The following is a 72,089-nucleotide window of genomic DNA, read 5'->3' as shown; positions in this document are numbered from 1 at the left end:
GAGTTTTTGTCACTGTAAAATTTATGCAACTGAAACTGCCTGGAGAAATTATTGGCTGTAGATAGCTGTATTTGGTGGTTTGGGCTGGTTAAGAAAAGGTTCAATAATTCACATTCTTTTTGTAATATATTATTGACTATACATTAAATCTACACAAAGGTAGAACAACTGACAAGGCTGGAAGCTATTTGGATCCCACCTCTGAAATTGAGGTAAGGATTTATACCTAATCCCCTGCATTTGAAACAGAAAACATACGACTTCAAATCAGGAGTTGGGGCAGCAGCTCTCTGGTTGTGATGGAGGAAGCTGGGGCATAATAGTGCTTGAGTATTTTATTATGGTGTTACAGGGAACAGTGCCAGGTTGGTTTTGACTTCTCACTTTATCTAAATTGTTCTTCAGTATTATGACCGTATGTCTTACTACAGGGGTAGTAAAATCCCAAACATGTAGACCCTAGTATTAGCATAGACAAGCTCCATGTAAAAACTCACAGTAAATCAGCCTCACTGCAGCCAAACCACATGTAAAAGCAAGCTGTGAAACAGACTTAACATCGCCAAACCACATGTAAAAGCATGCTGAAAACCACCCTCCACATAGCCAAATTATATATAAATCTGTGACGGAGAGCAGTCAAGGTTTGCATGTTTATTGGAATAACTCAAGGCTGCGGAGAATCCCCTTGCACAGGTCACCTTCTCTCCCACCTCGTGTCTGAGCAACTCCATCCAACGACACACTGGCAGACCCACTCCCATGTCTTAAGTCATCAGGTAGGAAAAGTGGCTCCAGCAGGAAGAAATACAGCACAATGGATTTGGGATCAACCTGCTCCATATTTGAAAGTAGTGAACGAACAAAAGAATCGAGCTCAGAAAGAGCAAAGGACTAATTTTGTCTTGTCCGATTCAGACCGAACTGATATATTGCTGAGTTATTCCCACAAATACATCCTATTAACCTCTGACCACATAGAGAGAACACGTCAGTCAAGGGCTGGAAAAAACCATCTGGCTTCTGTGATTAATCTTTCCAGTTAGAAATGAGTGAGATGCACTTAGCAATCCCATTTTCAGTTGTCCTGACTTCAGAAAGTCATCTTAGAAATTTTATTAGAAGAGAGGGAAAACTGTGAGAATTGAGCTTCTAGTTCATTGTTTCATAACTTCAAATGCTCTGAGCTTTTAAATGGCTTTTTGTGACGCTTTCATGTATTATCATTACTGCAGTTAGTTACTCAGGAAATATTTTGGGGGGTTACAGCCTTTTTCTCGCAACAGGTCTCAAAGCACGTTACAAAGGAGTTCAGTATCATTATCTCCATCATATAGCTATAGAAACTGTAACAGGGAGACATGAAATTACTTGCCCGACGTTGTGCGGGAAGTCAACGGCAGACCTCAGCGTAGAACCCACATCTTTTGAGCCCACTTTTCTAGCAACTGAATATTATTCTTGGTTATCTGCTGTAGTGGGAAGTCCCAGTAATGGCTGCTGTTTCATGCTAGCTGAACAGAAATCTAGCAGATAAACACTGTTTGTGGCAGCAGGTTTATAATATCAGTATGAAATATCCAATTCTCTGGGAGCCAAAGAAGGCTTGTGTTGGAAAAGTCTGCTCACAGAAGCCAGTAGAAACGTATTTAAGGGTGTGCTCAACCAACAAGAGTTAGTTTTGCTTTTCTCTTGCACTGTTTTGTTTGAACATGTTGTTGTTTAATATGCCAGTAGGGAGTTTGGGAACTGACTTCTGTGAGATCATCCAGGATTCCCGGCCTTTGACACACAGTGTGGTTGTTGAAATCAGGGGGTCACAGCTTCCCCCGGGTAAGGCAGAAAGGCTTGACTGGCTTAGGGGGAGAAATTTTGGTGTATGTATAAGTTGAGGATTTGCCTAGGGGAGCAAACTTGGGATTCGGTGTAAGGCGCTATTAATCTATTAAAACCACTTTGAGAGTTAAACATTAATTTATTTGATCAATAGACTTTTCTTTTTCCATTTCCAGACCCCTGGCTGAGCAGTCTCTCAGAATATCAATACCATAACTTATTTACGTGCTTTGCTAAGTTCTCTAAATGCATATTTGACAACTCATTTTTCTGTTACTTGTTCCAGACTCATCTTTGCAATCGTGCCTGATTGAACATTACCAGTAAATACAGAAGTGTGGAGCCAGACTGGTACAGAGCAGTACAGGGATAAGGTAAGGTGCACGGCCCCTTGCCTACTGCATGGTCCTGGCTGATACTTGCCCTGTTCTAGTTGCAAATGTTAGCTATTGCCAGGTGAAAAGAGGAATCAAGAGCAAGGTTTTAAGTGTGTTTTGCTGTCATTACACCTTTTTTACTCCTGTGGAGAAAGGCTGCGGGTTCAGGCCTGTGAGATGCTGACAGGATACCTATGCCCTTATTTTCCCAGCTTATGCTTTTCAGCTCATTAAGTCCCTTTTTCAGTCCTTAATGCATCGACCAAAACAGCAGCAATCACACCATCAGGCAGTGTCACCTGGGTGTCTCCCCAGGGTGATGCCATCCAAAATGGAGAGGAGGAGAAGGACAACATGAGTACGATGAGGTCCTCTACGTGGCATCTCTCCAACTCTGGCAGAAGTTGGTACACTTAGTAGAGGCCTGAGCTTCTCGTGAGCATTAAGAGAGAAATCATGGAGAAGTTGATATTTAAAAGCAGAACAGAAATGCTTTGCAGTATGTTAAAAAGCTCAGTATTGTCCCTAAAGGAGTACCAGCCGGTGTATTTACCATTAACGTGTGACATACTCATGCAAAATATTTTCTCAGGACAACACTGATAATGGCAGTAAAAATACTCAAAGTAATGTACGAAATAAAACAGTCCTAGGTCTCAAAAGTGATCTTATAAAGCCCAGTTACATTATAATCATTTAGCACAGCAACAGCTCTGGAGAAACAGAGAGCAGGGCAGCAAGTGAGGGAGGGGAACTGTTGCTATACAGCATGGAGAGCCAGGGGAAAATCCTGAATGCCTGTTTTGCTATTGATTTGAATGGCGTTTTTTATGGTTTTAAGAACAAGAGTAAAGAAGTAGAGGGGAAAATGCATGAAAGTGTTTAAATGTGGAAGACTTACTTTTGCTTGCTGTGATTATGCATTTATATTCTGTTCATTGCTTCTGTGCCATTCTGCTGCTCCCTGTTATATCCCTATGTATGCTTTTACATCTCATTATCTGATGTACTTCAACAAAATATGTGAACTTAAGAACAAAAAGCCAAACAAAGCCCACATTTGCTTGTGCCAAATCTTATCTCTTTAATATAGAAGGTTAATCATGAACACAGCCACAGTGTGGTTAAAAATATTCCATCTCCATGAAAATTTCACTTTATGATCAGCTTTTAACTACCTCCACCACCACCAAATCAACATGTATAAGTATATTCTCCTGCTTCATGAAGCTAGAGGCTCTGCAGATCATGAGGTAGATTGGTATCTCCCGAAACGCTTGTCACTTCAATACTCCATCAAATCGCTGTGGGTAGAATCAGTTTTTCCCACTTACAATTCAGTGGGAAAAATCTTCCCTGGATCTCAGCAAACGCCCCAAGCCAGGGCCTGATTTGGCAAGGTCAGACTGAAAACATCTCTCCACACTTACTTAAAGCAAGGCACGGCTCAAACCCTGCTTTGTCCAGCTGTCAAAAGCCTGAAGTGGGAAGTTAGTTCAGCCGCAAAGACAGAGAGATTGATCAACTAGAAATACATCCATCGGAACTTAGGAGCTGAGGTGTCTTGGGATCCTTCTCTAGGCTTTTCAGCAACCATCCCTGCCAGAAATACAACAAACACCCATTCTTTTATTAGCCCCTTTGGTATCTAATAAGACTCGGTTTGACAGCTCCAGCTTCTGGATTCCTGCTGCAGCAGCCTGCGTCTGCTTGTATGCTCTTAAGATAGGAGTCCGTGGGGGCAGGACCTGTTAAATACAGAGGCACGGGGAGAAATGGGTTCAGAAATGTTGCCTCTTCAGTGGGAGCTGGGAAAGAAAATTTAATTGAACTACTCTACCCTGCTGATGAGTCCAGGAGAGAGAACCCATGAGGATTATCTTAGGACTTGAGACAGATAATGTAGGAGTTCAGAGCCACTTTTGTCATGCCCTGCTCACCTTGAACAGACTCAGAAACTAAGCCTCTACCTGCCCAGATCCTCCATGGTGGGAATGAAATCCAAAGGAGAAGGAGCACAGCCTGATTTTTCTGTTCTTGGGCAAGAGTTGTAGAGCCAGCACTGAGGAAATCATGTTTCCTAACGTGTGAGCTGAAAAGATGAGGTGGGGATGAAATAAATAAGAAATTCCACGAAAGCCCATATGTAGAGAATTTTCTGACTAGCTGCAAGACGCTAGCAAAATGGGAACAAGTTTCCATTTCCATCTAGCATAATTCAGACCTCTGTTTATTTGATGGAGAGACGCACTGAACTTGTCCCCCTTTGAATCAGGCGCAAGGAAAAAAAAAACAATCCAAAAGACAAAAACACTAGGTTAGGGGTTTCCTCCCCATTTTGAAAATATCCTAACCTCATCAATGACCTTGATACAGAGAATTTCTTTCACCTTTAGCCCTCCAATTTCTCAGCCAGTCGTCTTCAATCCTTAGGATGTGCCCTTTGCCTTCATCCTTATTTCTTGGACAATCAGACCTATTTCTTGCCTGCCTTTGGGGCAGATAACCTCAAAATATTAGCACTCAGGAAAATTGGATAGATTTGGTTCCAGAAGGGAAGATGCTTTTGAATGCACTGACTCTAATTATCCCTGCTTCTTTTTTAATATCTCTTCCATTGTGTCAAACAGAATTATCCCATTTCCAGAAATATTTAATGACCCCATTCTTATTCTTGAATGGTTTTATCTCCAAGTCTGTAACTTGTATTCTGGGTGTTCCTGAAAACAATTGAACCCTAGACTATCAGCTCCTTGGAGACTGCCTTATTTTGTGTGCCTCATCAACATGTATTCTGGAAAGATCACCACCAGACCCACGAGAGATAGGGGAAAGCTTGAAAGTGCTACTTCATAGTGGTATTCTTTATAGTATTCCCCAATGGTAGGCTTGCAGCAATGTATAAAAAAAAGTAATTAAGAAATTTACATCAATCAAAGCAGCTAATCAGAACAAAATGCTGATTTCTGTCTCCTGTTCTGTTTCTTCTGTATAGTTGCTGATATGTGTGCTGGTCTTCTAATCCTTTAATGGGGGCACAGGCTTTTGAAGACTCCCTCTCAGAGGTGCTATTACCAAATATATGCTTCTAATTTAACTTCTCATGCCGTATTACAGTAGCCTGAAGCAATTTTAGGTGTTGGGTTTGTGAGAAAAGCCCAGTGTTGATGTTTATCAGATGACCTTTTAAAGGGTAATGTGGGGGTTATCCATTGGCATGATTAAGACCATATGTATGTCACTTTTCCCAGGCATTTGTTACTGCTTTTCAAAATCCCATCTATTTTCACCCAAATTCAGCCAGGTACCTTTCATCTCTGGTGTGTTTATGGGCATTACAAAATGAGACCCAAGCAAAGCGTTTGCACCTTTGGAGTCACTTCTATTAGAAAAGTCAAGAAAGCTTGCATGCATAAATATATAGTGTCAACACAATGCTATTACAGATAACTTCTACTTTCTTTTCTTTTTGAACATTTCAGATGGTTACAGCAGTTTTTCCTTTTTCCTCTCCCCTCCTTCTTACAAAGGCTTCTTGAAAGACTATGGAGAAGTGACTTTTCTCTGAGAGACTCAGCTTTTAGTGCTGAACCTGGACTGACACCGGAATCCAAGGCTAAGTGCAGCTAAGCAGTCCTTACGCTCAACCTCAGCGCCCTTCTCAGAGGTATGACACACGGGTTTGGTGCTGTGTTCAAGCGATGACCTTGCAGTGATATCCTGCTATGCAGCTGCTAAGAGCTGGGGATTTTGAAGAATCCATTACTGCAAAGCAGAGTTCAATCCAGGCAGAGATATAAAGGCTAATATGATGCTTAGGTGTCGGCCAAGGAATTAGGTGATGAAGCAGGCATTCACAATAACTATGAACCCTTTTAGAAGAGGAAATAGGGCAAGTACTTATGAAGTCTTTGGGTGTAAAAACTACACTTTAAAGGACTTTTTCAGTGGATCAGGACCCAATATTTTGAGGTAAGGTTACAGCATGGCTTGTCTAAAATAAATGCACCTCAGTGCACTTAATATTGAGTATCTGGTGATATTTTAAGGGCTTTTTATGCCCCAGATTTGTAGTTCATTATTGGGAAGCCCTAAATACTTCTCTGTCATCAGCCACCCTAGTACCGAGACATGTTTAGGAGATACAGGGGAGAAGAAACTCAAACCCAAAGGTTATGTATGTGTTGCCTTCAGAAAGAAATTAAGGGAGAAGTAGTACCTTTTGTGGTATGACACATACTACTAATGCAGAAAAAATTTTTGTTCCTGCTGACTTATTTGAGATTTTGTTTTCTGAGTATCAGATATTTTTTTTAAGCTTGGCTTATGTGAAGGTACACTGTCGTCAGACTCAAATTACTGTAATTCATATGAGGTTACACAGTGAAATGTTGGGCCTGTGACATAAGATATCAGAATAAGGGGAGCTCGTAGCTTACTTCCACTTGAAATGCTATGAACTAGTGATGTTTTTACATCGGAAAATGAAGCACTTGTTTCCCTGGGGTTAGGATGCTTGTGTCAGTGCCCTGAGGGCACTAACAGGCTGTAATGTTCCTGCTCAGCCTCCCCAGGGCTCCCCACCCTGCCCATGGCCCAGGACCCCATTTCAGCCCAGCCTGGGGCTGTCAGTCCCCTATCTCATCAACATGTGCCATTTCATTACTGTCTGCCACCAAGTATCAGATTCAGGTTACTGACGGCTCAGTGGCAATCAAGCTACTGTGCATCAGACATGCTGTGGTAGCTGATCCTACAAGCCCTGCGCATGGCAAATGCAAAAAAACCCAGCTTCTTTACTTGTCTTCCCTTGCGGGATAAAGCAAGTGGCATTGCTGGCATGTCCTGCAGGCTGAGAAATATGCACATGAGCAGTCACCACCGCACAGCCAACGTGCACTTACATGTTAAGCCACAGGAATGTGATTATGAGGCAGAGCTTTTCATCGGCTTATACTACAAAGGCAAAAAGCTGCCCCCACTGAAGTCAGTGGCAAAACTCCTGTTGGCTTTGGCACAGCCAACACTTCATCCTTCTGATCGCCGGCCTCTGAGCCTGCAAGCCTGGCTGCAGAAGGTGCAGCTCATGACTTGCCTATTCCAGAGGAATGGGGAGCTTTAAGATTTTGGAGGAGTTTGTGGCAGTGCAATAACCACGGAGGCCAGCAATTGGGTTTTGCATTTTCAGGTTTTTGCAGTCACAATAGCTACTTCTCTTAGAAAGCATTACACAGGTAGGGGCTTTACTGGAGAGCATTTATGGCTCTCCCTTTAGTCCAAATGTATGAATTACGTTCAAATAGCATGGGAATGCCTTGTCCATAAATTTTAGTAATAAGAGCGGTGAATAATACTACTTTGCCATTTGTAGTCCTCGCCCTGCTTTTGTTCCCCAGTAGCTTGCAAAAGCAATCAACATCAAATTTAGGGTGGGATTTAGCATGGGGATTTGGACTTCTTAATGTGAAAGAAGGCTTTGAAAAACTTACTCTTAGCAAACAGTAGCTAATAATAATGATAAAAATAATAGGGATAAGTTGATTCGTATCTCCCCACCCAAAATATTTATATAATGAATTAGTTAACTGTATTTTATCTTATTCTGATGGGTGGGTTGCTAGCCTTTGCGTTGTAGCAGACCCGGGGGAGCTCTCGTGCAGCCTGATGCCAAGAATGTTTTATTTCATATTCTGTTATTTGCTTTGGGTTTAAGGTGGTGAGAGCAAATTCCCCTGCAATCAGCTGTAAGTGGGTTTGCAGTGAGCAAGTCTTTCAGTGCTTGAACTTCTCTTATTAAAAGGGGGTTGGGGGGAAATCCCTTTATCTGCTTTTTGTAATTCAGACATTTACCATATATCGAGACAGAAGCATTTAAAAAAAAAAAGCAAGCCCAAACATTAGAGCATACAAAAATTAATTCCAGTGTCATTTTATCTGCCTAATTGGGCCTAAAAATAGCCTGTGGGAAGGAGGACCAGCAGCCTTGAGTGTCTGGGGCAATTTGTATCAATTATTTCCCAATGTACCAGCCACAAGTGAAAGCCCTTGCCTGAGTGCCTCCATTAGCCAGGTGTCAGAGCTCTCTTGTTTTCATTTCAGGCTTTTCTCTGGGAACGGGGTGTGTGTGCACTGAAAAGCACCGAGGAGGAACTGGGGCCTCGGCTGATGCAGGAGGGTGCCCAGAGCAGCTCTGCAGGCGAGGTTAGTGCCTTCACTCCTCTGTCATCACCAGTCCCTGAGAGCAATCACCACCCACCAACAGTTCCTCGAGATAAGGCTGAGCCAGCTGGGAGAAGAAAGCCTTTGATATTTCCCTGCCTTGCTGAGTAAGTATGCCGTAACAATAATACTTTGAACTTTTACAGCACTTTTTCATACCAGGGTCTGAGTGCTCTACAAACATTCATTCCCCAAGCCTCATACCACCCATCTGAGGAAACAATTTTTTTATTGTACCGCTTTTATAGGCCAGATCTTCCAAAGAGCTCAGCACCCGTTTTGCCTCCACTAGAGAAACTATTTTCTTTGCATGAAAGAACTGCAGTATCTGGGTTGCCACTTCAGACAGCGGTGGCCAATATCGGTAATGTCTACCCAACTCCTGCCCCAAAACGCTTACGTCCTGGACTTCTGCAGGTGTGCACACATAAAGCTCAAACACTTGTAAACTGCTTGTCTCCTGCTTATAAGCCGCAGTAGTGACCCTCGTGAGCCTCCTGATGAGAATCTTTCTGACAAGGCAAATTTTCATCAAAACCACCCTAGTTTTAGTCAGGCCTTTTCGCTGTCTGTAGCCATTTTTTTAGCTAATGTAAAACACTACAAGAAAAGTAGACATATTTGTTTTGTTCATCAGAACTATTTTCTGTGATGCTATTATATTTGGAAATAGCAAGAGCATACTTGTCACAGTTACGCGCAGGCATACAATAGATAAATAAAAAGAGATGCTACATCCCAGATAGGCGTTGCATTTTGCTTTGTTAAAGCATGCAACAGGTTTAAACTTTGCTTTTCATCTCCTGTCTGCCTTCTCAGTGAGAAAATACAGTCAAGGCCAATTCTGGAGTTGATCTATCTCTATGGAAAGTTGATGTTAAAGTGGTGCCAAATGTCAGTGAAGAATCACAGTTAAGGTTTCCACACTAAGAATAACATTGTCTCGTAGGGAGGGTGAGCTAAGAGTGCGCTCTGCAGCCCAGAGGACAACATATGTGCCTTCAGTTACGAGTCCATTCAGGGAGTATACACATTCTCATTTCTGTAAGGACACCATCTGTATAGCATTCACAGTCTTCAGCTCTACCCCCTACCCCATGTCTGGCCAGAGCATCCAAAGCCTTTGTCCTTTACATGGAATACAGCATTTGAGTCCTGCTCCAAAGTAGAGCAATCCACTGATGCCTTCAGCTCTCATTTCTCCTGATGCTACTGAAAATCAATGAATCCCCTTGGCCTGTTTAATTTTTGGGCACTGTAACTATGTTGGTTGCTCCTGGGAAATACAGTTATTAGCTGTTCTTCTTCCTGAAGTATGCCGAAGTCTTTGGTCATTCAAATCCCATGAATTCAAGGCATATAATTCATATGCTTGTTGCAGTGATCCTGATCTCTTAAAACTGAAAAGTAAACTTCAAACATACCGTTGCTTATCCAAGCCAAACTTCTAATCTTTTGAGATTTACCTATCACAAATCATAAGTGCAGAGTGAAAAAAAGGGGGAAATGCAGAGTGATAGAGCCAAGCTAAAATCTGTCAAATATATCATCTCTTCAAGTAGGGCTAGACCAACATGGAAAACGGGAGACAGCCTGATGATTAGTTGAACTTCCTTTAACGTGTACTCCTGCGAAAAGAGATTAAGACACAAAAGAATGAATTAAAAAAACCAAAAAACAGGAGAGAGAAAGAAGAAACAGTATTAAACCGGTTTGAACAGTCTTTGAACTGCTGGAAAGGTGTGCCCTCCAAATCGCTTTCTTAACTTTTCCTTTAATTCAACAGCTGTGTTTCTCACAGCTTACATCTCGGTGGACCAGCAGAGGTGACTGGGTATATAAGAATAACACTGATGGGAAGCTATGCATGGAAGGGGCTAATCTTGTCATGTGTATAGGTATGTAATCATTTAGCAGATAATCTCCAATTTTGAAAGGACAGTCATTCATTTTAAAGCAAAGACCAAAGTTACTGTTGCTATGAAGCTCTGACCAGTTTATAGTTTAGCTTTAGTTGCTCAAAAAAATCCTCATAATTACGGCGAAAGGTATTCAATTTGTGTAAATCAGCAGAGCTTCAACTTCCTTGCAACCCAGACTGCAGCTGAGCATCAAGTACTCAGCATACATCTGTCCTCTAACTGAGCTTCTCTGCCACTGCCACCAAATGGGAATTGTTCTCCCTCTAGAGAGTCACTGCGTCGATAAGGCAAACTGAAGGTGAAATGATAAAATCAATCTGCCTCTCATTAACAAGATGAATAGGAGTATGCTGGGGGAGAGGGATCAATAAAGGGGTGAGAAGATGCATTAAGAATTGGTTAAAAGAGGGATTGAAGAAGGAAGTTAATACTTTTCAGATAGTTCAGAATAAACTTTGGAGTACTTCTGGATAACAGTGTCTCACATGCACAGTGTTACATACATTCTGAGTATACACACTTCTAGATAAAACGAGTTCAGGGACGATGTCTCGTGTCAGTCTTGGAAGTGAGGCAGGTGCTTTTATGGTTTCGGAGATTTCAGAGTTTTACAGTAAGAACAACACATTTTTCATTAAATGAGTGTCAGAGTATATAGGGGTACTGAAACTGAGCCACTGAACATGCACCAACATTCTATAGATGTATGTGTCTGCGTTTTTATACTTGCCTGCACTCAGACACACATGAGCACACGCAAATAGTATGTGTACAACTTCATAAGAGCCGCTTATAAATACTTATTTCCTCTTTTACTTCTAGGTAGCATATTCTTGTGTTTGTAGCCCAAATCACTTGCAAGGAGCAAAAAGTGATTTGTCTATAAGCAGAAATAGAAATGAGGAAATTTTTCACCCTGGATGCAATCACAAGTGTATTGGTGAAGTCGTTCTGGAACAGCTACTGTGGACGCAAGAAGCTGTATGGCTGTGCTGCTGGGAAGCCACTTTTCTCAGGCCGAGCACCTTGCGTTTTTCACAACACAAATATGGCATTGCTGCTTCTGGGACACGGGCCAGCTCGTTTCAATGTGGCGCTCGAGATGGAGCAAAGGCAATTTGCCACGACACCTTTTCCATCTTGCTGCCTAGCTCACTGCTGCAGTTACAGATGGCCAACATTTGTGTCTTAAACATTTATCTTGTGAAGTATAGACTTTTGTATAAAAAATATTTAGTGCTGCAAAATATTGCCCTTAAATTTGAATTTTCATCTTGTTTCAATTTTTAGAAAACATTTTGGAATTTCAGATGTTGTTTTTTCTCCTTTTCGTCACCTTCCTTCTGTCTCTCGCTCTGTTTCTGAACACAGTAGATGTTTGCCAAGGTTGGAGGATTGGGGGGGGCATTCATTTTCTCTTTTTTCCACTTTGTAATTATTTAAAGCTTTACCCATACTGTTATGGAAGTGCATTGAGAGTTTGACTAGCACAGGTTCTCGGTATCCTACCACAACTCACCATGAAGTAAGTACAAGGCAATTAAGTAAGTAAGGCAATTAAAAGGTTGTATTAGAATCATCTTTGTTTCTCCTTTACCTGCTCTGTCAGTTTTCTGAAGCTTGCAAAATTACAATGTGGATGTAAAAATAGGTAAGCATTTATATAAATGTATATATAAATATATATATAAATATATATAAATAGGTAAGCATTGATAGTTGGACTTGATGATCTTAAAGGTCTTTTCCAATCTTAACGATTCTGTGATTTCTTAAAATTTGGACATTGGGTTTTTTCTTGTAGTTGGTGGCAGATATGGAAACTATTATTGGGAGAGAAACAGAAGTGAAAACCTTTACAAATATTTTAGGTGAAAGAGTGTACTTTGTCCCAGTTTGAACTCTGAAATAAAGAACTTAAAAATTAAATGAGGTTTTTTTAGACTCCACTAATTATCTCTGTGCTTTGTACACGCAAGTTGAGAGCAGGGTCTTGACAGGCTTTGGCTGAAAAGCTGGGTTTCAAGTTCACAAGAAACCTTGTGTCTTCACAGTTGGACTACATCCTGAGTCAGACCAAAATGAGGAACTTTCAAATTCCCGGTGACCTGGAATTTCTGAGAATATTTTATTATGAATACACCAGAACATGTGGCTTCTAAAAGAAAGCCTGTTTCCTGGGAGCTCCAGATTCCTAGGCCTGCAGCAGTCCTCAAGGAATCAAGATGTACGTGTTTTGCTGCTAAGTGTATTTGAGATGTACCAGTTTATTTCTTGACAGAATTCATTGCTAGGCTTAGTGACAGCATATAGAATTCAAGATGAGCTCCTTAGGCACAGTAAATCTGTATTTTGTAACTTAGCTTTGCTTTTTTTAAAAAAAAAAATGCTAATTCACCCATCCTGGAATGGTTAGACTTAAAGTAGCCAAGATATTTGTTTAAAGATTGTATTAGAATTTTTGACTCATTTCAAGGCTTGCACGGGAGCCTACGTGTGTCTCATGCATCTGCTTTTTGCTTGTGGGTTCACTGTTTTATAGTGATACAAACTAGTTCAGGTCCCATGGAGGTACCATGAGAAACAGGATGGATTCTGTGTGTCCTTCCAAAAGGTTTGTAATATTAAGGAAAAACCTTCTTAAGAGAAAGAGAGCATGCATCTGATAACAAGTATTTATTCCCATGGGGTGATATGCAGGGAAGTATCAGCTGTTTAGGCACACAAGTTAAGATCAGGCTTTTATGTGGGTCTTGCTATGACACTCATGGATGAAGCTTTTTGAGAGCAGTGCTAGAAAGCCGCTCTTTTGTTTCTTAGCATCTGAATGATGGTTATATACTATGTGTACAAGGTGGCTAATGACTGCTTTTGCCAGGTTTTCACAGTTTGTGGCTATTATGAGCAGCTGATGGTTTTTTGGCCATCCAGGTGAAGATAGGAAAGGCTGCTAGTGGTCTGACTCTTCCATGGTTACAGAGAGTGCCTGTGCTTTGCGCTCGCTTGGGTTATGAGCGTGGGGTGGTCACCCCACCAGGAATGGTGGCAGCAGCCTCGCCGCAGGGCAGCGCGGGAGGAAACGCAGAACAATCGGCAGGGAAATCCAACCCAAAATAACAAGCTGGCCTCCATGAAAGAAAGGTCACTGCTTGAAAGCCACTATTTGAGAGCGGGGGGGGTGAAAAAGAGTGAGCGAGGGAGACTCAACGCCTCTGCGGTTCCAAAGAATTCCTTTTTGTAAGTAAAACAATGTAGGAGAACAATGCGTATACTTGCAGTGCTTTCGAGGCAGTAAAGTAATTTTTATTTTTTTCTTATAGAAAGTAAATTGGAACGGCTTCCATAAACAATAGGCGTTGGCTACAGAAGAAAGTGTGAGCTTTTGCAGAGATTTAAAAATAACCGTAAGTAAGGAGCGTATTGGCAAAGCGTTGTGTTTTCTCAGAATAGCAGGGAAAATGCGATGCAGCCTCCTCATTTGAGGAAGAGAAAGGCTAAGAAAGCAGATTGGGAGACATAATGTGGTAAACTTCAAATCTGCCAGATTTTGTTTTAGAAGCCTGTGTTTGATAGGTTACCTCGTGATGGGAAGAGTGAAATGGGTTGCAGACTTGGCCAGCTCTTTCCCTAAACATCTAAAATCTTTCAAAATATTGTTCTCCAGTAGGCCAGTTTATTCCAACAAATTATACTGCCATGTACTGTGTCCCAACTCAGTTTGGCGCTTAAAGCTGCCCATAACTGAATATTCATGAACTCCAGGCAAAAAATCATGTGTTAATGCAGTACCTGGCACAGGGTGCAAGAGCACAGCACAAATAAAACGCCACCCAAAACCCCACTGCATTAACCTCAGCAGCTTTAACTTTTTAAAGGCATGTACTTTGCTTTATCTAGCACTAAAAAAAAAGTTATGTTGGTGGTGTTACCTGATTCCTGACCTCTCTAATTACACTGGTGCTAGCGTTACAGCAGCTGCAGTTCGGCTGCTGGAGAGAGCTCTTGTACTGGTAAAGCTTATTTGATTTTTCTGAATTAAAATAAGCTGTCCAGTATGCGCCAATATATAGCAGTAAAACACTGGCTGCAGTAAAGAGGATTTGGTGCTTTAAAGCAGCAATTTTTTTATTTTACCGTAGGCGAGTCTTCAATGAGGTAATAGTTAGAAAAATGTCAGTCTTACAGCCAAAAGGCCTTTATCAGATAGACATTGAGAAAAAGAGGCACTGATATTTTCGTGCTGGCTATTTGTGTTGATAAATGCAACTTCAATTACTTTGTACAGCTTTCATTTGGACTAAGTGACTGTATGCTTCTTTATTTCCTTCTCCCATTAGAAATACAACATTGCTGAGAAAGAGTTGAAGTTTTTACGTATTTCAATATTAATGTCCACCTTTCCTGTCCCTTGCGGTTGTGCACCAGTCTGTACATTTTAGTTTTCCTTTGACTTTTGCAATGGCACTTCTCTGAAGTTCAGAATGACTTCAAATGACTTTTGGGATATATGTTTTGTCTTGTAAAGTTTCCTGGCAATCTGCTAGCCTGCACCAGCTCCCAGCAGCTGGCCATCTGAGCCTGCTCCATCGAGCTTTAAGCAGAGCAGGGATGACTGTAACGCTGTTTCTTTAGAATAAACCTCAGGGAAGAAGGTAACTGAAGGGATTCAGGTCTTCCTCCTCCCTCTGAGGGGATGTAACACTGCGCTACCAACTTGAGTCCTGGCCCTGACTGGTCTCCTGGGCACAGCAGCCCTTAAATTCAGGATCAGACCCTTCGGGCCCCTCAGATCAGCACAGAGGGCTCCCCCAGGGTCCCTCCCTCGGCTCTCCATGGGTGGACACACATCTGCAGCCGCCGCCTTTGGGAAACAGCAGAGAGGCAGGGCTGTATAGCTGTTAGCAGAAAATTTGGGTAGAACTGCTCTATCAAAATTTGGGATTCAAGTGCAGGCTTCAATGGCAATGCTAACACCGTCTAAATGGCTCACTCAAATCTCTTCCAGGCTGGTACGGCACCAAAGACTGCCCGTGCTGACGGGTGGACGTGCGCAAGCCTCTGTTGACCAGGGCAGCGGTCTCAACCCAGGAGCAGAGGAACACCTCCTCACAGCACGGATGGAGACTGCACCAAGCCCAGCACATGGAAATGGTCCTCTCCAGGTTATCAGCCAGGTAAATTGTCGGGAGGCTAATGAGTGTGTCCTCGACATAATCAGAAGGCTTTCGAACCTTCAGGGCTAATGATCTTGCACCTTCGGAGCTACAATATCACTCAACTTTTTTCTCGGGAATATAATCGTCTCTCAAACAGACGATATACTCTTGGATGTCCCTGACCACTATGTCATGTGCATTAGAAAACCTGGCAGGTAATCCAGTCAGTGTGAAGAGGGCTGCAAGTAGGTAGCCATCGGGGAACATGAGGGTTTTGGTAGTTTCTGAAGCCTGAGGACTAGGAAGGGGTCCCTGAGCTGAGCGGGCAGAGTCATACAGAGGCCTGGCTGTTAAGATTTAAGGTAGCTTTGGTGATTAACTGTGAAAGTAGGATAAAGAGCACTGTACAGGAGACAAATAACTCTTTATGTAAGACATGACCCAGGGCACCACGCCAGGCTATCGCAGCCAGAGTTGGAAGTATTCAGTGTTTTGTATATCATGATGGAAACTTTTGAAAAATAGACTTCCTCTCCAGTACACGTAAGTGACACCCGGCAATTTGTGCACTGCCACGGTGCGATCCTGTGCTCCTCTCCTTCCCTCCCTGCTTCTGTAGGCGCAACACTGGAGCAGCGGTAGGGAGGAGCTGATTTGTCCCGGGGGGTTTGTGGCAGGCAGCACAGCTTGCCCGAATATCTCAGCAAGCAGCACCCCGAGGTCTGTGTGCACCAGGACTGCTGGACAGGGCACCTCAAAAATATGAGAGTAATGATTGAGACCTAAGGACCCAGCGTGTCAGCTTTGAGAACACCGATGATTTCCAACCATTTCTTCTGTCTATACTTCCAACACTTGATCAGTCTAATTACTGCTGGGCCCTTGCCCATCATGTTATGAAATGCTTCAGAGGTTAAAGAAGAAAAAAAAAGATCAAACTGTGCTCTAAACCTCAGGAGGAAGAAGGCATCTGTCAGGACAAGCTCTTACCAGAAATGGTATAAAGAATCCTTGTTTACTAAATCTTTCAAGTCTAGCTAGTTCAAAGACACCTCACGGTCCTCCTCATTAGAAGAGCAAAAGAACAACTGAAAAGCCCTCAGCCTAACTGATTAAAACCAGTAGCTTTGTGTGCTGCGGTGTGGCAGGCGTTTGGATGTTGGATTATTTTTTTTGCATCTGCCAATGGTAGAGGAAAGTTCCTTCCAAGCTGATAATTCTGACCCTGTATTGAAATATGAACAAAAGGAAACTTTCTTCATTGGATTTGGATTTATTCCCATCACTTGTAAACAGTGTTAACATAAAGATAACACATGCAGTGAGTGTGTCATGAGTTACCATGAGTGATAAAAGATCTTAAGGCAGTTAGAAGGCAGTTTGCTTTTCAACATACTGTTTTTTCTTGAAGGTGTATGCTTGAAGAAGTATGTGAGAGCAGAAAAGAGTTAAAATAGCATTGCCGTCCCCTGCACAGAAAATACCCAGGGAAGGGAAACACAGCTGAATTGTGGCATTCACCTGCGACACAACTGAGAACATCAGTCAAGTGAAGAGAACGGAGCATTGCAGCAGCTCTTCCATTTAGCAAACGCTGTAATAATGACAATCACTATCACCCTTTTCTTGACAACTGAGATGGGGTTGGGGACAATAACCTGCAGAGCTTGACACTTACAGCCAGGTCTCCTGCTGAGCCACAGCTGATCTGATGCCTGCCCTGGGATGGCCACTGCTCACCGATTCCAGTGAAAGCTAAACTGTGTACAGCCACACTGCAAAATCGCTAGCTTAGATCCCACTGAAGCGTGGCTTCAGTTCTCGGGCATTTCTCCCCCGCCCATCCCTCGTATAATTTCTGCAGGGGATTCATTATGAATTAATTCTTTCTACTTTTTTATTTCCAAGGAATATCGGTTGACATTCACAGCCTCTCCAGTGCTCCCCAAGCTTCATATTACGCTTGAGCGGTCATTTGCACTGCCTGAATCTGGCCTGTACTTCGGCTTAAGGGAAAAGCTACACATGGCTTGAGTTTTGGATAAAAAGACCGGCGCGCTCAGCTGTAAATTTTTCTTGTGTTATATGTCTTCAAGGTTCATTCATATTATACTTTGCAAATGACAAAACAACGTTGCTATTTATTAAAAACAATGGGGCTCTCATAATTTTGATGGAAAAACAACCGCGCAGGGGTGATGATTACTAAATATAACTCCCACGGCTTCCCCAGGGCCTGGGCAGAGCGAGGTGGAGCTCGGCAGCGGAGTCTCCCTGATCTTTCCACGGATATCGGCATCTGCAGCACCTGGGGTCCATGGCAAAACTCTTTCCTCCAGAGGCCACTAGCTGAGCCTACAGTTTCAGGCAGGGTAATCACCTTTCCGAGGCAATAAGGAGCACTTCCTAAAAGCAGCTGTTTAAGATGGCTCAGACACAACGAGAAGAAAGTGGTTAAAAGTTTGGCCTGTGAATCCAGCTTCTGCACACAGCAGGGAAGAAACACCTTTTGATGAAACACCAGTTGGACACTTTCTGTTTTTTGATTCATTTTTGTCTGTGTTCTCAACCTAATTGCCCCTCGCACTATTATTTTGCAAAAAGATATAGGGGATGAATTATGCTTATTCAAGGAGAGCTATATTTTTAAGCTGTTTAAAATGCAGAGGGTATGTTTTACGGCCCGTAAACACAACGAGGTCAGAAACCAAGAGCTCCACAGTTTGTACTGCAGCGCTGATTTCTTCTGCGCTTTATATTAACTGTGCCCTGGGGTACTAAGGGGGCATGTTACGGGGAGTGGAAGAAGCAGATCTGAGGAAGGCGCGTTGGGTATACAGCACAGAGAGCTTTTTTGCAGCCTGCAAACGCTGCCCTTGCACTACAAACCGGTCTGCTGTTGCCATCTACTGGAAAAATCCTCATGTAGTCAAATATGGCGAGGAGGAGCCTATCTGTTCTTATTACAGAAGTACTTGTGTCTTTTTGTGCTTTTTAAGACAGGCTTTTTCCCTGTAGGTCCTGTATGATCTGCCAAAGAACTACGTACGCACCAGACGTCCGTACACGTGCCCGCTGGACGCACGGGTGGCCAGGCAGAAACTGCCCAGCTCTGGGGTCAGTTTGATTTCTTATGTGCTCTTACTGCACTCTGCACAGTAAAACACCTTCAACCAAGACCAAGGTAAGAGCAAAACCATTCCTCCCTGAAATGCCTGCTACTAGAGAACCTAAAAATTATCCTTCCAAAGGGAATTGTCCTTCCCCTCTCTTGCCTCTCGTTCATTCCCCTCGCTGGTGTACTATGCCCGCAGGCCTGTTCCCTCAGCTGTGCAATGCCCATTCTGCAGATGTTCACACAGACTACACAAACATTTACATGAGGAGGAGACCTAAGGACCCTGTCCATCTCAGCACATTAAATCCAGAATTTATTTCTACACTGTTTTATCTTTCTTCAACTGTTATGCCCAGAGAAATATTTCTGCAGTTCACTCCTGTGGGATTTTCAGAGGCATTGGATTTAATTTTCTTCTCCCTTGGATAGCTTTTATTTGCAGTAGGAGTCTTCAAAAATCCTTTCTTTTTCTTAAAGATTCCATGGCTAATAGTTCTGTAAAATGTAAGAGCACATAATATTGTGGGACAGGCAAAATCTCTTCTCGCTTGCAAGCAGCCTTTAGACAGACAGGTTGCTGGTTGCCACAGGCATTCTTAACACCGTGTCATCAGGCCCCAATCTAATCTATGAGGTGTAATCGCCATGGCGTTAAATCTATTGCTGGTGGCTGATCACCTCCAGCTTGCAGGATTGCATGAATCTGAGCTGGTGCTAACAAAGGCAGGAAGGTTTTAGAAAACGTCTTTGCTGTTGACAGGGTTTTAAAGTCTCGCACTCAAAGCAGAAGTCAATGAGGTGTGAATCCACCCACACCAAAGCTGAGTGAGAATAACTCTGTTCCTAAGCTCCACTTACAGGACAGTCTATATGTAGCGTAAGGTGCCTCTGAATTCCAGAACAAGGGATATTTAAGGCTGAGCCCCTGGCCAGAGGTGCTATGGACTTTTTCGGGTAGCACAGGGAATTGTCACTGCCACTTTACCAGGAGGGGAAGGTTTAACGGCAAGGCAAGTTAGCCCAGACCCAAGACAGTATTGACTATGTTCATTGGCCTCTAGTTGGCTCAACATGGGGACAGAGCCGACTTGTACCTTTACAAGCCTATTATTTAAACAACCTCTATTAACCTTCACTGGCAGAGCTAAGCATCTTTAATAATGCTGAGCCACTGATTTCAAACTAATATATACAGACCCCAAGCATCTACTGTGGCTCTAGGACTTCTCGTATGGAATAGTGGAGACTCTGCAACCTCTCTGTGCCATGACCTTCTTTTAATCCCCATTCCTTTTTTCTCTTTTACTGCTGCTTTTTCTGTAGATATCAAACCCTGCATCAACACTTTTGTTACTTGATCCTGCCAAGTATATCTAATGAATTGGGTACTTGCTGCTCAGTTCAGAAGAAGAGCCTGTGACCTGTTTTTACCCTCCATGCAAGGACTACTTTAATCAACTATCCATCGAAAGAGCTCTTGAACTACATCTTCAGGGCATACGTATTTCTCCTCAGATGCCTATCTGGACATAGCTAAGATGCATAGGGAAGGCTTAGAAGTATCAGCACATCTGCTGTTTTCAAGATCCTACTTTGTGCTGGGATAACAATGTGTTCAAATGGATTCTGACAGGTTTTCAAACATCATCTCTCCAAGCAGGTCTGTTTCTTCTGGTTAAAGGTTAAAGAAGGCTTTCAAAAGTACTCCTAGCAGGCAGTTACTTAACTGTTTCAGTGGAAAGTCTCTCAGGAGTTCATTGCACCACTGTTAAGGATTCACTGCTTAAATCTTGGTGCTGCCGTGTTTGCTGAATGTGCATGGACAGTCTAAAAATGTCCTTAGAGCTGATTGCGTGCCTGCTTTGATACCTCAGAACATTACTGTGAAGATGTCAAGTGGTACAAATTAACACTGGATAGAGTTTAGAAGGAATGGTTCTTTCCCTAGCACTGTTGTCTGCACTGATTTATCCAACTAGGTTTTTTCATATATATGACAAATATATAAAAACTGTACCTGGCATCTTGATGCCATTACAGCAAATCAACTGTTCTTGTGCATAAGCAATAGCAATAAATCCATACGCAAGGGTCTAGGTACGCAATTGAGTACCATTACCACTTACCAAGATTTAGCTGTTTTATCAAGCCAGCTGCTCAGAGAGACACCATACAGCCAAATAAAAAATTTCATAAGGTATAGTCACTAGGTCTGCACTTTAAGCATTCCAGTCTCATTGCCTGATGTGCATTAATTCTGTTACAATGGACAAGAGCTTCTGTGTGCACCATTTCCACCAAATCTGCCTATCTCTGTTCCTACCACTGACTAATCATTTTGGCTGTCTCAGGATGACCTCTGAAAAGATATAATCCTTGTACCCAGATGTAAGAATTTGGTTCTCTATGAAACACATCTGTCATCTAAAAGATGAGAATGGAGAAGGATAAATAATCATAGTTTTGTACCTCCAAAAATGCAATGCCCCCACCCAACAAAATCTTGCTTTCCAGCCTGGCAGTGTTGGCTCAGCTAGATGAAAGAGCTGCAGACATGATGCTTCTTCAGGTTCTCACTTCCTGTAGATTCTTGCACTGAAAGTCTTGGTGATCGAGGTGTGCAGGTGTAAAACAATTTGCAATGGGTCAGTAAACTGTTGCAATTTAGCATTTGCTTCTAAGATTTGATCCAAAACCCACTGACTACCTGACACGATGCAGTTTGAGGGGACCATGATTCAAGTGACATAAGCAATACTGCTAAATAAAACATGTAACGTGCTTTTATTCTGGACTTTGTAGCCAAAAAAACCCACCCAAAATCTGGTGACTCCTAGTATGTACTTGAACACAGGTGAAGTAAGAAATGTGCACTGTGCTGTAGGAATATCATTCTCTGTGGAACCTGCCCCACTGAAAAGTGGAGGGACCAGTCACCTTCTCTTCCCCCTTGTCCTTCCTCAGTCTCAAATATATAGAATATTTGGCAAATTCTGCTAGTTGTTTTAGTTGTGTCTTATTCTGTTTAAGCTTTCGTTTACCATTATGTAAGATTTGGACAATTTGTCTGCTGTTTTGTGTAGTGCTTTTTAAGGCTGCATTCATACTATAACTTGATGTGGAAGTTGTATTGGTGATATTCTTAAGGCATGTCCTCAAAGCGTCTCTTAATATCTTGCCATTCGTGATGCCCGAGGTTGGCTTGTCCGCGTTAGATTTCTGATGTAGAGGAGCTGAATTGCCAACTCGTATGGAAGTTTGCACTCACTGTGGAGTGGCTTATCCTAGCAAATGGCTGTTACAGGTTTCTGTGGCTCTGCTCTATAAAGATTGACATGGCCCCGTTGTTGGCAATTCTTACTTCTGCAATAGTGTAAAAAGACTGCTTTTAATACTACTTATTATTATTTTAAAAGACCATTTTTAGAACTTTAAAAGGTATCTAAAATCATGCCTGAAAGACAGCAAGAAAAGGGCAAGCATATATGATACTGCTCCCTCTTTGTATAATTATTTTTCATTCAAGAATTTCCTGAAGAGGATGTGGTTTTATGTGTTTAGTGACCCTTATAGGTTTTCTTCTTCTCCACATGTGTTTGAGCCCCTCCTCGAGCCTGTGTAAGCAGTTTGTGTCCATACCATCCTCCAGCAATGAATTCTATAGGACTCCAAGCCATTTCATGAATAACTGTCTCCTTTTGTTGTTTTGAACTCTGATACCCTGACTTGCTCCCCCTTGTTCTTACACTAGCAATGATGGTGAACCTCTTGGCTTTCCTCTTTCTTCCTTTACTCAGATGATTACTTTTAGGACTATATAACCGCACATTTTGTCTTCTCATGGATGGTGAGACCGACCTGTTACAACACCTATGGAAAGCTGAGCATCATGGTGTTGAGCAGAGCAAATTCTTTCAGTGACAAATGATAAAATGGAGTTGAAATTTGCCAGTCCCTTTTTTTGGCTACATTCCTGGAGGCCTTGTAGATGTCCTGTGGAGCCACTAGTGACCTCACCAAAGAACAGTGGCGGGCACCCACTTTACCTAAATTGTTGGCTATGGTCATCATAATCTTTGCACACTTAGCCTTAGCCAGCGTGCTTTTGATGACTGTTTCCCTGCACTGAAATTGTGTAGCATGCAGTTACCATTGGAAACCTCTTGCAATGAAAAATTCTTCCTTCAGGTGTTTGCATCTCTGCAAAGCAAATATTAAAGAAGATAACGCACCTTTCTCACACAGACGACCTCTCATCCTTTACAGCACCAGAGGCACAAATCTGTTTGCGTGCCCAGCTCTATCAAGTTCAGTGGGAGCCACATTAGGTGCCTAAATACCATTCAAAAACTATATGCAGGCTCTGCAAGACAGTGAAGGCTTCTTCCCAGCATGTGTGCAGCCACCAGCATGGCGGAGCTGGATTTTCTCCGGGACGCCAGGCACCAGTGGAAGAAGAAACCCCTCCCCAGCCGGAGGAAAGGCTGCTGCAGCTTGTGGAACCTGTCACATAGCGTGTGAGGCAGGAAGGCCCTTTCCATCGAGGGCTAATGGCACTAAAAGATCTTTTGCAGGAAAACCAGAACAATGGAAAACCAAAGTAACCTTCAGTTCTCCCGGCAGATTTGGGACTGAAACGGAGGAGGAGGAGCAGTGCTGGCTCGGTGCCACAGCTCTGCATGCACTGGGGATGGAGAAGCTGTGATAACGTGTCTCCTTGGCTGAGGCTTTAAAAATAAGACACTCACTTTTTTGTTGTTTTTTCAAGCATTACATAAAAGCTCCCCCTAGAAGGCCAAAGGCAGCTGTTTTCTTAGGACAAGGAAGTCAGGAAGAGGCAAAGCAGGCAAAAACATCAGATAAGCCCGGATAAAAAACTTGGCTAACCTATTTTTCGCCCCTCTTAAACAGCCAAGTTTGAAGCACTCTGCAGAGCTCTGTCTAGGAGGAAAAGCAGAGCCAACCACTGAAAAATGATATCCGCACTCTCCGGTAAGGACCACTGCTCTCGCCGCCTCAGTGCAGGAACCCGTGAGGTCCCATTCCCCGTGGTGGGAGCATTTCTCCTCCTGTCCAGGCGGCCCAGAGATCTTCTAAAAATCCTCAGCCTCTGCCAGCTCCTAACACTCCTAACCTAGATGTTGGCAAAACAGGACTTGCAATAGACCTTGGGTCCAGGGAGAGGGCAAGCTAATGTCACCTGCAGAGAGGGTCCGGTCCCCAAACATCATGCCCGTGACTTCATCCCTGCTTTGGGCTCTGTGTGAGCCCTTGGGCGTGGACACCTGCCCTTGTGTTTCCCTCTGGGCATCCTGGAGGAGAGCCAGATCCTTCTGAAAGCTCCAGGGCTGGCAGGATTTGGGGTTTTGCAGTTGTAGTGCCTTGTCACAAGGTGGCAGGGACGTGACACTTTCTGGCAGGCTCCTGCTCAGCCTGCCACAGGCACCCTCGTCAAACCCTCGTTGCTTTCCTCCTTGCTAAAAATCACAGAATCACTGAGGTTGGAAAAGACCTGTAAGACCATCAAGTCCAACCATCAACCAAAAAACACCACCATGCCCACTAAACCGTGTCCCGCAGTGCCACGTCCACACGTTCCTTGAACACTTCCAGTGATGGTGACTCCACCACCTCCCTGGGCAGCCTCTTCCAATGCTTCACCACTCTCTCAGGAAAGAGATTTTTCCTAATATCCAGCCTAAACCTCTCCTCGTGCAACTTGAGGCTATTTCCTCTTGTTCTATTGCTAGTTACATGGGAGAAGAGACCAACACCCACCTCCCCACAACCCCCTTTCAGGCAGTTGTAGAGAGCGATGAGGTCTCCCCTCAGCCTCCTCTTCTCCAGACTGAACACCCCCAGCTCCCTCAGCCGCTCCTCATCAGACTTGTGCTCCAGACCCCTCACCAGCTCCGTCGCCCTTCTCTGGACACGCTCCAGCACCTCAATGTCCTTCTTGTAGTGAGGGGCCCAAAACTGAACACAGCATTCGAGGTGCGGCCTCACCAGTGCCGAGTACAGGGGCACAATCAGCTCCCTACTCCTGCTGCCCACACCATTTCTGATACAAGCCATACATGGAGTTATCAGCAATCCATGGAGTTATCAGCAATCCTCTCTCATTTTCTTTGAAACTGTCCTTGGGATAGCCTAAAGAAAGCGTAATTAGTTATTTCAAAGCTTAAATATTTTACCTACTCGCACTAAAAAAAAAGAAAAGAAAAGAAACTTTGCATTCCTCTGCCTGAAAGCCGTGGTGAGGCGGGGGAGCGAGGAAGGGGCTGGCCTGGCTCAGCCTGTGCTGAAGCTCAGCCCTGGCTGCCGCTGCGTTCACGGGAAACCCAAAAGCTGTGGTGATTAAAAAGCAGGCAGCCTTTCTGTCCTGAGTCACAGGGATGATTTCTCTCTCTATGACTGAAGATGGGAAATCATTCTTGTAACTTTAAAAGAAAAAAAAACATGTATATACACATGCATATGTGTGTGTGCGTATATCCTTTAATGCAAAAGAATGTCTCAGCAATATTGTGTTAGCTCTGGCTTCCTAGAGTGGATGCTCAGCTTTAGGCTGAGCATGTGTCTGTGCATGTACAGGACCAATTCCCTTCTTTTTACGAGCTTCCCACAGTTATCTTTTAGCCTTTCACGTGCCAGGAGTTTCTGTGATTTTACTGCTATGCGCTCTCAAGGGTGTTGCAGGCTACCATGGCAGGGAGTGAAACCTTTGTCACTGCTCATCAAACATTTTCATACAAAATTCCACCTGCAATGATAAACTTAGATTTGTGTTAATAAGCTACTAATAACCAGCAGGTAATTATTTAGTTTATCTCTAGAGTCCAAGCTGATCGTTGTCTCCTTATGCTTGCTTGCCTGGCAGTCTTTAGAGACAGGAGACGTTCAGGTTTTTTTAATCCGAGGTACATGCAGCGAGAGATTGCTCAGCTGTCACTCTGCAGAACAAGTCCCTGTCATGCAGCAGGAGGTAACAATAACAAATTGCTGACATCCAAATTCAGCTTTGCACAAATAGCTGTGCAAGATGCCCGCTGCTCCCTAAGTAGTAACCAGACCATGGCAAATCGGAGGGATTGACACAGCAGAAAATGCACCCAAGTAGAGCAGGTAACATTATAAAATAATTATCTCTGAGCTGCTGTTCACTGGAAATCACTGTACTTTTTGAGCACAACGCAGTGTCCCGAGAAGGGGTTTTTGTGGGTCAGATGGATGTGCTCCCTGCCATCTCGTCTCATCCGCTGAGGCTCTGAGATTTATTTTCTCTTTGAGCTGAGGTTTAAAGTTCCATTTATGTGAACAAAGAGCAAGCAGAAGTTTTGCTAGCTATCTAAAGCACAGACCCACAGAACCAACTAAGTTTGAGCTCTTACATTCTCATTATGCACCTTGAGCTAAATGATGAGTACCTATATTCCCTTGCAAGCTTTCAGTTTATTTAAGTACACTAAGGAAACCAGCTTTGAAGTTCAAGGCAGGCTCTTAGTTGGGAGGAGAAACCTTTCTTAACAAGTGTACAATTCAGCTGTGGAACTCATTGCTGCAGGATATCACTAAGACCAAAAATGTAATAAGACATAGAGAGAAATGGAGAAGCTTACAGATGACAAGCATCCAACACACAAGTGCACAAATGGCTGCTTTTGGGTTTGCTGGTCTTGGTTTAAACTCAAAGTTTATGGAATTTGGGAATGAGATGGTGAAGGTCTTTTTATCTTTTAAATTAAAACTAGGTGATCTTCAAGGTAAATTGGTTTCAGAACAGCAAGTCAGTGTTTCATTTCAAGAGCGAAGGGACTCTCCCCTTTGACTGTTGTGTGCTTTGTTCTAACCAAGGAATTTGATGTGGACTTGTGCATTGTTTCAACTGAAGTAAATCAATGTTTTCCAGTGAATACAGTATCAGACTGAAAAGTTCCATTCAATTGAAGTACAGCTTTATCATATTTGAGGGAAAAATACAAAATCGCAAGGGCTGTTGGATTGCCCCAAGCTGTTACAGTTGGGAGTTAAGGTAAACTCTTACAAGGATGTGTTCGCTCTGCCCTAGGAAAACGTCTTTCATCATCCTCTGAAGTTGGCTACCTTCAGAAACAAGGAATTGGATGTAAAATACCCTCCTGTCTATTCCCGACCGCCAATTTCCATGTCCCCCAAGGCTGCACTGTAACACTCCCTGAGGGCTAATGAGGCACCTCCTGCGTCCCTCTATTTTGTCTCTTCTGGCAGATTCTGGTCACGGCTCTCAAGACAGTCCCCAGGTTCAATTCAGGTGTTTGACATCGAAATGAACTTCCCTGAGAAAATCCGCCCCAGCCCTGAATCTACTGCCAGGGAACAGCCTCCAGATCTCGGACAGGGCTCGTGAAGGTGATTTAAGTTCCTGGCAAATGTACATTTGGGCAGAATGGTTCACCACACCTCCTGGAAGAACATCAAAGAAATTGTCAGGAAAAAGCAAAGATCTGCTAAAATCTCTGTCTTCTATGATGTTTTGTTTTGTTTTCTAGTTTTGAGCATGACAAACTTCTTAAATTGACTGCAGATTTCCCATCAGTCTGGACAGACTGAAGTAATCCTGGAGGAAAAACTGTCCTTTTACTGAATTCCAACTATTTGCAGCCAGGCTTGAAGTCCGAGATGTGAGCTTTATGTCAGAGCCTGTGTAATCTATTAGTCAGAACAATTGATTTATTCCTTTGAAACACTGTGCTAAGCTATCACTGACTGCATTTTTCTCCAGATCCTGGGAACCCTGCTTCTCTGGCTGTTCATGGCCATAGCAACTGGAAAACAGACTCCATAGGAGAAAAAGCATCAAAGAATCCCCTCTGCCAGTAAATGGGGAAAAAAATAAATATATATATGATACAGAATAGCGAGGAGCTATTCACGGTCAGGCCAAAATCTAGTTTTGAGGGAGAGGTTTTCCACTAGAGGACAGAGATAGTCTAGGGTAAGAGTAACACCACAGTCAGTAATGCGATTTGCCATAGTGCTTTCTGCCCTAAACCTTTTTTTTTTTCACACTTATCTCCCACCCGCAATTTCGCATGTCGGATTTTTGCAGGTACCAGCACAGCTGAGAATCCCGCTGGGAAGTTCAGCGCCCTGGACAGACAGACGGCTGTGCTGGGTGTGTTTATTTCCACATAACAGCTTGTCAGTTTAACAAAGACAGCGCTGTAAAATCAGAGAGAAAAACGTGTCATATCTAGCCGCCGCGTGTATATATCACATTGAGGAGGAATTCATTGCTCTTTTCCTTTGACAGTATAGGTTTAGCCCATAGGTCTATTTTCACACTCCTAAAGCTGTGTTAAAATCATCAAGGGGTCAGCCACAAGCCTGCACTACTGAGACAGTTCACCTTTAAATACAGACTGTCGGCTCTTCTCCATTGCATAAGGGTGGCAAAAGCATCTCTAACAGCAGACCGCTGTTTCTTTATGTATGCATAATATAAAAATGGGCACAAAAAAAAAAAGGTTCAGAAAATAAAAATGCGCTTTTTGTTGGAGGTCATGTTGGCAAGTTCCAGCCTTACAGCTATTTGCAGCTGAGAAATAAAGCTCTAACTGTACAGTTTGTAATGAAAAAACCTGACAGACCTTCAATTTCAGCCACTTTTGTTCACCATATACCGAACACATTAATATATCTAGTCCATTTAGCAAAGGCATTGCCTAAGCCATTTTCTTTTACATATTAAAAGAGAAAAATGTGTGTTTTCAGGGCCTGGCTCGGCAGCCCCCAGGCTTTACGCGGCTGTAATTCAGCATTTCAGCAGGTTGCAGCACCGTGTTGAAACCCACCCGGACGGGGCTGGAGGTCGGGCTTCAGAGGCTGGGGAGAGGCATGGACGGAGGGGTGCCGGGCAGCCTGATCAGGGCAGGTCTGCTGCCACCACAGAGATGTCAGCAAGGGCCTGGCTTCCAGTCACGGCTGATGTACGCTTGCCAATACCTCCTGTTCCTTGAAGGGTGCATGTGTTAAGGGCAGGCTGAATTGCTCTCTGTTGAAATCCCCACATCCCTTATGATCCCTCTGTGCTGGCAGTTTGCTTTTCTTCTACCAGGCTCTCTCGATGCTTTCATATTTGCCTTGAGCGCCCTTCAGAAGAGATGCACGCTCCATGCAGCCAAACAAGCTTCTGAAAGGGTGGTGGAGAACACCAGATATAATATATTATAAACACGGGGAGACCCACACGCAGCCCAGTGCAGGAGGTGGCACAGCTACAGCAAACCCCTGGCCTTTAAGCAGCCGCCGTGCCCCGCGGGGTGGTTCAGCGGCCACCTCGCAAGCAGCTCGGGCCTCTGCGTGAGGAGCGTGGTGGGAATGGGGCCGCTGATCGGAGTGACGCTCAGCTCTCCCTGCTAGTCAGGCAGGACCGCAGGCATTTCGGAGGGGGTCGCAAAGTCTAATTAGCATTTTGGTGTGCTAAGAGAGCGATTAGCAGCAGAAATACTAGAGAGCATCTATTAAGTTTCTGTTGGCTCACGAACACCCGGCGATGCCACGAAGACTGAACATCTCACTGTGGCTGCAAACGCAAAGCCTGCGGAGCAGCAGCCGCCTGGCTTCGTTAGGCTTCTCGTCGTTTGGGATGAGCCCAGCCAGGTCCAGGCTGCAGGACAGGCACAGCAGGGGTTTTGCCTGAGCGTTTCTGGGTTGACTGTTATTGCAGCTGAGCACCTTCTCTCCTTCCCTGCTTGGTTCTTCACAGCCCTTCTGGGAGAAATGTTACCTCTTTTTCACAGGTGGGGAAACTGAGGCACTGAGATTAACCTAATAGCCAAATCATCTGAGGAGGTTATATCACAACGTCAGCCCCACAAGCCAAAACAGGCCTTCAGCAGCACGGCAAGCTCAGAGGTGGGTGCAGCCAGCAGCACGAGCACATGCTCAGCATCTCTTGTACATGATAAGCATTTCCTCTGTGATGTTCTGCTTTTGCTGAATTAATCTTTTTTTTCTTTTCTAATTAGAAAGTCTGATGGGAAAAGCTCTGCAGCAGCCCTGGTCACAGCTGGCCAGGGACCTGGCTGGATGGGCTTGTAGCTGGCTGAGGTCAGTACCCCCAGTGTGGAGCTGTGATGTGTCTGCAAGCAGCAACTGCTGAGATTTTGCTGAGAGGTCTTTTTTTTGGGCTCTGCTCTTTTCTGGACTACTTCAGCCTGTAAAAGAAAGGTAAATTTTTTGATTTTGCTGCTTTGGGTGTTATGTGTGATCCCTAGCCTTTAGATGAGAAAATCTGATTTCATACGTTTATTAAAAAAAATCCAAACACTAATGTAATAGCACCCCCTCCTTTAATTCACATAGGGCAGTTAGCAAGTGCTCTGGCTGCTCCTCTGCTGTTATCGGTAGCTTTGCTGGTGAGTTGGGTAGTGCTGCGAGTCGGGCGCTGGCTGTGCTCAGCACCAGTGTTTAACAGCTGAAGCGTGCAGAAATTGTGTTCGCCGACGCCCGCACAGCTTGGTCGTTGTTTCTGGCTGTAAGGTTTGTCGCGTGTCTTCTCCCAAACACCTCACTGCTGTCGCGGCTCAGCGTTTGCCACATGTTGCAGTCCGGTGCCTGAAGGGACGTGTCCCTTAGGCTGCGTTGGAACACGGCTGGGCTTGACTCCGGGCTGCGCGCTGTGATCAGAGTCTTGTGCGTCTTTCCCCATGAGGAGCTTGGGTAGCTCTCTCCAAGTCACACGGATTAATTTAGAGCGCTTTTGTGCTGAGAAACATTCTGACACCGCACATTTAGTGACATGACGACTATAATGAAAATATATATTGACTATCCTTACACGGTAAACAAATATTCCCCCAAGGAGCCCTAAATTAAACCAAACCTGTTATGTCATTTCACCTCTGAGCGGTATTCCTCTTGCTAACAGGGGACTGGACCAAACCCAGCAAAAGAGTGCTTGCCCTACCAAAGGCTGCCAAGTGCCGCAGAGGTCCCAGGGCAGCAGTAAGGCAGCTGTGGACCTGTGCATCTTTCTCCTCCCCTGCAGCCAGAATGTTTTACAAGCTACTTCCTTCAAAAAGAAATATATGTTTGATGTAAGGAAAATTACTTCAGCCTCAGGTTAGCAAAATATTTATTTCATAACATGAAGTATACAGAAAGTCTAGCGAAGTTACTTTCTTTTGTCCTTAATTTTGAAGTTACAATTCAATGCAGTCCTTACAGAAGGACCTTCGGCTTGCTCACCGTGTTTTAACACCAGGAAAAGTGGATAGGTGAAGCAATTTGCCCCCCAAAAAACCCTCTCAATGTCCACACCAAGGTTATCCCCATCCCCGTGGGTTCAGGGGGGTCTGAGACTGCTTCCCCTCTGTTCAGGTGCCTTTCGTAGGAGGGAAGACTGTCTTGTAGTTAAAGGACACAAGGCTGTACCATGTCTTTTGACACAGGTTTTGCATTCAACATTGGGCTGCAAGAAGTGTTTGTAGTGGAATTTGGGACAATAGTTTGGACGCCAACGTGGTTTGAGGTCTGCAACAAATTCAAAACTCAGGTCTGTGGCTGCAGGTTTCATGGGAAAACATTTCTAAGTATTTTTGTTTCCCTTTAAAAGGGTTCCTTAGCTACTGCTAATTTTAGTAGGTGAAGGGTTTTACATGGTGCATAGCCAAGACGATTTTAATTTTTTTTAATAGCACATGTTTCATTTTCCAAACTGTAGTACTGAGTGGCAGAAAAGCAATGAAAGTGGTTCTTCAGGAAATGCTGACACATGAATCTGTTTGCAAAAGTAACTCTATGCAGTCACTGCTTTTTTAATGTTCATTTAAAAAAAAAAAAAAATCAAACATGTCATTCCCAAGCAGATCTAAGCAAAAGAGAATCATCTCCAGGTGTAGGCTAAAGCTCACCAGCCTTCCGAGTATATCAGGTCTCGTGTATACCTTTATCTTCATAATTATGTATGCTTTTGATATGGAAGATGAAACTGAGCAGTTTGACTGAATTCAGTTTGGAGATTTGGGATTTGTTTGAACCGCTCACCCCAAGTTCAGCTCTGGAGCTGCACATCTTTGCGGATCTGGAACAAACGCAGGGGGAGCGGTTAACAGGCAAACTCTGTGCGTATACCCTTGTGGTCAGCAGCTTCTCCGCGTATAATCTATGCAGATACGTTAAAAGGAAAATGTCTTTAACAACAACTCTCTGGAGAATAAATGAGAGAAGAAATAGTGGAGCCATTCTTCCAGTCGGTGCGAGTCTCGGCGTGGTTGCAGTATGTGAAAAGATGTACAGTTTTCTCTGCACTGTGTAGTATGTTCAGGAGAGTCATCCTGGTTCCTTCTACCTTGGCAGAGGGAAAGACGGCACATTGCTGTTTTGCAGTGGGAAGTACAGCTCCCTCCAGGAGCCTGAATGCTCGGGATTTAATTTTTCAAGAGCTTATTGAAAGTGACTGTGATTTACAGACATGGTTTCAATCCCGTGATGGGCAAATACACTCTAAGTGCACTTTGCCCTGTGACTCTCCATCTTCCAGCTGTCCCCAATCCAAGACACTTCACAGTCGGAGCAAAACCTGGCCAGGCTTATCTGGTAGCGCGTGGAAAGACATTTTGAAAGGAACAAGTTGGAGGGAGGAAGGTCAGAAGGAGCAGTCCTACGTGGCTAAGATGCTCTCTAATGCATCAAGATATTCGGATATTGTCATCAACATTGGTGGCAAAGTGAGCAAACAAGCATATAGAAAACAAGGATCAAGGTATTAATACTCGTGCCAGAGTTCATTGCACAAATGGCTTAATCTGTCACTGAAATGAGGGTCTGGAAATGTCCACATCAAAGGAAAGGTACACTTGGATGGGTTTGGGAGGGTGTTTTTCCTTCAGAAAGCAGCATGTGTTAAGTGAGTTACTGACATGCCAGTAATTCAAAGGAGAGCTTCGCATCCCTGCTGTGAGGCTGAATGACAATGTAATACAGTTATTAAGGGAAAAAAGGAAGCCTCAGTCCCAGGTCTTCTGCGCTTTATATTCTATAACAACAACAAGCAACACCAAAAAAAGACTCGTGCATCAGGCAACCTTGAATTTCTACTGCAGTTCTCAAAATGCAATGAAAGTCAGTGAGTGAAAGATTTTAGGTGCAAATTGGCGTGCTGGGTTTTGCCAGCCAACTTCTGGAAATGGATTTGTTCCAGAAGAGATTAAAAAGAACTTCACATGTTTTGGTTGTCAATCTTGTTAAAACTGTCTTTTTAATAATCTTTTTTTAATAATCACTGGAAGAGTAGACTTTGAACCTCTTTACTCTTTTCTTTTTTTTTTAATTTATTTTCCCCCACCTTTCTCAACCACCTTTTCCCAGGTAAGCATAAGTGCAGAGGAATACAAAGTGGGGGGAGAAACCCAAATCCAAAAAGCTTTAAAAAGAAATACTTTCTTTTCTAAACTTTTCAACCCACTACGTTCAATAAAAAAATGAGGTGTGAATGCTTGACGAGAAACTCAACTCACAAGTAGCACAAGGATAAACTACGCCTAAAGGCATTGGGCCACGCTGTCACCCAAGGACGGGAGAGATGCATCGCAGTTTGCTCTGACCACTGTGAAGGTGAACTTCAGTCCATTCTCACGTTGTTAGTGAGAACAGAGAACATGCTGTTGGAGGAGGTGTACAAAGAATTCACACACCCTCCCTAGGCACTATGGAAGAGCTCAGTAACCCTCGTCTGAATTTATAATCCATCATTTGGCTTTCAAAATGTAATATGCAAAGAAAAGGGAGGGGTGCGATGTGAACCTCTTTGCTGAGGTTCAAGTATGTCGAGTTATATTCTGCCTTATACATGTGAGAACGCAAAAATGAACAATAACGGTGCGGGTGCAACACTGCATTCCTGCGCTGCTTCTCCTTCTGCCAGACAGAAATAGCACTAAGAAGTGGCAATGAATTTCAGCAAAAAAAATATACTTTTAGTTTTTCTTCAACAACTACAATTCATGCAAATTTTGCCAAAATTTAACATCTTAAATAACAGTATCGCAGCTTTTGCTGTGATTGCCTCATTACTGGAGCAAGCGAGTTACCTTCTTTTTTCTATTTATTTCAAAAAGTCAAACAGCAACCAAACCAGCAACTTTGAAAAAGCATCAACATTTACAGAATGGCAGCCAGCCCTACATCTATTTGATTGCTACTGACATATGGGTTAGGTCCTTCGGGTTTTCCCAGAGAACATGTTGTCTTGTGGTATTTCTTGCATAACCAGCGAGAGTAATGGAAATACTGTGACTATAAGCTGTTCAGATAAGTGTTTGCCAGCCGTCTAGTTTTATGGTTACTTGGAGCAATCTGCTATGTATTCTTCTTCGTGAATTATATTTCTCCCTAAAAAGAGAGTTTGGTTAAGGCAAATAACTTTATATTCTACCATCAACCCTATTCATCCATGCCTGGAACAAGATGTCAGTTGTCTTTGAACATGAGAGGGTCTAATTTCTTATCAGCTTTACTGAGATGATCTTCTTCTTACACAGTTTTATCAGAGCCAAGTAATGACTGCGTGCTAACAAAAGTCGTAACCCAAATGATGACAGTGTATAGGACTCCCAGCCACAAATATGTGTAGAAAATAATCCCAAACTACTGATGTCTGGAACCACAAACACCCACGTTCCAGATACACTAATCTCATAACTACATGTCAGAGCACCAGCCAGCAGCAAATCACCTCCCAGAAGTGAGCAGCCATGTAATCAGCTGAACGTGGGAATCACCGGTTCAGACGTCTCTGGTTACTGGAGACACAGACCCGGAGCTTGGCCTTGGAAATCCGCTGCTCGCGCTCCCACTGCCAGCGCCTGGCTGGTGACCTGAGAGGAGACCAGGAAGATGAAATCCAACGGTCACCATTTGTCCCACTCACTCTGAAACGGTGCCCTGAGCGATTCCTGGGCCCATCCTGCTCTGCCTGCCGCCCCTTGCTGTATTACTGCCAAGGAAGTACCTGGAACTTGACTTTTCTTGTCTTGGCTCACAACCGTAATTTCAGGGCAATGGAAACACCTAAACTTTTGGGTAGATTTCTGCATGTTGCTTTGCCTGGGGAAATAACAAAACGAAAGCAGAGTTTCATTTTAACACATTCAAAATGCAATTTTCCATTTCCATTGAAGTGAAATGTATTTTTATTTTAAAAATTTGCCTCTGCTTTAATTTAGCTCCTCTCCCTCCAAAACAAAATGTTCAGGCTGAACTCCAATTTTTTAAAATAATAATATTGCAAAAGATCTTTAACACATTGCTTAGAGGTGAGCTGAGGAATGGGGCATCTTGGACTGTGGTTTTGGGGGCTATTTACTGCTGCAAAACTTCTCATTTTAAAGACCTTCTGAGGAGTGCTGGTACCATCAGCCAGCTGGGAGTCCTGGGCAATGTAATGTTTGTTCAGCATTTCGTTGGATTCCAGATGTTGCCAGCCCTAAGAGGACATAATGGTGCAGAACGTATAAAATTCAGATTTAAATATGCTATATACTGAAAATGAACCAAGCAACTGCTGTTTCATTCCACCCCAGTAAGCAGTAAACTTCAGACCATCACAAAAATAATAATTACCCGGTTGTGCCTGTCATGTGCACGGTAGTATTATCAAGAGATAGAAATGTGTCAAGAAATATTTGCCAACTTCAAGCATGACTGACAGCGTTTTGCAAAAATCCTGGTATATTTATGTGGAATTCACCATGTAATACCAGTGAGGGCTACTTGTGTGAGATACATGGTGGAGCTGCGATGTATAGATGTTTACATTTTAATTACAGCGATTCAAGGAAACATTATTCTTCTGACTTAGGGGTGGATTGTTATTCTTATAAAAGACTATTTGCTGATAGCAGGGAAGAAAAATGGAAGTAGTGCCTCCCGGTTTGAGAATTAGATCAGGAGAAAGTGGAGAGGAGATTTGTGCTATGCTGCTGGGTTTCACACAGTCTTGAGCAAAGTCCTGGCTTTGCAAACTGGTTGGGGGAGAGCGTGGCATGGAGGTGGAGGAAAGTGTCAACTCGTTGGTCTATGGCTGAGTCCTGAGCACTGCCCAAAGTGTCCCGCTTTGGCTGCCTCACCTCTGCTCTTCGTGAATGATCCTCAGAGCAGCGAGTGCCGGGCCTGCCCAGCTCCTGTCCCACGAGCTGCAGACACCCCCAGAGCACGTCCACAGCATCCAAACTGCGGGATGTGGGCTAGTGGGGTGCTGAGCTGACTGCTGTGTGCGCACGTGCCGGGGCTCTTGCGTCAAGGTCAGCCTCAGAAGCTGTTCCCAGGTCTGTTGTCTCCAAAGCCAGTATCTGGGCTTGGGGCATCTCTCAAAACTTCACATGATGACCGTGTAAAATTAGGCACTTGTTGAAGTCCTGAGCTGCAGCTCCCTGGCTGAAGAGCTTGGTTTGTGCGGTGACACAGCTTAGCTGGTCCTCTGCGACTGTATTCTCCTTTTATTTCTGAACACTGCTTCAAACTCCAAGGGTGAATGCCGTTACGTGAACTTGCAGAATATTGTCCATCTGATTCCTTTCAAGAGTGTTGACAAAATCTGGTACCCTTGGATATAAACCACCACATTTGCACAGCATTGAGCTGGCTGAAGCAAGTAGGGCTGGTCTTTAACTTTTTTATTTTTTCACAATTCTTATTTTATCCTGGCAGTACAATCTCCATAATAAACAGCAGTGTTGTGGGGTTTGTGCATAACTAGAAGTTGTTAATCAGGCAACAGCAGAGGAACAGTAACTGAAAGTGTAGGAGGGAAGCAAAAGGATCAGTATTCATGTTTTGTTGTATTTGAGCACCTCTCAGTAAACAGGTAGAGAAAAAGAAAGAAGACTATCTGAAAAGGGTTTGTTTTCCAGTGGCTGTGTTTGGATCTACTCAATAGATGGATTTCTTTGTACCCTTATGAATGCTACAATAACAACTGCCCTCCTTTTTTAGCATGCTAATCACACTAAAGAATGTTCATCTTGCTAAGTGTTATAATGCTTAAGGGAAAAGAAGAATAAGGTGTCCTTCTGTTAGACACCATACAGACCCTGCCCGGATGTGTAAGGCAGACAGTGAGTGTGGGAAACAGCTGTGATACGATTCCTGCTGTTAGGATGTAGTGGGAAAACTGCTGCTGCAGTACAGTAGCAGTGTGATTAGGACAGTTTAGAGCAGGGCAGGGAAAAAGATCAAACTGGAATAATTTTTTTTGCTTTTTATACAAAAAGCCTTCTGGAGTGGAGTGATACCAGTCAGAAATTCACATCAAAGTCTTTAAGCCATTTTAAAGGGAGGAAAAAAACTCTTGGAAAAATTGAAAAAGCCCATTTGGACATTTTTAAGGCAGAATGATTAAAACTTTTCACATTGAAGCAGTATTTTCTTTAGAGATGGGCCTAGAATGAATTTATTTTAAAAGGCTACAATGAAGCCACTTATTTTGGGGTCAAACAAGCCATTTTGTTCAAACAATCTTTTCTAATTTTGTTTTGCTAACCCCCCCTACCTTCCTTTGCTCTGCACCCCCACTCTTCTTGCTCTCATTTGGAGCTGATTTTAAACTTTTTATTTCAGGTTATTTGCTTCATTCAGGAAACTTCAAGACAATTTACATAGTTTTGCTTCATGCAGGAGACCTAGTTCCGTCTCCGGATGAATGTCTGTTGAGTTGTGAATTTCATATATCCCAATCCGTTGTTTCAGCCATGCCATGAAGACCCTCTTGAGCCTAGAAGAGGCACAGGGACCAGTGCTTTCTGCCCTGCTCTTGGTGGTGGGAGCTCCCAACTCTCCGTGACTGCACAGTTGTTTCAACCCCATGTGCATGTGTGCGTGAGTAAAATGTACCTTGGTTCAGACAGGAGAAATGTTTCATTTTACCTCTGGTTTAGTGTAACCTTTAGTTGCAAACTAACAGAAAAACGTCTTACGAGACTGATGATTCAGAATGAAAATAAAACCACTGGCTTCAAATTACACGAGAACCATGTTAGAGAAAGCTTTTTACCCATAACACAGTAATGGATGACGCACTCTTCAATGACAGTAACAGAATTGAGTGCATTTTCTCTACTGTTGTAGCTGGTTTTGCAGTGGGTGTTTAGAGACTCACTAATGAAGCATAACCGATGTGATCAAATATGTGAAAAACTGTGGGGGGAAAATTGCTCAACTGACAGGAACGAGGGCTTTGGAAACTGGTTAATAATATTTGATTGCATTGAGGGGTGTTTGGAAATTTAACTTCTGTTTATAAAGTGCTCTGCAGTTTTAAGATGAAAGCATGGGAAATTATCAGTGAAAGAATATTGAGAAGACTGGCCCTTGGCACTATGCCATCAGAGGTATCTCAGCTGATGTGCTGGTGGTCTTTACCCCTGAGATAGCGTCTGTCTTGGGATCGCAGGAGCAGGTACAAGTAGGAGTATGTTCTGCCCTAGGCCAGCCAATATCCTCCGTTCTTTCTTCATCTATGTGCTTCACACAGCAGTTCTGGTAGGTTTGGTTGGACCCTGTTTCAGTTGATCTCTGCTGGCTGCAGCAGAGCAGGGGTAGGATGGGTCTTGCCTTCCACGAGGGCAACTGGTAGGTACCTACTTGGCTTTGCATAGGAGTGTTGGACCGAGGTTCAAAACAGGGCCAAAGAAAGGTAAGAAGTTGGCTTCTCCCCAGGGATAGAACTAGTTTGGCTTCTCCCTGGAGAGCTTGGCTGGCCAGATTGGTGTACCCTGAAATAGCCCTTGGCCCATGTGGACTACTAAGCCTTTTGCTTTGTTGCTCACCCTTCCCCAGCGGTCTACTTCTTGCCAGTGATGCTTGAAACAACCACGTCAGCAATAGCACATAGGCAACTTCACCAGATACCGGAACTAACCTGGTGTTTCAACCTTGTTTGAACCTCTTGACTCACACAGTAGTGAGCAGGTAGTAATCAGAACAGAGTTTGCATTGATGCAGATACACTGGCTGTTCATAATCACCCACGTAACAGCTCACTTTTCCCTGACACATCTGTATGGTGCTTAGCTTACACAGCCAAATCAGGCACTAGGTGAGGGATTAGGAAGATGTACAGTGGTATCTTCAGATTCAGCAGTAATTTCTACAATATTTTTCAGTTTGGTTTTCATTTGCATGTTTTCGTTTTAAGAAAAATAAATCATTACGGTCGCTCTCAAGGAAGGTGAAGTGTAATCCTTAACATGGCTAGTGGCTCCCTCTATACTTCTGTGTCCGATTCATCAGATGGCGTGGCCACACCTGGCCTTCCGAGCTTGGATGTTGTTGTTTGCAGCCTGGGAATAAATGTTCCCTCTTAGACATCTTTATTACTGTTTCTCTTTCACATAATCCTTGGAAAGAAGCTGTGGCAAATAATCTTCCCTCTGCTTCATTCCCTACATGTGGAACTGATTTGGGGGAACGCAATGTTTTCTTAGGACTTGATACCCTGCACTGCCTGATTTTCCTGGAAGAAGTGTTCGCCTCCCTGCGTGTGACTGCCTTTGTTCTGGGGTGGGCTTGTTGGTGTAACCGATGCTGCTTGTGGTGTGGGTATACACAGGCTCCGTGCCACTGATTGATTTTCCCCTGAAATGTCTCTGGTTTATCTTTTCTTTTTTAAATTGAGTGCATACACGACATATAGAAATCCGCACTATTGGTTCTGTAAAATTCATTACCGCATTGCCTAGAGGTTTCTGCCAGGTTTTGGAGTCCACCAGTCTATGAGGACTTATAAGCCTTATGAGGAGCAGCTGACAGAACTGCAGTTGTTCAGGCGGGAGAAGAGGAGGCTGAGGGGAGACCTTATCACTCTCTACAACTACCTGAAAGGAGGTTGTAACGAGGTGGGTGTCAATCTCTTCTCCCAAGTAACAAGCAATAGGATGAGAGGAAACGACCTCAAGTTGCACCAGGGGATGTTTAGATTGGATATTAGGAAAAAATTCTTCACTGAAAGGGTTATCAAGCACTGGAACAGGCTGCCCAGAGAAGTGGTTGAATCACCATCCCTGGAGGTATTTAGAAGACGTGTAGATGTGGCACTTAGGGACGTGGTTTAGTGGTGGACTTGGCAGTGTTAGGTTTACAGTTGGACTCGATGATGTTGAAGGTCTTTTCCAACCTAAATGTTTTTATGATTCTATGCTCTGCTCTAAGCCAAAATTGGTGCCAGGCAGCTTCTAGGCAGCCTGAGCACAAGAAGAAAGTCTCAAAGTTTTGAAGGTCAATCCCTAAAGTTGCTCAGCAAACGTTGGCATCTCAGCTAGCCCAAGAGATACAAGACTATTACTCTTTTTTTTCCTTTTTTTTTTTTTTTACTTCTTCAGTTCTCAGAGAATAACGGACATGGTGACTGAGGCAGCCTATAAGAGCAAGTAAATGTCCCATCACAAAAGTATGAGCTGCACCAGGAACAGGGAATGGTGTGGGCAGTGGCAAGAAGGATGCGCAGTTTTTTGCTTCCCCTGACCATTTAAAGACGCTCCGTCTCGCTTTGCATCATAGCATAGGCTCAGAATGCAGCTGCCTCCTCACACCTTGCTGGGAACAAGAGGACAAAGCAGCCGTGAACAGCAGCTCAAGTTTTGGTGCTATTCAGAGGAAGGCTGCCAGTCCGACCCGCCTGCTCTGGAGCGGTTTGGGCAGTTGGCCAGGCAGAGCTGCTGTTCGCAAATTCATGCTCTGTAATAAATGTGCTCTGGCAGTGCCCCAACTGCCTTATCTTCTTGTAAGGACAGAATCCCTTGGAGAGCCAGTCTCCAGGCCCAGCTAGGATTATGCTACCTTCTCCAGGCAAATGGAGCTAGTTGCAATGCTCGACACACTAGCTTTGCCTTTCTAAGTCTCACTCACTTTGAAACAGAGAGAGTGCGAGCAAGTTCAAGGGAGCAAATTAGCCAAGGGAAGTCATCTTCTATCTGTCTTAATTAAGCACTAATAAAATCTGTCATTGACTCTCCCCTGCAGTTATCAGTCAGTCAATGGTGTATAGTATTCAGTCAATCATCATCCCTTCAGGGTCACTGAAGGACTGTCCCATCACACCAAAGGCAGGGAGAGCCAGTTCGTCAACATCAGTTGGGCTCTGTTTGGTGCTGTCTTCTATGCAAAATGCCTTATGATTTACAGAAGCAGAAGTGTTACCGAGCAGTAAATCCCCCCCGTGTACTAAGATCGATCAAAAGTTTTTCATGCATCTGGCTGTCCGTGTACCAAGGGGCATCTGTGTCTAGAAACCAAACAACTGCACCTCTCTCTATATACATAGACCTTGTACTTGGTTCGTGCTGCCTATGCTCGGGAAGATTGGTCTGTCCCTTGGGGAAATAGGGCTAGGTAGGGGTTAAGTGAAGTGTGAATACCTGCCCACAAGAGCCAGAAGAAAGCTTCTGCCATGTCAATTCTGGCACTGGTAAATGCAGGCTTGAAGCTCAGGGTGGAGGGGATGGGTGGAGGCAAAAATGAAAGCGAAACGTCCTCAGACCTGGAGACTTCTAAATCTTTGGAATGAGAGTATTCAGAATGCAATTCCAGACCCAAAGGTGGAGGCATGTGGCCTTTTCCACAGTAGGTTTCTGTGTGTTATACACCTCAGCCTATTCTGAACCAGCTTAGAGGCACAAAACTGCATGTGCAGAAAGAGCCGGGGGACTGTGACCGCACTGTTCTGCCTGGGCAGGTGCACATTAACAATTAAAAATACAATGGACTTTCCTCGTTAGGCAACTCAGCTAATATATAGCCAAGTAAATAAATATGCAAATAAAGCCCAACTTTTTGGTGCTGTGTGAAAACAGTTTTGTACACTACACATTTTACACAAATGAATTTTTGCACATCCTTGTACCAATTAGATAAAGACATTGTGTGAGTTCTGGAAATAAGGAGATATTGGCATGTGAGTTTGCCACATACAGAGCATTTGCAAGACAATAACTGGAACAAAAATTCTGGGTTTGGTTTCAAGAAACAATGAGAGCCTGAAGAAGTTCAAGCTCTTCAGCTTCCCACTCTCTGCCTATGCTGTGAAATGCAGGAAGGAGCAGCCTGGTCTTCAGGCGAGAGCAGAAGCAGACAGGGGCTGAAGCTCGTGCTTCAGCAGAGATTTTCAAATGCTTACTCACTTCCTAGCCACAGGAGCGAGCACATAAATCAGCTCTGCCTCTGTCTGCCCGTCAGTGCTTCCCGCAGCCTCTCTTGGTACCGTGCCTTGGGTAGCCCAAGCGCTGTCTATGATCGGGCTGCGTGTGATTCTGCGGGGTCAGCGTTCCTGCCGGATGATGGTACTGTATGTGTGATAGCAGACCTCCTTTTCTTTGCACAAAAGGGAGATTTCATCCAGCAACCCAATGTAATCCGGTTGAAAACTGAAGCAAAAACCTCTTCCATTGCTCTAAGCTGTTTGTTTAATTCTCCGTATTACTTAATGTTCTATTAAGTCTCTCTTCTTAAATGCTTATTGAAGCAAGCCAAAAGTGCATAGAACTCCTAATGTAATTTGCAATAAAAATAATTCTGAAACCCAATTGCTTCATTAATATGTAAAGAAGTGCAAATTGCACAGAAGCAAATTTGCTTACAGGTACAAAGCTGGTGCAGCACCATTAATGGTAATGGACTGTTATGACCAGAGACAGGGACTCTTCTTGCTCAAACAGGACCCACTTCAGGAGAAGGACGTTCAGCTTCTGGCAGCAGTTTTGTGCTGTTGTTTATTGTTCTTTTTTTATTTTATTTTTTTGTTAGGGACTGGTGACATTCACAGGGTGCAAGATTGTTTATTAACCAGATCTAGAACAATGAAGTAGGAGCAATATCTTCCCTTGATATTACCCCATCCTTCCCACCACAGTATTGTCTGCTTCGTACCAGCAGTGTCTCCAGGAGATAATTCCTCTCCCCTCTCCTCCCTGTGAAGAAGCATTTCCTTCTTGTCAACACTGCAAGCAGTGCTTTTCAGCTGTGGCAGCATCCAGTAGCTAAGCAACAAACAGCATCCCCAAACAAGAAATCAAGGTGTATGGGAGAAAAAACCCTGCTGCGCACATTATAGTGCAATCCAGCGAAAACTGCTGCATCACAGTCACTTTCGCTTCGTGCTAAAAAGGAGTCAGACTGCCTCATCTTGAAAACAACCCACTCCCTGAAGCGTAAGGGTGCTTGCTACCTCTTTTTGCATTAGCCATCGGAAGAGTTTTGGCCCTGGCTCAGTCCAGATAGACTTTCAAAGGAGTCATCTGGGCACACAGGGCTGAGAGCATCACCTTGATTCCCATCTTCCGCAGGTAGCAGAGAAGAAAATTAGGATGTGAGTAGAAATGCCTTATGCCCAGTGGTTCATCCCCACCTTGGCAAAGCTTGGGAGGGGAGAGCCAGGCTGTGGGAGCGCTGCACCCAGAGCTGGGATAGTGCTACAGCACTGCGCCTGGAAATGCTCTGGGACTATTGCTCCCAAATACCAAAATATCCTATTTAAGAAAAAATTACTAGTATACTTACAGTCATGGCTCTTGCTGGGTGGTGGTTGGAAGGGTTTTTGGTTGTTTCTGGTTTTTGACTGCTGCACTTAAAAAATACTCTTCACACTGCTTGGTTAAAGCCAAGAGACAATGCCAATCTATGCAGCTGTGTCTTAAACATCCCCTTCCCCTTGTTTCTTTATCCTGCTCCTGTTTTCCCTCTCCCACATACACTGCCTTGACTAAATAGACTGAAGCACAATTTCTTTTTAATAGGCAAGTGACTTTTAGCTGGTGCCTGAGTTATGGCCTAACATGTGTCTCATTATACAAGTCATAATAACCCTTCCATATATTGTACATTTTGTTGTTAACACACTTATTAATGAGAAAACAAAGTTCAGCATGTTAACAGAGTAAAAGCGCCTAATGGGCAGAATCCCTTGCATAACTGACTGGATTGATAGCTCAGCAAGGCTACTACGACAAGCAAATAATAAATGTATAATGAGCTGTTTCTGATTCTCAAATCAGGCTCATTTGACTTCTTCTAGAGAAGATATTCAGAATATTATTAGTATGAGCTTGGAGCAAGGCTGTGTAAGAAGAGAATTAGAGCTGAGCCGTCCTCTGTGGTGTTACATTTAGAAATTCACTAGGAGTATATTATTGACTGCAATCGATAAACAGGATGACCAATACGTCAGCAACATTTAAAGAGGATGCTCTGGATCAACAAATAGACTTCACAGTCAGCCAGGAATTACTTGTTCAGTTGTGAACCTGAGTCTGAGAACAAGTCTTTGCTAAGAAACATGCTTGGGATGGAGTTCAGTCAACAGAGCACATTACCAATACTCGCTCAGAAAGTGAATCATCACAAAATGCCATCTGAAAAATTGCATCTAATGCAAGTGCGCAGAGAATAGCAAGCACCCGACAGCCACTAGCCCGCTGAAGGCACCACGATTTTGCTGCGGAGTGCTACTCCCTTCGGTAGCTTTGTGGGGAGGGGAGAAACAATACAGAAGGTGTAAAGCATGGAACCAAGGGTCAGTCTGGATGTTCATCCTACTCCTGCATGAGGGTCCTCATGAATTTAGAGGCAGCAAATTCCCATTCCTTCAAATGCTAGAATCATCTCCGCAATCTCTCAGCAGGGGCATCTACATCTGGCACAACCATTGCCTTCTTGAACCAATGGAGGAGATGTGCCCCTTTGGTCATGATGAGGTGATAAAAAAGGTGGCAGAAAGTTTTTATTGATGGGAATACACACAGTCATATCTTTTAAAATACTGATGATGATGTTGATGATAATCCATGGCCTCATTCAAGAGCTACTAGGGTCATAGCAAAGGTAGGCTGACCTCCAGGGACGGAGGTGACCTACACAGCTGTGTTGTCCATTGGATCCTGAAAATAATAATAATAATAATAATAATAATAATAATAATAGAGAGATGGCTGGCAACCTTACTGTGAGACCCCTGAGCTGCCCTTCCTTCCCGAGGATAAGGTATATTGTGTTTGAAAGAAGTTCAAAGCATTTTCTTGCCTTAAGTTACAGGTAGAGGGGACTTCCACACCTTTTTGGGTTCAGACTCTGCCTGGCACCAGCCAGTTCATCAGTGGAGCTGTGCTGACTTACACTAGTTTGTCATCTGGCCCCTATGTAGGAAACTCTTCAGGAGCAGCTAATTTCATTTTTTTCATCTTTACTTCAAGCTTTTTTCCTGTCTCTGGGAAGCTGCCATTCCTGACTTTCCCTGGTCCTCACTAGAGAAATAAGCTCATTCCTCACTTACCAAGGTGCTAAGTAGTTTCTTACAGCAACACTATGGAAATCATAAATCCTCTGCAGCATCAGGCTGTTGGGAAGGCCATCTGGGCACAGGCTGAGCAGTGTGGATGGCTGCGCTCTTGGTTTGATAAATTAACTCTACCAAGCTGATGTTCTCCGTGGCTCGTGCCGAACCACATTGCCTGTGCCCCAGACCCAGCCGTTGCACTCTCACGGTGTTTTCCTGAGACTTTGGTGCCAGCGCTTTGCAAATCCACAGTCAAGGGAACTGCTTGAAGTTAAAAAGGAGAGGGTTAATTCAGAAAATCACAGTGCAAAGATAAAATGCACAAATTCAGTGGTTGTTACTATGCTGCTGCAATAGTGAAGGAATATTTGCTTATTTATATTTTTCCTGTGTTACCTATAGCTTGAGTGAAGCTGCTTTTCCTGTTCATGCATGTACTGAACGCTTTGATACTATGACACTGTGATTTCATCACTTTGCCCCTTGGAAGCTTTTCCTTAATTGTTCCCTGCAGCTTAGCAACCTGAAACCACCTGTATAACTTGAGTCTGTCTCAGGCGTGTAATTCTTTCCCCTCTTCCCTTGCCCATTTTTAATTCATAGCTTATTATTTTTTAAGTTTTAGTGCCGACTGCTCCTTTGGACTGCTCTGAAAAAGGCTTTGCCATTCATGGCAGTGCCATCAAGCACTGGGCTTGATGTACATCAGGGGGTTGATATGGAAGGCTATGCTATGTATAGCTTTCCATAGGGGCATGACTCATTGAAGTGAGACAGATCAGACTGCTGGGGTGGGACCTGTGTCACTTACAGAAGGTTTCGTGGCTGCTTTAGGAGGCAGCCCTCTGGGCTGAGATGTTCATCTCAGGAAGGAAGAATTGCCCTCGGGTGGTCCCGGTGTCTCCCAGGGACCACAGACGGATCCTGGACTGGGCACCTAATTCCCAGACAGCTAAATTAGGGAGAATGAATCCCTTTGCAAATACCACAGAGCTTCAGGCACTCTGCGGTCATGGCTCGGTTTAAGCAAGATATTTAATTGTGGGTACGTTATCAGGCACCGAAGGAGCCCCGTTGCCTTCAGTGCTGGAACACCTGGTTTTGTGTCCTCATTGTGCCCTCGGCAGCAGCACCAGAAGCAATGTGGAGAGAGGTTTAGGCCAACAGGCTCCAACCTGCAGGTCTAAAATAACAGAATTATGTATTTCTTCTTCAAAGAAGTGCCTGGACCTTCACAGGGGCTGCACCGGCTGCGGAGCAGGTCTGGCATGAGCAGTGCCTTAGTGTGACCGAGGTGGAAAAGAGGGAGACTTTCCAATGAGGGCAAAAAAGAAATTCTGCATATCAAGAAACTTCAGCCACTTGGGCTTGGAAAATTGCTCTACTGTTTCTAAATTTCCGCCCCCCCCCCCCCAACAAGCAGTCTGTTTCAACAACGGCCGCTTTGAAAAGGGGCTTCTCTGGGGGTGGAACATGGGGCTGCGAGGGACTGATCTCATTTCCAGCACACATCGCTGCTCAGCCCGGCAGGGCTCTCTGGAACTTTCTGTAATATATACAGCCATTTCCCTGGCTTTTCTCAAAATAGTAATAAGAGCATAATTTGCCTCTAACAGTGCCTGACACAGCTGCATGTGCTGCTCGCCCCCAGGACTGCCCCGGCTCTTGAGAGCTGCTGTGGACAGGGTGAGCTATGGAGGAACTGTGCCAAGAACAGGGTTTTTCTCTCCAGTCTGGTCTTGCTGACCACTTTGCTGTCCTCTGAGGAGCGCGTGCATGAGGGCAGAGGGCGGATTGATGATGCTGATCTGGCTGGGAGAGGCACTGCTTCTCCTTTCACCATGGTAACTAGGAGGAATTTGTATGCAATGGGGACGGGAAGCCTTGTAGTATTTTATTGGGAGGGGTTGGAGACTTTTTCAAAGGAGCGCACACGTGCATGGGACCATAGACGCTATTTGCTTCCTAGTGCGATTTTCACCCAGTTTCCAGTCTATTCATTCTCGTCTTATAATCTTTCACCCTCCTCTTCTCATTTTCCTTCATTATTTACAGATCTGTCCCTGAGGCTCGCCCCGCACACCGCTGGAGCAAGATTTGCCATCTGGACAGGCTGCCAGGGCTGCGTGCCCATGGCAGGAGCTGGGGCAAGAGGCTGCACGGTGGCCCAGGACCCCCGTCCCAGGCACCCTCCCCTTGGGGAGAGAGGGAGGTTGATCCCAGCCCCTCTGGACTGGAATAACTGGGAGCCCTGGGCTTGGGTTACTGCAGGTGGGGCCAGGACAGAGGCAGCAGCCAAGTTCACAGCTGGGCACTACTGCTTTGGCTTTGCTTTCAGTACTAAAAAATGGGGTGCCCTTGGGGAGAAAGGGTTAAAAGTAACACGAGAAATGCTCTGTGGTGATCGTCCCACTGACCTCTTGCAGAAACAAGTCGCAGACACCAGAACTGCCCCATAGTTGTCCTTCTAACACTGGTGGCATCACCTGGAAGCCCCGCGGCCAAAGCTGGAGCACTGCTCCCACCAGGTTTGTGCCAGACCAGCAATCCCAGGTGAGTTTATTGTGCAATAAATCACAGCTGCTTTTTCAAAGTATCTCCCCCCTTCTTTTCCTTTTCCCCCATTTTGCTTCCCTGAATTGCATCCTGCACGGTTCCCCTGCACTGGCGAAGGAGAGTATCCAGCTGCAAAGATTTACTAGCACGAACACCTCCCACCATTAAAAACGCTTCATTGACTGGGACAGGACTCTGTGCTCTGGGCAGAACACTGCCAAGCAGTTTGACATGTTGTTTTACAAAAATCAGAGCTAAAATAAGAAGCGGTATAGGTTTTTACCGCTCCGCTGTAATCTCCACTTTACGCTATTTGTCCTTTGGAGCTGGATAGAAATCGACTCTCTCCCCGGTCTGCAGCCATTCTTTTGTGTTGGCAGCAGCTCTAATTATGCACCAATTAACCTTAATTAAACCAATTCCTGTGTAACTGCACATGCAGACAATGCACTGAACAAACGGCCTGACAAATATTGTCACTTAAAAAGCATAAAAACATGTCAAATCCTTAATTGGAAAGTCAGATTGTAAATTGCTGTGGATTTGTAGCTCTTTGTTCTTAAAACGATTGGACAGGAGTAGTGGCCAAACACCCCGAATCTTGGCTGAATTCATTTTCTCAGGCTGCTGAGGCCAAAATATATTATTTGTGTAGGAAAAGGGGGTGATGGAGCATCCTTAATTGTAGCAGCTGGCAGGCTGGTCTAGAGGGCGTCAGGATGGTGACCCCAGGTAGAGTCACCAAGTTCCCCTTCTAGAGCCCAGGTGACTTTGGGCAAACTGCCGGATTATTTGGCGATGCCCACCAACCTCTGCCCGGCTGTTTGTCCACAAAAAGCTCCCAAAGGCCGGGACTGTCCCGTGTGTCATGCAACGGAGCCGCAATTTTGTTGGAAAGGGGATGCAGTTTGCACCCTGTAAGCAGTAACGCAGCCAACAGATGGTGCTCGTACATACAGTTACTCCGGGTTTCTCCCGAAAATGCCATGCAAGCTTTCTTCATTTTATGATGCAATATTTTTTTGAGGGAGCTGCTGCAAACAGCACAGGTTTTACCTTGATTTCCCTGAGCAGAACCAGCCCCTGGGACTGCTGGTGTGTGCACAGAGTCCTTGCCAAGGGGGTTATACGCCTCCAGTTTGGCCCTTTTTCAAAGTTTCATGTAAGAGAAATAAGTTAGACTGAGAAAAAGTCCAGGCTCTGCATCACTTATTTATTCTTCAGTGAAAAAAAACAATTGCGAGACCCTGAGATCGGTTTGCAGCGGAACAGCAAGAAAAAAAAGTCATAACTAGCGCTGAATTCAGAATTTTGTCTTCCCTGCTGTTCGTAAAATGTGTTTAGCTGGGGAAAAAAAAAAAGCCCTTCAAATCCTTTAATATGTATTGACTTTCTGGTGGTTCAGCTTTATGCCACTGAACGCTTTCCTTTCTGTAGTTAATCAAACAGGCTCTAGGCATAGCACTTTGTGGTAAAATATTCTGCCTTGTGAATACTGCAATTAAAAGCAAAGCTAATTAAGCATGTAAATCATGCCCATATGAATTAGTTACTAACACGTTCACTTGGCCACTGGCGCTGATTGTGGTGGGAAGGGGGATTCGCATGATCCATGTGCGGGTGCAGAGATCCCGCTGCAAGGAATTGCTTGGGAAAGGAGGACCGGCAGCCAGGAACACGCGTAGGGCGGTGGGATGATGGTGGTGTCTCGCAGCCAGACACAGCCCCGTGGATGGGGAGCTGAGGGTGGGATGGATGGCGGTGGATGCTAAAGCAACTCAAGTCGGGGATGGGGACAAAGATTAACCAGCACTGCACAGCTCCATTTATGAAATAATGCGACCTCAACCATCGCTTACTGAAATAGATGGAAACACTTCTCCGGACTGCAGTCGAGTTTGGGATTGGGTCCAGAGTGAGTCCAGTAAAGGGATTTAGCTGTGGATTAAAACACACTCCCAGGAAAAGCGATGGAAGCAGTCCCGCTTGCTTCTTGCCGGCCAGGCTCAGCCCTGCAGCCACCCTGCGGTGCCCAGCAGAAGTGGGGGGGACTCGAGAGCGTTCGATGCAGTTTTGTAGATATGCTCAGTGGAGCATTTCACGGCAGGCTTGAAAGCAAGCTGCCTTGCAGCTAACCCCTTGCAGCCTGGAGAAAACAAGTGGGAGGTGTCATGTCTGGGAGCAGAGGTAGGGGCAAATGTGCTGGTGTGAAGAACAGAGAAAGAGGAATGAAAAACCTTTTGCAAATGACGCAACAACAGAAAATGTGTTTTGGCAGCTGGACAGGCATGTGAAAGCCCAGGCAAAATATAGATGGGGGTAAAAATTGCTGCCAGCCTTGGGGACAGTGCTATTCCCAGATTTGCATGCAGAACCAAGATTTTCCCTCCAGAAGCATCATTTTTTTTTTTTTCCAAGCCAATCATGAGCCTGCGGTGGATGGTGAGAAATTGCTGCTGTCTGCAGGAGGGCACAGAGGAGGTCCCACGAGCTCCTCCTCGCATGGCTCTCCCTCTCCCCCACGTTCATGTGCAACCTGCACAGTCACGGCAAGATCTGGAAAAGCACCCAAGGGCATCCAACTCACTTTTCATTAAAGAGAAAAGAATGGGCACCTGGATGGTACTCAGCGAGGCCAAAGGGATGGGGGCAGATGGCTGAGCAGGCTCTGGGCTCGGGGGCCAAAGGAAGGTGCTTCTGAAAAGCAAAGGAGAGAAGCTGCCAGGCTGAGTGGGAAGCCCTGGGCAGCTGGCTACGAAACGCCAAGCGCTGAGCTATTCCTGATTTATTGTTTTTAAAGTCAAACAAAAGATAAAAATTGTATGCGCCTCTTGCAAGAGCTGGGGCCACGAAATCGATCTGCAAGTTTTATCACTCCCACCTGTTTGAAAGCAAGAGCCTGCAGGTATCTTCTGAGAGCAGGGCTCACCCTTCCGAATGTGCCAAGCTGACCTTTGCTGGATCAGGCCCAGGAACTGCCTCCTCCCCTGGACCTGGGCTCCAAGCTGTCTTTGGCTCAAAAGCAGCCAGCACCACGTCCTCTTCTCCCTGGAAAGCAGCTTTGCCGGCTACAGCAGCGACTCATCCTCCTGCTTGGAGCGGGACCAGTGGGCAACCACAAACAGGAGAAGCCAGAAGATGAAGGAGGAGGAGGGCTGTTCCCCTGGTTGGCTTCCGTCTCTGCTGCCTGTACACTTCATTCGTTGTTTTACACTACGCTGGCAGGGGATGAAAGCTAATGGTCTCTACCAGGACATCGGTGTGAACACTGGGGACAAACTGCGCTACGGCTGCGAGTCTAAAAATGAGTTTTATCTCGTCTGCCATCAGTGATGTATTTTTCTATGGCGAACTCTTGAGTATTAATGGACTGTCTGGTAGCAGTGGGAAGAGTAGCAGTGTAATTTCTAGTAGCTCTGGGCAAATTCACTTACACTAAAATTAAATAGCCACAGAAGCTATTTCACAAATTTTTGCCAGCTCAAGCTCAGAAGGCACAAGGAAGAGGCTCCCTAGAAACTTATTTTAACCAGAGACCCTGACGGGTGAGGATCGGGCTCTGCAGTGACGAGATCCATGCATCTGCGTGGGATTCAAATGGAGCCAACTTAATTACAAATCAAGTTGTCAGGCAAGTCCCCCAGTATCTCTTTCCCTCCCACAAGCACAGTCTCAGCACTGTCATTACTGCAGGCGGCTCTACCATTTGCATCTCCTGCTGCGGTCATTAAAGGAGTTGCAAACACGCCAGCCAGAATGTGTCACCCTCAGCCTGCTCCTCTTCATGCCCCAAAAGAAATTCCTGATGCCTTCAGCAGAAGTCTGTGGATGAGCAGAGAAGAGGAGCCTGGGGAAGATGCTGGCACTGGCTATGGGCTGTTTGGTGGTGTGTCCCAGGCCAGGGATTTGCGGTCCACAATTACAAACTGGAGGAAAAACCCGAGGAGCAAACGTCTCCCCCAGATGTACCCGCTGTTCACAGGTGGGTGGGAGCGATGGTCTCCTGGCTATGCCGAGACCTGAAATGCTCCTATTCTGGAATAGATTTTTTGGGTCACCTTGAGGAACATACTTAATCTCCCTGTGTTTCCATTCCCCAAGCGAAAGAAGAAATAGCAGCACTGCCTTCCTTCCAGCAGAGTAAATGCATTAAAGATTGTAAGGTGATGGGAGCCCTGGAAGTGCCTCAGTGGAAGAGATTCATTTGAATACATTTGTTGTGCATTACTCACTCAGCCCTGAGTTTTAATCTTCTCCTCCTCTCCATCATTGTAAGCTAAATTTCCTTGAGCTCTCTCACCAGAGCTCAGTCCCAGTTTAGTCCCCGCCTTGTTTGAGTGATTCCTCCAATTTCCCCTTTAGCAAATGGCGAGGCTTATGTTAGCCCTCACCTCTCCTCTAAGTCTATCATAGGAGGGTTGCTAACGCTCCCTTTGCAGGAAGCACCAGCAGTTTATTTGGGAGCTTGCGCAACTTCTCTGAATTTTTCTCTTCTGGTTTTCCAGCCCGGTGACTCGCGTTTCACAGTCTTTTCCAGACCTGCTGAACCATCTTGTCTTTGAGGGGTTGTAAGTCCACTTTCCATCAAAGCGGCGGCAGCCTGCCCTTCCTCTTCCCTCCCGCGGGATGTTTTGGTCCGGGCAGAGGTGCATGGGGCACCCCTTGCTCACGCTGATGGAAGCGCTGTATTGGCAGAGGTGGAGCTGGCAAGCTCGGCGAGCAGCAGGACCAAGCCCCCGGGCCCCGCATTGCATGTGATAGCCAAAGCTGTTCTGCTTTCCACACCGCTGGGCTTTCAGCAGGGACGAGTGCTCAGGATGCTCCTGGGGGGCAGCAAGTCTACATCTTGTTTCTGGGGGTTTGTTACCACCATCGGGGCTGGGGCAGAGGTTCTGCTTCGCAGCTATCTTTGCAAAAGCTGATTTATTTTTTTTACATACCTTGTGTGTCATTCTTGCATATTAAGCAATGCTCCAAAAGTAATTTTCCTCCACGGCAGGTGCTACATTTGGACTTTTTTTGGTTTGTTACCTTCCAGCTTTCTTGACTGTTTTTCCAGCAGGATTATTTGTTACTCTATTAGCAAACAAGTCCTGGCTCACATAGGCAGAATTGTGAAGGAGGCATATAATACCCAATTTATTAGCTTGGTTCACATGATGTTATCAATAATTGATTGTAATGCTTAGTGGCATTAGCAGTACCTTCCTATCATAACAACAGTATTTACTGTCAGGAACACTATTTGTGCAGCAGTTGTGTTACACCACAAATAATTATATTACTTACATTCAATTTGTATCATTACACATAATGCAGCTGTGCCTGCTGCATAGTATCATACTTCATTAATGCCTGAGGCAGAACGGCATCACATAAATACCCTCCTTGGCACTCTTCATTTGAAATTATATTCTACTAATTATTAAAATGTAGATCAAAAATGACATATCACAACTATTAAAAATATAGAAAGAAAAGTCTCCATTGTATTAATAGAGGAAGAAAGCCAATTAAAATTCATTGCTCTGAAAATGATCGCTCTACAAATTTACGGAGATGCTGTCAAGTTTGGTAAACCCCAGAAATGACAAATCTTATTTTCCTGCATTTCTCTGCAAATTTCCTGCAATTCTGTATGTCCTTGTCATGATAAAATGCTTAAGCGAATTCTAGAAAGCAGTGAAAATTCAGTTATTTTTATGCAGCCCTATGATAGGAGGACAGCACCATCCTGGACTTGAGGGGTCAGTACCTCTGCTCCGTTGTTAGCGTGACCCTGACAGAGCATCCCCTGGACAGGCTGTGAATAACGCTGCAGGGAGGGGACGGTCTATGGTAGAGTAACTTGGCAAATGGTCCTTCCAAGAGGGTCCTGGGCTCCCCAGAAACCCCACACAAGCCCTTCACATCCCACAGCTTGTGGGGGGCTGCTGAGCTATTCAGTAAGCTTCTGCCTCTGGGAGCAGCTGCTGCATGGCTATAGTTGAAATTCCCTTTAGGGCTCCTCTGGCTGTGTAGGGCTGCTCACAAAGGCTGTTTAGAAAAGGACCTATGTAGCCTATCTCCATACGTGACAAGAGGAGCGGATAGTAACAAACAGGGTTATGAGACATTTCATTAAGTTTCTTTCACTTCTGAAAGTCTTCGACATGGGATCTGCTCCAGTAATACAGCACAGTCCTTGTAACTTCATCTGAACTACCAAGACACTCTAGAGGAACCTGCCAAAATCTCCTAAAAAACTCAACAGTAAAAAAATGCACCTGGACCCACACAGCCAAACCTTGTTTGAGGAGGTCTGGCTATTCTGAAGGTTCTTAGGGACATACCAAATGGGTTTTGATGCCAAGAACACCTGGTAAATGGTGTGTCATTTCAGTAGAAACTGTTTGTGAACATCTTCGCCTATTAAAGAGAGATTTACATTCTGGGAGCTGGGGTGCTGTTTGCAAACAACAGATCACAGAATCACAGAATGACAGGGGTTGGAAGGGACCTCTGGAGATCACCTAGTCCAACCCCCCCCTGCCAGAGCAGGTTCACCCAGAGCAGGTTGCACAGGAATGTGTCCAGGCGAGTTTTGAATATCTCCAGAGAAGGAGACTCCACAACCTCTCTGGGCAGCCTGTTCCAGTGTTCTGCCACCCTCAAAGTGAAGAAGTTCCTCCTCATGTTTGGATGGAACTTCCTATGATCAAGTTTGTGCCTGTTCCCTCTCATCCCATCACTGGGCACCACCGAAAAAAGACTGGCCCCATCCTCCTGGCACCCACCTCTTCAGTACTGATAAGCATTGATAAGATCCTCCCTCAGTCTTCTCTTCTCCAGACTAAAAAGACCCAAGCCTTTCCTCACAAGAAAGTCCAGTCCTGTAACCATCTTCGTAGCCCTTTGTTGTACCCTCTCCAGCAGGTCCCTGTCCTTCTTCAACTGGGGAGCCCAGAACTGGACACAGCACTCCAGGTGTGGCCTCACCAGGGCAGAGTAGAGGGGGAGGACAACTTCCCTTGACCTGCTCGCCACACTCTTCTTGATGCACCCCAGGATGCCGTTGGCCTTCTTGGCCAATGGTGGAGGTGGTGAGGAGATGGTGGAGGCCAAGGTGGAAGAGCCGCAGGTGAGCTCCTGGCAGAAGCAGAGAGATGCTGTGTTTTCAGCATGCTGCTCGTAGGGAGACTCCATGTGATTGTTTCTACCTTATTCATGGAAAAGACAAACTTGCGAAAAATGCTGTGATATCACCAGATTTCTCCATCCTCATGAAAATAAATCTACGAGGTGCCAAATTAAAGTGACCTATTTTTGGAAGCATTTAAGGGCACATTATGTCACCTGTGCTACGCTGTGAGAAGGAAGAGATTATGAAGAGGCTGTTTGTAAATTAAGGTACCAGGAGCTGAGCACGCCAGCTCTGGCGACAAACTCCTCTTTGTGTCAGCAAGTGAACACGGACATCGAAGCCTAACCCATGCCGAGAGGTGAGGGTCAAGTCCACTTAGTCTTGTGAGACAGCTGTATCTGGAAAGTTTGGGGCAATTCAGAGGAGATTGAGATGGTTTTAATTAAATTAAAGAACTTTTGAGCATTTCCAGGAAGTAGGAGCATTTTCAGCTTTCAGTATAGGGTGAGGTGAAGAGGGCAGAATGCAGATGGAGAATAATTGCACATATAATATTAAAGCACACATGAATTACCTTTTTTGTAAGAAGATACCAAGTACATAGAGACAAGACATGGTCCATCTCTAACTTAGGACATAGTTTAAAAATAATAGAGATTTTTCACATATTCCTTGAAGAACTCTCTAAAACTAATGTCAGCTGAAAGCCAGATGAAGTAGCTATTTTATCTGGCAAGCTTCCATGCAAAATTTCCTGCTGATGCTGGCTCAGACAGATGGAGATTTGGGGGGGGGGAAGAACAAAGTGCCATAGGGCTTTATTGGATGAGCCTTGAAAGGTTTCTGCAAGCTTCTATCGCAAGGTTTACGAACCTTGGGCTTGTTAACTTCAACGCAGTTTTGTTCGGTGTTTTAACCCTGCTTTATTTCCTGTGGTCCAGGTGACACATTTACACATCCTCAGAAAATGTAATGGGATGCTCTTCAAACAATATGCGACTGCACAAGTAAGGGCATAAACTTGCTGGGTTTACCTCAATATATAAAAGTTTTTTAATATCGCTATATAAAGTGCTCTTCTCTTGAAATGTCTCCTTTGGTTAGATCATGCAAATTAAGTGCTGGCTGTTGCTTCTGTAAGATGAAAAGTATGAACAACTCATGAATATTTCATCATCTGTTTCTGCACTGGTCAGAAATGGTAATTTGAGCTCCAGACTGTAGAGATTTAGCAAAAAGAGTTGGACACGCAGAGGACAAAGACAGAAAAAAGTGCTTTTGACAGGATTTTTCCTTGCCAGTGCTGGTATGTAGACAAGTTGCCTAAAGGATATGAAACTGGGATAATCTATCGTGGGCACATATTTGAGCTGTGCTACTGAAGCAATTCTTGATCTGCCATGCATTTAACACTATAGTAGTTCCTTTATTTACCTTCTCCCCGCCCCCCCCCCCAGAGAACAACTGAAAGCACCGTGTCACCCAAGATCCCAGGCAAAGCATCATAGAGAAGAGAGCCTTGGACAGGGTCCTCATTCACCTCAGGGCACCAACATCTCCCTCAGGATGCGAGCACTGCCCTGGAAAGGCCGTGAAGGGGAAAGTATCAGCAAAGGTGCTATAGCTAAAGGTGCATCACCCTTGATTCTCCTCTTAAGATTTCTTTTACCTTTTGCCGTAACGTCTGTAGCCAGCTACCTTGCTCTCTTTTATGCAACTGGCCATCCTATGAGAGCCCCCAAGGGCTAGAATTTGAAAGCAATGTTGTTCTTTGTAACCAGAATGCACTAACGTGCACTAATAATTTGTATGCCAGCTTCACCCTTTCCCAAATACTAAGCGATCAGGGTTTGGGTTACCTTATTTTAGGAGTGGGAAATGCCCTTGCCCCATCTTCTGGCCTATCACTAGCACTTGGCAGATCTCTTTTTTCCTGTATTGAGGAGTTCAGGGTTTCTTTTCTTTTTCTTTCTTTCTTTTTTTTTTAGGAATACTGATGGAAACCCTGTCCCGCTGTTCACTCAACTCTGAAGCTTACAGAAATGTTTTAATTTTCCAACAAAAGGAATGGTTACATTTTCTTAAGTGCCAATTTCTCCAAATTTCCAACTGGCTTCCTTTCGCTGGAGTATTTCTCTAGCAAGAAGAGGGGGAGAGATTCTGCGATAAGCAGATGAAGTCTTTTTTTCAGTAGCTCAGGTGCCGACTCTCCATCTCTTCAGCATCCAGAGCAGGCTGTCTGCAGTGGACTGAAAGTTGTCTCATCAGGCTTGCGTTTCGGCGTTGCCACCTGACATGTTATGACAAGCTTTAACTTTTGAGCAGCAGTGGATGGAAACGTGTCACTGCTTTGGGAGCAGCACAGCACACGCTGCCAAATATAGTTCACGCTGCAGTGGTGTCGGTCCCTCCAAGGCAGACACCCATCCCAGCCATGGCACTCGACGAGTGAAGAAGCCAGGACTCTTCAAGTGACCGAAACAGACCTGAGGCAACTGATTTTCTGCATGAACTATACAACAAGTAAGAGGTTGGGCACTAGGAACGGAAGCTGGGAGGCATTTTTCAAGAAATAGGTGTTTATGGGTTTGCAGTTCCACGACTGCCTGCACAAGAACCCTAAAAGCAGACATTGGAACTGGAAGCTTCCCATGAGGACCAGTTGGTTAACAGGGCCCTGTACATGCTCTGCTAGTTCATCTGTGCTTATTGCTACTGATGGCAGAGGGGAAATAAAACATCAGTTTGAAAAAATTCCCAGAGATGAGAGTCTCTCCTTCAGAGGGCTCAGCTGGCGAGAGCCGCGGAGCAGGAACCGGTGCTGTTTTCACGATCTCTTAATGACTTGTTCTGTGTTTACTCCCTTGCTGCTCTCCATCCATTTGGGCACACCTGAGCAACACAGCAAAGAAGGCTTTTTGTGAAATACTGTCCCTGCTTTTCCAGCTGACAGGTGCGTCGCTGCAGGTTTTTCTCTGCTGCGGTGCTGCAGTGGCTCTGTTGTGCTCTGAGGAGATGGTCAGCTCTAAAAGAGCTGGTTCCTGATGTTGCCAAGCACCCCTCGGTGCTGAGCCCATCCCACTCACTGCCATTGCTTCACTGAAAGAAGTGATCACAGCAGGTAAGCAGCCCTTTAACCGGCTTTGTGAGTTCAGGATGCACTTGGGAGGTGCCTTTGGCGTTGATAGTGGCCATGCAGGTGTTTAGATACCCAGTTTTTAGAGGCGCTGAGCAGCTGAAGTTCTCACCAATTTTCTCTGGAGTAATGAGCACTCAGTGCTTCTGCAAACCTGCGTTAATTAGCCTGTTTGACATTTTAAACAGCCTTTGCCTTGACCTGAGACTACAGCTGCACCAGTAAATGCAGAAGGCCAGTGCTGCTTGCTAGCCCTGAGGGCGAACAGCATAACCCAGCCTGTGTCCCTACAGCTGAGACCCCTTCACCTTTCAACCAGGGTGGCTTTAACCATGTCTGACGACAGTCCGAGAGTGAGTTGGGACAAGCCAAATCCATGCCAGGGAGTGTGCTCAGCACAAAACCGGCATTGGATGATGTGCTCAGACAGTGCTCAAGCCCTGGGCATGTTCAGCATAGATGTGGTCTCGGAGATAAGGATGGGCCATGGGGAATCTCTATGCTGCACCCCCCCTATCTGTATGCAGCATGAGAAGGGCAGGTTGGTCATGGCCAAGTCTCAGTGCTAAACCACAGGAAAAATCTCACTCCCTTGTTGCTTCCTGAATTTACGGGAAGTAAGAGATTGATCTCCCGGCTGCAGGAGTAAGGCTTGGCATGGAAGCTCCTCCTGGGGCAACTTGGAGAGCTACTACGATGGCACCAGCCCAGAGCACCCAGGGTGGATCTGAGCTTGCCTGTTGCTGGACCATTTCCTAGGCACGGCGGGGAGATGAGATGCTAGAAAAGTAGCAAGTGTCTTAGCTGCGTCCCTTCGGCACTGACTGCATTGGCTCTCCTGCTCTTGCTGCCCCACTGCCCCGTTGGCAGGCTTCTTGCTGGTGCTTCCTCCAGGCCCTTAGAAGGAAGGGATGGCTGATCTTGCCGGATGGGACACGCGGGTGTGCATCAGGAGCAATGGCTGGTGTTACCAGGAGGAGAAGTTGTGTGGATAAAAAAAGGAAAATGAGCCCCTGGTCTCTCAGCGCTCCCAAACCCAGCCTGCAGTAAGGGCTACATCACTGCAACACTTTTGGCTTTCTCAGAGCCAAATGTCAGTAGCCGAGTTATCTTCATTTGTAACCGTATGATGGCCTTTTCTGTGATTGTATTGTTTTGATCGAATATTCCTTGGGTCTGGTTCAATTTTCTATCAACATCAGTCCCAAGCCAGGCCATGGAGTCTTCTAATGAGGTCAAGAAGCTACCGCAAAATTTAGAGCAAATGGCAAAAAAGCAACATTGGTGACAGGTCACTTACAATTTTAAAGAGCGAGAGCCATCCTCCCTGGCAGGCTGCCCTTTTCTATCTGTAATCTGTCCTACAAAGTGGATGGGAGATAACTCACTGGCAGATCCCTCCCCTGTACCGATAAAGGGAGTTTTAATTTACCAGCGTGTTAGCTTGGCACTGCAGAGCAATATTAGAATGACGACTCCCCTCACGCTCAATGCACTTCCAAACCCTATTTATAAACTTAAAAAAAAAGGAGCTGAGAATTCATTGTCCTTTGGATGAAGAAGAGGAAGAAAAATGACACGTATGTCTTGAAGTTTCCCTCATTTAATAGTCACAAATATTTTGTTCTGATGTGCTATCTCCATCAAAAAAATGTATAGTTTTCCTGAGGTTAACCTCTGGTTTTCTTAGGGAAAAAAAAAGGAAGATTATCATCTCTGTAGGTAGGAAAGCAGAGGCACAAAGAAGGCAAGAGACCTGTTCTGCAGAGCTGGAAAAAAGATCACATCACTGATTATTAGAGTAGTAATTTGATCACAAGTCCTTTAACTTTGAAGGCGGATTAGCTAATGATGCAATTAGCAAGGAAAATCTCCATATTGCCGCTTGCAATGTGCTGGGCTAACCTGTCACTTATTTTGCTATACATCTGTCTACCTACAGCAAGAATCAATACAGTTTAGAAAATCCTTTTTGTCTACCCATATCCTTTGAAGTTAAAAAAAAAACTTCATTGTCTCTTTCCCTGAGCCCCAGCATTCGGGGCTGGGCAGGATGTCTAACATATGTTAGGAAAATAGATATTTTTTTAGTCTTATTTCCTGAAAGAAAACAATTGGCTTTCTATATAAAGTTGTCCTGCCTTTCTGCCTGTCAGATCTTCCTTTAAAACTTCTGCATCCCTTGGCCAGCATTAACCATGTTTGCTGGAAGCACTGAGCTCTCAGCAGTAATTACGTTCTTACGAGTTTCGTGTAGTTTAGCTGCAAAGAGAGCAGGGGCAGAAGACAGTGCCTCCTGGAAGGAGAAGTGAGCAAGACTTGGCAAAAAGCCTTTTGGAAATTTGGAAAAGTTGGGAGGGTCTGGGGAAAAAAAAACCCAAACAACCCCCCCCAAAATAGAAGTCCCCACGCAGCGTGGCATCCATGGCTGGTGCCCTTGTTCTTGGCTGAGAAGGGCCCACCAGCAGCGCCTGAGGATGGCCTGGTCTACTGGTGGGACATATCCATCTACCTTTCCAACCATACCAATTTTAAGAACCCACTAACGTTAGAAATGAGGCAAACTGGGGAAAAGACAAACAGAAGTAAACCTTTTGTGTGTCTCTGATAGCTCCAATTTCATAGTTAGAAAGGGGATTGTTTTGAAGACGTCCAAACCTTCCCCAAAACTTCTGAGGCCAGAGGGTTCCTCCTCTCAGTCTCAGGCTCTGTCTCCTGCAGGACAGACTGACTGCAGACAGGCACGGAGTGATTTTTATTCTCAACGTTTTGCATTTAACCATAATGGGAGGTGGTATGAAGCGAGACCGGGAGGGTGGAGGCTCTTTGGTTTTGACTGAAGCTCTCTGAAGGCTGCTAAAACCCCCATAATTGGGGTTTCTAATTGGGCCAGGGAAACAAATGCCTGTGTGCTAATCCTATTAGAGAGTGAGGCTTAAGACTGGGTATCTGTCAGCATGAACCTGTTTCCCCAGGCCCTGGTAGTGATGACTCCTTAGCAAATGCTTCCTGCTGTCTATAAAGTATTGTATCATTAAGCCTATGAGTAGAGCACGGCTGCATTAGCTTTTCCTGCGGTGCTGCCTAGACCGGCTCCGAGCCGCAGACGACATGATGGCAAACGCAGCATCAGCTCGCTGAGGTCACCGTCTCATCGCTGCCAGCCCAGGTATTAGTACAAGGAGGGGAGAGCTTCGCCACAGCCCTGCCTTGGGATTGACTGCCAAAACGGAGCCATACCATGCATGCCATCGCCTGCACGTCATCACAGAGAGGACATGAAAACCCACTCGGGAAACTGCTATCTCGTGCCTGAAATTTTACCTGGAAAAGGGGCATCGGCAGGCATTTTGGGAAGACTGCATTTGATGTCCATCAGCTGAAGGTTGTCTTACAGGAATTTAAATACACTGGATTTGGGTTGATCCTGAGTAGAGCGCAGTAAAGAGAAAGGCAGAAGCCCACGTTGCAGGCCAGATGGATGCAGGCAAAGCTGATTTTGAGAGCAGACGTGTATAACAGCATTATATTTTCCACTACTAGAATTGTATGTCGACAGATTTCAAATATCTTTCTAAGTCCCAGCAGCCTGATTGAAAGTAGTATGTCTTTATCAGACCAGTCACGGCTCTTCTGAAATATGAGTCTCACTGGCTGCATCCAGATCTTGTGCTTTGAGTACGTTCCTAATTAAAGCAGATTGGGCCTTTGGGGAAGGAGGGGCTGCAAAGCATTTCCTAAAGCACTTTCTACTTGAATTTCGTTTTGAGAAAATATACCTGAAGGATGATACAGCAACAAGAATCAAGACCAATTTGGGTTCGGTGGGTCAATTATATTTTCCTGGTATGTTTCTGAGGGACAGTGAGAAATGCAGGAAGCCCAAGTGATCAGCCCAAGTGATTAGCCCAAGGTAGCCTAAGGGTTTGACACAGAGGTTTCGCCTTCAGAAACATAAGGCATGAACTTAAAGCTGCTGTTAAGTTGCTGACATATTCTTTTTATTTTGGAAATGCCTTAGAGCTGTTTTCTTCAATCATTTTGGAATGTGAGCTGAAAAAAAGCCATTCAGGCTAAACCAGAGGGATAAACTGCCCGTCTCCCCAGTGTAATAAATACCAGTTCAAGCACAAATGAAATCATCTCTCATCAGACAGGCCCTACAATGTCGTGCCATAGACTTTCTGCTGCCACCTACGCAAGAAGCCATCAGGCAGGAAATAAGAACATGAAAAACAGGTTTCTGCAGTAGTAAAGCGGAGCCGGTTGGATGGCTGACGCAGGATGACGCAAGCACGAGCTCTGAGGAGGAAAGTGTAGATGCATGTGAGTCACCTTCCTCCTGGCACCATCAGCCTTAGTTTAAACATAAAATAGTCATTTTGTAGTTGTTGTTCCTACTGCTAAAATTCTTTCTCTGTGGAGATCCGGACACATCTCGTGTGTAAATGATACAAGGTGGGTTCACGCTGCTGCTGGGTAAAGCACAGTCCTCATCTGCCTCCAGGTGGGGGCTCTGCCTCGCCCAGGTGATGCTGCTGATGAATGTGGGGAGAGGGGATATAAAAAGGGCATATAAATGCTCCCCCAGCAGTACAGCTGGATGGTGTGGGGACAGTATGGGGCATCCTCTCCCCTGTGCTGTTTACTTCTGAGAAAACTGCAGAGAAAAACATTTTGCTCTTCCTTTCCCCATCATCTCCAGCTACCCTTCAAAATGTTTTCAAAAATGGTTTCTGAATGCAGCCCTAGAGGTAAGGATCCAGCCCTGGCTCTGGGAGGGTGGTAAAGTTCAAGGTGATGGCCTGTTCTAGCTAATGCCACGGGAGAGCTCGGGCTTTCCAGCCCTCCCAGCAAAGCCCACCAGCAGCACGGTCCTGGAGGACCATCACTTGCTGCCCCAGAGGGGAGTTTCCCAAAGGATCCTCAGGTTCAGAGATAGAGTTACGTGCCTGTTTCATTGCCAGCTTCTTGTGTGACTTCTTCTACCTCAATGCCACCTTGAGGACATGGCAGCCTTGGAGAAGTGTGACATGCTGGAGAGAGGAAAGGCTGCGGCGTGCAGTAAATGGCTGGGTAAGTGCTTGCTTTCCCCTCTCTGCACCCTCAGTACATTGGACTTACCCACAGTGCCATAAATGTGCAGTGCCAGTTCTACCCCGAGCACCTTCTCCTGTGTAACAGGAGTCTCAATAAACCAGCTTTACAATCACATTGGGCTGCGAGGGTGGTTGTGGAGCGGAGGGGAAGGGTGCAGATGGGGCATCGAGCACTCCTGCGTCTTTGCTCTGATATACCTGAGAAATGAGGGGGGCTGATATGGATTAGCTGCCCTGAGTGGTAATGAAGTCTAGATCAGGCTGAGTGCAGAAGGCAAGGGGGAAGCTGGGAGATCTCTTGAATGGTCATTAGGATAAAAATCTCAATTTGATTGTTTAAATGTGGAGAATTTGCAAAGGCAACCTAAAATAACATGTTCATTAAGGTTTTGGCTGAATTGCGGGACTAAAGTACAAAGCAGGTGGTGGAAAGAGGTGGAGGATCTCATGTGTATTTGCACCTGCTGTGGATTTGGCCCACTGCAGTAATCATGGAAAGGATGAAATGTAGTTTTTCATGCTTCTCCTACCCCCATGGCTTCTGAATGCTTTAATAGATGTACAGCAAACAGCTGCAAAGCAAAGCGTGTTTCTACCTGCCAGAAGCAGCAAATTCATGAAGTTAGTGTTTTATGAATGCCAGATTACCCCAAACTGGGAGAATCTGCAGCAGATGCGGAGCAGAAAAAGACCATGAAGCTTGGGGTTGAACAAACAGGTTGAACAGTAATAACTGTTGAAGCCACTCTGAATTGTTCTCCAGCTCACTTCTTAAATCTTGGCTTTCCTGGCATTGCCTGTGCCACTGGTGACAGTGTAATGAGACCTATGTGGTGGGAAGGTTGCATTTCTGAAGGCTCAGCTTCATCCATTTGATCAAAAATAAAAAATGAATCTTAACGAGGGGCAAGGGAAAGTTAATTGGAACAACACGGTTTGTGTGCTATTCTGCTTGCAGACTATAACTCCCATCAAGGGCTATCTCCCGTGGTCGCTTTAAGGTATGCACTGTGCTAAGCAGACTGGGTTATAGTACTTACTCTGCAAGGGAGAGAGCTTGACAAAGGATTTTCATCATGAAATGAATTTTTCATCTCTGCTGAACATATCTGGTGACAAGAGAAATGTCATCATCTGAGGTATCAACTGTCCCTCTCTACTGCTGGTAGTGTGACTCGTGCCTCTTGCATGTGATACCTTCTCCCATCCTTTACTTCTCAGGAGGAAGAAAAATGTATGTAATGTTTTATTTTGGACAGTATAGTTTTTCTTTAGGTTTGAAATGGCTATTTCTGCAGCATTTCTTGTTGACTTCTCATTTCCAATGAGGTAGAAAGCTAAAATTATCACTGGTGTATCTGCATTGCCTTGGGATCTCTAGTGCTTGTTGTATGGATAGAAATGTAGGCAGGTGGGGCATATTTCTACCACACTCCCTTGGAGTTGCTCTTGCAACTCAAGCTTGCAGGGAATGGGTGGGCTTTGCAGTGCTTAGCTGACTACAAAGCCTAGTGCTCCCCAAAATAGCACATCTCTCACTGTGCAGACTTGGGATGGCACAAAGCTGGCAGTGCCATCTCTAGCTCTCAGAAGTATGTAACAGCAGAGTCCATAAACCACCTTTCTCTGGTGGGTCAGGGAGATAAGCTAGCATCTGGTTGAAAAGCAGGGAATGATCCAGAAACAACAAGGCTGCCAGCTTGCTGATATCCCTCCTTGGCCAGCTGCTTTCCAGAAATCAGTTGCTGGGATAACTCAGGCACGTGCTTTGGCTGATAATGCAGTGTATCTTTCCTGAAGTTTTCTTTCTGGTGTCTCTTCAGACCTCTCTTCTCCCTCTTCTGATCTCACTGTTTGTAGCTGAATTTGTAGCCCAGGGGGTCATAGGGAAGCAGATTCAGAGCCCCCAAGACAGTACCTAATGAGGCAAGTCTGCTCTAGCCAGGTCAGGCATCCAAGTACCACCTCTTCCTTCACCCAACCCTAAAATAACAGCCAGTACTTACGAGACCTAAAGAAAGACCTTCTTGTATCAGTTCCCACTAGATGCCCAACTGAATAGACCTGTTTGGCAGCGTTATGCTCTGAGGATGCACATTGGTCTCATTTCGTGAGCCCTGTGCCTCTCGGGCTGTTTCGCCTAGCAAATACTAAGCTAATCCTAAAAACCCTTCCTTCTTAACAAGGAAAGTATGTGGCATCTGGATGGAAATCTAATGAGAAGAGGCTGAGGAGCAAAGCTGACAAAGCAGTGACCTTTCCTCTGCGGTGAGCCAGACCGAGTCCATCCTGAGGTGCTGAGATTAATGAACGCGTTGGTACCAGCCAAAAGCAAATGGGCATTATTTATATCCTAGGGCTATTTTATTGGGATGCACATTTCATAGCGCTGAACTCTTTGCTCAAGAGAAGCCTTGAGCTGAGCCAGCACAATCATTGAATTATCCACAATTCCTAATGCGAGCACGCTCCAGGGTCAGGGCTGGAGCAACCTATCTGAGTGTGGGGTTAGCCATCTAATGTGATTGAGCAAATAACTGACTGAAGAGGAGTACATGTTTTCTGTATGTATTTCAGTATGCAACATGAAGTAATCTGCATACATTTTAGTTAAAAGAGGAAAGAAGAACAGCTTCTTTATTAGTATAGTTGTACACTACCAGGAATTTTGAGCCATCCATGTCCTGAATACCAAAATCTTCCCATTGTAAGACTGTTTTGGCATTGTTTATAAAGTGCTAAAGTTTAGCCCTTTGGCCTCTTTTGTGTTTTAAAGAATGACTTGTTGTCTGCTAAATTATCTGACCAAACATGCTATAACCTAGGAAGCAAAAGATCTCTGTAAAGTTCATTCGATGCTTATATTTGTCGCGATATAATTCTGAGCTTGACTTTGGGAAATGAGAGCAGGGGATATCTCTGGTGGTTTCAGAGCTCCCTGGGTGGCAGTCAGCTCCCAGCAAGGGGAAAAGATGCCACCAGCAAACAACGGTTGGGTGGAGAGGGGCATTGCATGATAAAAATAATTAAAAAAAAATAAATTTTAAAAAAATCCCAGCCTGGGGCATGAATAGGGGTTCAGGGGACACCACTGAAAACAAGAGGCAGCCTTGAGATTAGAGGCAAGGAGAAGAGGTGTGGTGGCTAAAGTGGAAGGGTGAAAGCAATGTAGGAACTGGTCTTCATGCACTGAGTTAGTCTGGGAAACTAGTAAAGGGATAAAAACACCAGAATGTCTGGGACAGAAAGGTATGTGCCAGGTACTCAGCTATTATGAGTAAAATCTGCTCTCAGCTACAACTGCTGCAGTTCCATCAACAGTCTGGCCTTGGCCCCTGTTGTTCCTGCCTTCCTGTAGCTATTCAATGGTAGCTGGGATTAACTTTTCCAAAAAATTAAAAAACAGTTGAAGCTGAACTTGATGCATATCAAATGTTGGCCTTTCAAGTCTACTAATACTTAAATTAAAAAAAAGTAATTTAGAGACTGTTTGTCTGGCATTGACTCCCATCCCTGGGACCTCCATACAAGAAAGGAGGTGACCCCCTGTCAGGGTCCTGTCTTGTCAGGGTCAGACATTGTCAAGGAGTTTAAGATTAGCCTTTATCTACTGCAGACTGATCAGACCTTGTTGGGAGTTGGCAAGAGGATCAGAATGGTACCCTCGGGTCTATTGGTCTTCCTGTATGAGTAGAGAGTAATTATCTTCTTGATAAGCCCTTCTTGGCTTTAGACTGGATTTTAGAAAAAAAAAAATCCCCAAAACATCAAAGTTAATGAAATTACTAATGCATTTAAGAAATAAAATTGCTTGACATAGGGTCAAGTGAGTCAGTACTCCGTGTCGTGGTGGATGGGGAGGGGAGGGCAGGGGGAGACAATGCTCTGGCACACTCTCGTCTGGGCAATGCCCAGCTGCAAAAATTGCTTCAGTATTTCTGAAAGGCACCGAACTGTGTCTTGTACATGGCTTCATGTTCTCAACGCCTAATTAAGCACAAGGTCTGCAGTTTCGTGGAGATGATCTACGGGTGTGTGTCTGAGTTGTACCACGTGCCCGTTTCTTTTAACAGGTTTGAGTTCCATAAATTAAGTCACTTTAGTTTTATACATGTTTAAGGAAGTCATTTGGGTGCAGCAGGTTTCTGTGGCAGGAGTTGGGGTTTTTTTGGGGTCTCACAAAGATTAATCTGCTCTTTTCAAGTGCTAATCCTTCCATCTAAGCTGACGTGAGAATCCTAACCACCTTTCTATTACACCCCATTACCCAGATACATAAATCTGGTCAGGAAAAATTGGCATCCAGCAGCTAGGAGTGATTCATTTTTGATGCAAGCAGAGTCCATGCAAGTTTGACATGAGGTTTCGGCAAGGTAACAGGAATTAAAGGGCATATCTTAAGCTGATGATACGTTCGGATATCAGGATTCTTAACGTTACAGTGTAAATAAACTCTTACCACTCCATTAAATGAGAGGCTTTCAGGGCATGTGGCTATTGTTAACGACTGCCTCCTAATCCTGCCTTTCACGGTGTGCTAATTCAAGGTCTCCCGGTGCTTTTTGCAGAAGGCAACTCTTTGCAAGTTAGGACTGCACAGGGAAAGGGATGCTAGGCTGAAATGCAAAATGAGAGGCCGCCGTGAGCAATGAATCCTTGCTGCCGTTGCTCAGTGATGCTTATTTACCCCAATTGAAGATAAAAACTGCTGTGGAGGGGGAGGAGGAAAAAAATCCTTCCCCGGCTTTAACCAGAAAGGAGGAGGAACATGTTGCCAACAGATAGAAATGTCTCTATTATTGACACAAAGCCAAGTCCAGAAGACCTTGATTTTTTTTTTTTGAAAGATGTTGAACTGCTCCTATAAGGGCTTAATTTCGGGCACTATCAGCACTCCCAGTAAGGGTTTTTTCTGTGAAGAAATTAAATAATTATGTAAAAACTAGTTAAACCCAGCAAATATTTGCAATGCTGTAATTCCTCGGGCAGTACCGTGACTGAAAGCAGTGCAACACTGGAAGAAAGCTGATAAATGGTATTAATTTAAACTTGCAATTAAAGAAAAAGAAGTCTCTTCATTGATGCTTGGAACGGTTTCACACAGATGGTCAAAACTGTCAGCACATCTTGAGGGTATTCTTTGCTATACAGTGACAATTGCAGGGCTCTTCCTGCTGAAGGAAGATGAGATAACTTTATCCCTTCATCGTGCTGAACTGCAGCACTGCTTTCCACCTTTCAACAAATCCAGCTCTTGCTGATGTAGATGTTAGGGCTGCGAAGGTGACCTCCCCGGTGACAGCGGTGCCGGGTGGGTTGCTTCTGGGCGCTGGGCTTTGCAGGTTTGTGTAAGAAACTGCTTGCTCCTGAACCCATTGCATTACGGTTACTGGCTGAGAGGTTTTATTTGGATGCTTGTCAGTTAGTTTCTGTGCTTCATGTATTTTAATTACTCAGATGATAAAGCCAAGCTTTTATGATGTTCTAATATGAAAGCTAAAAGCACTCTTTTAATGCGGAGATAGTAGCAACTTACCGGTCCGGTTGCTGCGGTTCATCTTGGGGCTTGTGTCGACGTGCCTGTGAGGTGTTTAGTTCGTTACTGCTGCGACGATCCCGCTGGCAGAAAGACCCTGCCCTTTGCTGGGACGTTTAATGGAAGTGGAGGGGAAAGAGCTCGGAGTCCTTTTTGGATGAAGGTGCTCTTTCACAGATGCCAAAGGAAAGGGAATCTCCTGGCTACATCTGTGAAACCCCAGATTGTCAAGGTTGAAGATGATGCAAAATGCATCTGTTTTGCATGCTCTGAAGGACAGGGAGTGTCCTGGCTACGTGTGTAAAATGCGACCTCATCAAGTACAGAAATGAAGCTTATTCAAGTGGCTGTCCTTCAAAGGCATCAGTCTGTCAGAAAGCTGTATGAAAGCTGACCACTGCCACCCAGTTATGCAATTTTTTTGGGGGGGGGAGAGGTATGGTCATAATCAGTGCTTCCATTAAAACATTGGTTCAGCCCAGCTTGCCTGGAGCCCACAATTCCTGATGGATATACAGCCCCCTCTTCTGCTGTTCACTGGTTCTACCACTCTGGCCAGGTCTTGCTCATTCCTTCTCAAGCACATTGAGAAGGTGCAAAACTGACCTTTTGTCTGGATGGCAGCATGGCGAGGGTGGGTCAAGATTGCACCCGTGGCTTTTTCCAGCCCAAGATGCAAAAACATCCCCTCGTGAACTCTATAAACAGCAAATAGTTGGAGGCTGGAGGAGTATTTGGAAGCTATATGTTTGCTCTAGTCTTAATTCTCCTGAGGCATCTGCTTATGGCTTTGTTAGTGACAGTTTGTAGGGCTATGTGGATGCTTAAGCAGCCTCAGCTCTTAAAGCCTTTGGAAATTATCTGCTGCTTTGGCTGTCGACCCAACAAACCTTAGTCTGGCTTGGTTTTTATTCTAAAGATGTGTGACACCACATTGCGCAGGAGGCTGCCTTTATCAGTGCCTGTATTTGTTTGGATCAGATCAGAGGTACCGATGTTGTGTATGAGGCAGCAAGTCTTACGTTTCCATCCTGTCCTTACGGTATTTAGTCAAAAACGCAAAAAATATAGTGGGGATAAAACACTGCTGACTAATTTATCTGCCTTAGTGATGCTCATCTGGAGGGAACAGAAAGTCCAGAATCAATAAAAAGCTTTACTTAGAAAGCTGAGGCCAGAGGAGAAAGAGCAAATGCTCTGCAAAAGGCAGAAAGGGTTAGACAGAGCAATTATGAAATGCAGAAAATCACACTCAACCTTTAGAGACATAAATGGGGTGCTATGTCAGCATTTTAATCATCCATCCTATTTTCAGCACTGTGTTTGGATTGAAAAATCTCTCAATAGGATGTTCTGGGTAAATAAGGCTGGGTCAGGGGCATAATTTCCGCTCAGCGAGTGAGTTAAATATAGAAAAATGTTTTTCACCTTCTGAGGAGAGCTTTTTCCAGAGGAGGAGGAGGATGAGTGGGAGCTCAGGTAGTGCCTGTTGTGCATGTCTTTCCCTCTGCCTTTTTCTCATTTTCAAAAAGATTTTTGAGCTCTTCTGTGCCACATAATCAGAAGTGATGATTCTCAAGGTCTCTTTTCATTAGGTGCTGGGGCTGAGGCAGGGCTGTGCTGCAGCCTCCAGCTCCTGTGACAGACTGGGTAACTCATGGCAGCGTGCGGGAGGCAAAGGTCACGCAGGGCTTGTGGGCTTCTAAAACCGGCGGTGAAACACTTCTCACCTCGCCAAGCACCCTCGGGTCTTCACTTTGCTAAAAGAAGGCAAAAATATTTTCCTGTAATGGGGTGCTGGACATCGTAGTCAGGAAAAGACATGCAGGCTGGGAGAGGAGCTAGGCATCACCCTGCTAAAGCTGTCCTGTGCTCCAGCACAGCCCTTTGCCTGTGAAAGCAAAGGGCAAAACCCTGCGTGCTTCCCTCTGGGCAGCTTCATCTGCTGCCTCAAAATGCAGGACTGCCTTTCCCTGGCTTTTAGTGGTGTGTATCAAACAGAAATGAAGGGTATTGAAGAGAGCAGATCGACAGCAGTAGTCAGGGTTCTGGATTCCCACTTCTATAACTGCAGGGAGAGGTACTCTGGGGTTTAATTGTGCGCTGTGATGTTACAGGACTAACGAACCGGTCCGCAGTCCCCACGGAGGGGAAGCAGCACTCTTCAGTGCTGACTCAGGCAGAGCATCTTTCATCTTCCTTAAAGCCTGCGTACATCAGCTCTGCTTACGTGCAGCACGGCCGATGGAGCTAACCATGGGAAGGCAGCAAACAGAAAAACGCAGCTTGCAGCTCGCTGCGGGGGACTTTCCTCTTGCAGCCCTCACTGGGACCCCATCCCTGGTTGATGCTCTCTTATGGCCTGGTCTGGCACCCTTTGAATAGCAGGAGGTTTTATTTAAGCATTTATTGCCTGGAGTGTAAATCCTCCCCAACTGCTGCAGACGTTTCTGAGATAAACAAAATGAAGTAGTGGACTTTGTTTAATTTCTCAAGAGACTTAAGCTGTCAGTCAAATCAGGATGTGCTTTAATTGATTTAAAATAGCCATGAAAAGTTTCAGGAAATGAGAGTTTAAGAAATGAAGAGAAGTTTGCTTTGAATACCTTGAAACCAAAGTTTCAAAATGAATGCCTTCCAGTTCTTGATAAGCAGCTGCTCAATGGAATAAAACCACTGGGAGTCTGGACACACAGAGGTAGTCGGTTCCTCAGTGTTACTCTCGCTGCACATGCCAGAAGAGCCTGGTATGGCTTTTCCCATTTTACAGGTGGGACAAGTAGAGGTGCAGAGCCCGGAGGGTCCCCCAGCGGGGTGGCAGAGGCAGGGGTAGCATTTGCCTTGCTGTCCACTGTGCTGCTAAGCCCAAAGTGATTCCCACAGCTGCAAACACAGTGCCAAAAAATGGAAGGGAAATATCTGAAGAAAAGGTGGGTTTTTTTAACCTAATCCAGGTTAGGTTAAGTTGCTCATGCTTTTTAAATACCATAGGATCTTACACCATATGCAGGCTGGCAAATTAGCCATGGACTTGATTGCTATTTTTCTAGTCATCCTCAGCTTCTCTCTGCTTTGTGTCACTCCAGATAAAACCCCCTGAGAGTTGTGGTAAATCCAAAGTGCATTTCGGGTGCTGTTGGTAGGGGACAGCTGTGGAAAACATATCTCAGCAAGGGACTGTGGAGCCATGCTAGTGAGCTCCAACCTCTTTTGCCATTTCTGTTGCAGACTCCATGTAATATAGAAAAGCTTCCAATGGTTCTGAAGGAGGCAAGTTTGGCAGAAAACAGATAAGAATGAGTATGCATAAAAAATTGAGCATAAAATCCTTAATTTGAATAGACACAAGCTGGGCCGAGAGTGAGGCTGTGGACTCTCAAACAAGGTAATCCAGACCCTGTGGTATTTGATGCTCTGAACTCTTCCCATCTCATCCATGGCATTTATTTGGTCTGTTCCATTTTGGCTGCTGTTTTGCTTTGGATAAATATAGAAGAAATGTTTTAATGCACACAAGTAGCTGTCGGAGCCTAAGGATCCACAGGGTGCATGCGAAGGCTGAGCACCTGGGGAAATGCTGTCAGCCCCCGCCGTGTGCCTGAGCAGCGGCTGGCTCGCTCCAGGCTGTTGTGCCTGGTTTGGTTTGTTACAGCCTTGACAGCACATCCAGTAAGGAAATGATTGTATTACCTTATATTTTTTCCACTCT

The sequence above is a fragment of the Gavia stellata genome, chromosome 23 (genome assembly GCF_030936135.1).
Source record: "Gavia stellata isolate bGavSte3 chromosome 23, bGavSte3.hap2, whole genome shotgun sequence".
Taxonomy (NCBI): domain Eukaryota; kingdom Metazoa; phylum Chordata; class Aves; order Gaviiformes; family Gaviidae; genus Gavia; species Gavia stellata.
This window is presented reverse-complemented; position numbering follows the sequence as displayed.